General features: G+C 34.0%; 1 protein-coding gene across 1 annotated transcript; it reads right to left on the bottom strand.

Moving 5' to 3' along the window:
* Positions 1 to 30950: 30950 nt before the first annotated feature.
* LOC139870212 (CRIB domain-containing protein RIC10-like) lies at positions 30951 to 53285 on the bottom strand. Its single transcript, XM_071858049.1, has 5 exons — positions 53173 to 53285; positions 52953 to 53084; positions 52755 to 52855; positions 52483 to 52567; positions 30951 to 31390 (listed from the first exon to the last, which is right to left on the bottom strand). Exons 2-5 carry the CDS (start codon positions 53008 to 53010, stop codon positions 31209 to 31211), a joined length of 426 nt encoding a protein of 141 aa, XP_071714150.1. The 5' UTR covers positions 53011 to 53084; positions 53173 to 53285; the 3' UTR covers positions 30951 to 31208.
* Positions 53286 to 72089: the final 18804 nt, after the last annotated feature.

Genomic DNA, 72089 nt, shown 5'->3' with positions numbered 1-72089 from the left:
AAGATAATTTCTAGAACAAAAAAAATCGTTGAAGACCAGACTGTTCCTGAATCTCCATAAAGTCCAAAATAACGTCACCACAGAAGCGATGATTCGACTCTTGCTCGTGGTTGGTAACCGCACACCCTCGATCCATTCGATGAAGGTATCCCATGAAGAAAACACCGGTATAGAACAATTGAGGCAAACCCGTAATCTACACCAAATATGTTTTGCCAACGAACAATCAAAGAAAACAAGGTCTTGCGTTTCAATACCATTATTGCAAATGGGACAAACAATGGTATTAATGTCTATGTCTTTAGTAGAATGATTCCAACGAACCGGTAATGAATTAAGGCGTAACCTCCAAAGAAAAATATTAACCTTGCGAGGTAAAAATTTGAACCAACAAGTAGATAAATTTGATGACGGAAGCAAGACTCGATCAATATGATTTCGGGCAGCCTTTACGTAAAAATTACCATCTGAAGATAAAGAAAAGTCCCACTGATCTTCGTTATTTGGGACAACATGATTAATCACAGATAATAGCTCGTCAAACGCGAGCTAGTTTCTACCAAGAGTGGGATCCCTCGACCAAGATCAAAGCCTCGCTATGTTTCTAACATTAGAGGGGACTTAACCACCCTCGATATGTTACAAATATAAAGTGACCCAAATCAATCACTCGTATCATTGTAAAATTGTGGCCAATCAACTTCATTTCAGACATGAATGGTAATCAAACAACAGTATTTGTTTCTCATTAAATAAAAGCAAAATAAAACAAAGCACAAAGGAATAAAAGATATAACAATAACAACAAAAAATAAAAATGCGGGATACATAGATATACAACCAGATAGCACGTTATCATTCCGATTGAAGCGTGGAGGTGCCTAGGAGGTGATGAGGTTAAATGGTTGACAAACCTTTTCAACATGACGTTTAGAAGCGCAAAGATGCCTATGAAATGGAGACTCAGTGAGGTTATTTCCATTTACAAGAACAAGGGAGATGCACAAATATGTAGTAACTATAGAGGCATAAAGTTACTTAGTCATACTATGAAGCTTTGGGAGAGAGTGATTGAGAAGAGGCTCCGACGCGAGACAAATATTTCAGAGAACCAATTCAGTTTCATGCCAGGACGCTCATCGATGGAAGCGATTCACATCATTAGAAGCCTTATGGAGAAGTATAGGGAAAAACAAAAGAACCTACACATAGCGTTCTTAGACTTGGAAAAGGCTTATGACTGTGTCCCGCGTGAGCTGATTTGGAAGACTTAATGTTAGGGGTGTCCCAAGTAGATATATAAGAACTATTAGTGATATGTACGAGGGGGCGAAGACTCGTGTACGTACGACTGCAGGTTAAACAGAGTTTTTCCCTGTAGAGGTAGGTTTACACCAGGGATCTGCCCTTAGCCCTTATCTTTTCGCTTTGATCCTCGACGAGCTAACTCATAGGATACAAGACAACATCCCATGGTGCCTTATATTTGCCGACGATATTGTATTAGTTTCTGATTCCCAGGATGAGCTTAACAAAAGGCTAGAGCAACGGAGGATCGCCCTAGAATCAAATGGCCTAAGGATTAGTAGACTTAAATCGGAGTACCTTAGGTGCGATTTCAAGACACGCGAAGAGGAACACGACGATATTGTGGATATTAGAATTGGGGATCAGATTTTACCCCCCACAAGAGTCCTTTAGATATTTAGGCTCGATGCTTCAAAAATTGGGAAGGATAGATGAGGATGTGACGCATCGTATACGAGTAGGATGATTGAAGTGGAGAGCGACGAAAAGGGTGTTGTGCGACAAGAAGATACCCCTTAAGTTGAAAGGAAAATTTTTCAAGGTGGCGATCATGTAGTGACCCGAACTTTTCCATGTTTATATATATTAAATGAAATTGATATTTACATAATTAAGTGTTTCCAACATGTTAAGCAATCAAACTTATTAAGACTTGATTAATTGAAATAGGTTTCATATAGACAATTGACCACCCAAGTTGACCGGTGATTCACGAACGTTAAAACTTGTAAAAACTATATGATGACATATATATGATTATATATATATAATTAACATGATATTATGATAAGTAAGTATCTCATTAGGTATTTTAACAATGAGTTATATACATAAAATGTTGTTTATTGAATTAGGAAACTCGAAACGATATATATAACGATTATCGTTATAACAACGTCTTACTAATTACATATGAATCATATTTAGATATTGTTACACTATGTTTAATCATGATAAATGATAAGTAAACATGTCATTATGTATATTAACAATGAACTACATATGTAAAACAAGACTACTAACTTAAGAATTTCGAAACGAGACATATATGTAACGATTATCGTTGTAACAACATTTAACTGTATATATATCATACTAAGATATATTAATATATCATAATATCATGATAATGTAATAATTTAACATCTCTTTAGATATAATAAACAATGGGTTAACAACATTTAACAAGATCGTTAACCTAAAGGTTTCAAAACAACATTTACATGTAACGACTAACGATGACTTAACGACTCAGTTAAAATGTATATACATGTAGTGTTTTAATATGTATTCATACACTTTTGAAACACTTTAAGACACTTATCAAAATACTTCTAATTAACAAAAATGCTTACAATTACATCCTCATTCAGTTTCATCAATAATTCTACTCGTATGCACCCGTATTCGTACTCGTACAATACACAGCTTCTAAATGTATGTACTATTGGTATATACACTCCAATGATCAGCTCTTAGCAGCCCCTGTGAGTCACCTAACACATGTGGGAACCAACATTTGGCAACTTGCATGAAATATCTCATAAAATTACAAAAATATTAGTAATCATTCATGACTTATTTACATGAAAACAAAATTACATATCCTTTATATCTAATCCATATACCAACGACCAAAAACACCTACAAACACTTTCATTGTTCAATGTTCTTCATCTAATTGATCTCTCTCAAGTTCCATCTTCAAGTTCTAAGTGTTCTTCATAAATTCTACAAGTTCTAGTTTCATAAAATCAAGAATACTTCCATGTTTACTAGCTCACTTCCAATCTTGTAAAGTGATCATCCAACCTCAAGAAATCCTTGTTGTTTACAGTAAGATATCATTCTAAATCAAGGTAATACTCATATACAAACTTTGATTCAATTCCTATAACTATAACTATCTTAATTCGAGTGATAATCTTACTTGAACTTGTTTTCGTGTTATGATTCTACTTCAAGAACTTTCAAGCCATCCAAGATCCTTTGAAGCTAGATTATTTCTTGTCACTTCCAGTAGGTTTACCTACTAAACTTGAGGTAGTAATGATGTTCATAACATCATTCGATTCATACATATAAAACTATCTTATTCGAAGATTTGAACATGTAATCACTAGAACATAGTTTAGTTAATTCTAAACATGTTCGCAAGCAAAAGTTAATCCTTCTAACTTGACTTTTAAAATCAACTAAACACATGTTCTATATCTATATGATATGCTAACTTAATGATTTAAAACCGAAAAACACGAAAAACACCGTAAGACCGGATATACGCCGTCGTAGTAACACCGCGGCCTGTTTTGGGTTAGTTAATTAAAAACTATGATAAATTTTATTTAAAAGTTGTTCTTATGGGAAAATGATTTTTCTTATGAACATGAAACTATATCCAAAAATCATGGTTAAATTCAAAGTGGAAGTATGTTTTCCAAAATGGTCATCTAGACGTCGTTCTTTCGACTGAAATGACTACCTTTACAAAAACGACTTGTAACTTATTTTTCAGACTATAAACCTATACTTTTCATGTTTAGTTTCATAAAATAGAGTTCAATATGAAACCATAGCAATTTGATTCACTCAAATCGGATTTAAAACGAAGAAGTTATGGGTAAAACAAGATTGGATATTTTTTGATTGTTGTAGCTACGGGAAATATTGTAACAATTCTATACAAATCATATCCTAGCTAACTTATATTGTATTATATATGTATTCTAATGTAATCTTAGGATACCATAGACACGTATGCAAATGTTTTGACATATCAATCGACCCATGTATATATATTATTTAGAACAACCATAGACACTCTATATGCAGTAATGTTGGAGTTAGCTATACAGGGTTGAGGTTGATTCCAAAAATATATATACTTTGAGTTGTGATCTAGCCTGAGACGTGTATACACTGGGTCGTGGATTGATTCAAGATAATATATATCGATTTATTTCTGTACATCTAACTGTGGACAACTAGTTGTAGGTTACTCAAGAGGACAGCTGACTTAATAAATTTAAAACAGTAAAACGTATTAAAAATGTTGTAAATATATTTTGAACATACTTTGACATATATGTACATATTTGTTATAGGTTCGTGAATCGACCAGTGGCCAAGTCTTACTTCCTGACGAAGTAAAAATATGTGAAAATGAGTTATAGTCCCACTTTTAAAATCTAATATTTTGGGATGAGAATACATGCATTACGAAATAGACACAAGTAATTGAAACTACATTATATGGGTGAATGATCGAAGCCGAATATGCCCCTTTTGCTTGGTAACCTAAGAATTAGTAAACCGATCTACTAATTGACGCGAATCCTAAAGATAGATCTATTGGGCCTAACGAACCCCATTCAAAGTACCGGATGCTTTAATACTTCGAATTCGTTTATATCATGTCTGAAGGATTTCCCGGAATGATAGGGGATATTCTTATATGCATCTTGGTAATGTCGGTTACCAGGTGTTCACCATATGAATGAATTTTATCTCTATGTATGGGATGTATATTGAAATATGAAATTTTGTGGTCTATTATTATGATTTGATAATATATAGGTTAAACCTATAACTCACCAACATTTTTGTTGACGTTTTAAGCATGATTATTCTCAGGTGATTATTAAGAGCTTCCGCTATTGCATACTAAAATAAGGACAAGATTTGGAGTCCATGCTTGTATGATATTATGTAAAAACTGCATTCAAGAAACTTATTTTTGATGTAATGTATTCTTATTGTAAACCATTATGTAATGGTCGTGTGTAAATGGTATATTTTAGATTATCATTATTTGATAATCTACGTAATGCTTTTTAAACCTTTTTCGATAAAATAAAGGTTATGGTTGTTTTAAAAATGAATGCAGTCTTTGAAAAACGTCTCATATAGAGGTCAAAACCTCGCGATGAAATCAATTAATATGGAACGTTTATAATCAATATGAACGGGACATTTCAGTTGGTATCCGAGCGTTGGTCTTAGAGAACCAGAAAATTGCATTAGTGTGTCTTACAGAGTTTGTTAGGATGCATTAGTGAGTATGGACTTCGACCGTGTTTTTCTTCAAAAACGATTGCTTAACATTTTTTTTGTTGGAAACTATATAAAATAAACATGTAAATATTATGTGATATATTAATCTCTTAATGTGTTTGATATTGTGTGATAGATGTCTACCTCTAGTACAAATCCTATTGATTCACCTAATAATAATGAAGAGTCGAATATATTTTGGGAAGATTCACAAATTCCCGTAGAGGAACCGGAAGAGGAGGAACCGGAAGAGGAGGAACCGGAAGAAGAGGAACCAGAAGAGGAGGAATCGGAAGTGGAGGAACCAGAAGAAGAAGAGGTTCCGGAGGAAGAAATATTGATACCTATAGTAAATCGATTAAATAAAAGAAAATCCTCAACCAATGGACAAAAGTTAATAATGGTCAATGGTGTTTCCGCCGAGGAAGCAAAATATTGGGAAGATTACCAATTTATCGGATCCCGATGAGGATTCTGATGATGTTATAAAAATTACCTCGACCCAATTTAATAAAGCGAAAGAAAATAATAAGGGAAAAGGTATAAAAATAGAGAAACCCGATTCCAACCCCGATGAACTTTATATGTATCGGCAACATCCATATTTCCTAAAATGTAACAATGACCTGGGAACCTCTAAACCACCAGGTTTTTCTAAACCATTATGGAAAACAACGGCTCGTATTAGAGGAACACATATATTCCTAGAAAATTAGGAAAACAAACCAAGTCCGAAGAAGAAGAAACCAGTGATTCAGATTAGAGGGTTGTAATCATGTTGTGTATTATATGTATTGTAGTGTGCTTGTACTTTTATGTTCTATGTAAAAATTGCTTGTATTGTTTGTTATTACGAATCTAATCCTTGTCTATTTTACAGTATAAAAACAAAATGGACGTTAAGGGTAGATAACCGAATATTTTAGAAGACCTACCAGAGGATATGATTGAGGAAATCTTGTCTAGAGTTGGTCAGAATTCATCAGCACATTTAGTTATGGCGAAATTAACTTGTCAAACATTTGAAAGACTTTCCAGAAATGCTTTAGTTTATAAAAGGCTTTCCTTTGATAGGTGGGGTATATCACATTGCGGAGACCGTAAGTTACGCCGTGTTTTCTTTAAAGCATTAAATGCGGGGAACCCAAATACAATTTTACGCTACGGGTTAAAAACCTATTTTGACTCAACATATCCCAACATAGGATTTCGTGAATTAGAAAGAGCTTCTAACATGCAACATAAAGAAGCATGTTATGCTTACGTGTTAGTGATGTTCGCTTCTTACCAAAGTGAGAAAAAGAACATCGGATTACAACTTTTAAATAAAACCTTCCCATAAGTGACGGATTCAGTAGTTGGGGTGAAAAACAAGGTTTTTAGATTATTACGGGGCTGTTGGACATTACGAAACCCTCATCCTTTTGACGACATTACAACATGCTGCCTAGCCAATGGTCATAGCGGTTATTTTCCACAAGACCAAGGATGGGAAGTCGTCTTAGTAAAACCAGAATGCATGACTTGTTTCTGGACTTATGAATTACGTGTCTTTATTTCCTTTGCTGAACAACTTGCGTATTAACTAGGTTTATCTTTAAAACTGTCATGTATCATAGTGCACTATATTTCATGTTATATTTAATATAGCAAAGTTGTAAGTTTGAAGAATATTTGAATGTGATATATTATTATAATCAGTTTTTCATATGGAATTGTAGTAGTTGAATTGTATATTAGCTACTAAGTATGAACTTAACGGGTAGGTAGTACCCGAATTTAAACTTATAAAATGCTAATATGAAGAAAAAGCTTTTACAAATGAGTTCATATTATGCTACGAAATACTATTTACTACTCTTAATATTCTGTATGATTAACTAGATTCAGTTGGCTATTTTGAAGGAAACGGCACCGACTACTAGACACACCATGAATATGAGGGAAGAGGAATTTCGTACCTTTCTTGCTGCAAACATAGCCACAGTACAGGCTGCGCTACATACCAACAATAACTCTGAATCTAGCAATGCAGCTAACGGCGCAAGAAATCGTGTAGGATGCTCCTACAAAGAATTCACTGCCTGCAAACCTTTGGAATTTGATGGAACCGAAGGACCAATTGGATTGAAACGGTGGACCGAGAAAGTCGAATCGGTGTTTTCCATAAGTAAGTACACTAAAGAGGACAAAGTTAAGTACGCTACGCATACCTTCACAGGTACTGCGTTAACGTGGTGGAACACCTATCTTGAGCAGGTAGGATAAAATGCTGCTTACACACTACCGTGGTCGGCATTCATGCAATTGATGAACGAGCAGTACCGTCCTAGAAACGAAGTCAATAAACTCAAGGCAGAACTTAGAGAGTTACGAACACAAGGGTTTGACGTTACCACATATGAACGACGATTCACAGAGTTGTGCCTATTGTGTCCGGGAGCATTCGAAGATGAAGAAGAGAAGATCGACGCGTTTGTAAAAGGGTTACCAGTAAGGATTCAAGAAGATGTGAGTTCACACGAGCCCGCTTCTATACAGAAGGCAAGTCGAATGGCTCATAAACTCATAAATCAGATTGAGGGAAGAATTAAAGAGCAGGCGGCCGAAGAAGCCAACACGAAACAACTCAAGAGGAAGTGGGAGGAAAACGGTGACAAGAGTCACCAGTACAACAACAACAACAATTACAACCACAATCGCAACAACTATCCCAACAATCGCAACAATAACCGCAATCCTAACAATAACTACAACTAACATCCCAACAACAACAACAACTACAACAACCATTTCAACAACAACCTCAATAACAACAACGGCAACAAAAACCAAAAACAGCCATGTCATAGGTATGAAGAAAATCATCAGGGGTTTTGCACGACATTTTGCAACAGGTGTAAAAGAAATGGTCATAGCGCGACAAAGTGTGAGGTCTACGGACCAAAGTTTAACAGAACTAAAGGAACAAATAATGTCAGAACAAGTAATGCCGAAATGAATAGTGTTGGAGCAAGTAATACCAACGCTGTTTGTTATAAATGTGGAAAATCGGGCCACATTATTAGAAATTGCCCGAATCAGGGGAATACTAATGGGCAGGGTCGTGGAAGAGTTTTCAATATTAATGCGGCAGAAGCACAGGAAGACCTGGAGCTTGTTACGGGTACGTTTCTTATTGATGATAAATCTGCTTATGTTTTATTTGATTCGGGTGCGGATAGAAGCTATATGAGTAGAGAATTTTGTGCTAAATTAAGTTGCCCATTGACGCCTTTGGATAGTAAATTTTTACTCGAATTAGCAAACGGTAAATTAATTTCAGCAGATAATATATGTCGGGATAGATAAATTAAACTAGGGGATGAAACGTTTAACGTTAAAAATTGATTTAATACCAGTCGAGTTAGGAAGTTTTGATGTAATAATTGGCATGGACTGGTTGAAAAAGGTGAGAGCAGAGGTCGTTTGTTACAAAAATGCGATTCGCATTATGCGTGAAAAAGGAAAACCTTTAATGGTGTACGGAGAAAAGAACAACGCGAAATTAAATCTTATTAGTAGTTTGAAGGCGCAAAAAACTAATAAGAAAAGGTTGTTACGTCATTCTAGCACACATCGAGGAAGTTAAACCTGAAGAAAAGAACATCAGTGATGCTCCCGTCGCAAAAGAATTTCCCGATGTATTTCCGAAAGAATTACCGGGATTATCCCCACATCGATCCGTTGAATTTCAAATAGACCTGTACCAGGAGCTGCACCAATAGCTCGTGCTCCATACAGACTCGCACCCAGCGAAATGAAAGAATTACAAAGTCAGTTACAGGAACTTTTAGAGCGTGGTTTCATTCGACCAAGCACATCACCATGGGGAGCTCCTGTTTTGTTTGTCAAGAAGAAAGATGGTACATTTAGGTTGTGTATCGACTACCGAGAGTTGAACAAACTTACCATCAAGAACCGCTACCCACTACCGAGAATCGACGACTTATTTGATCAACTACAAGGCTCGTCTGTTTATTCGAAGATCGATTTACGTTCTGGATATCATCAAATGCGGGTGAAGGAGGATGATATTCCAAAGACTGCTTTTAGGACGTTCCAAGGACTGCTTTTAGACGTGTTACGGTCATTACGAGTTTATGGTTATGACGTTTGGATTGACTAACGCACCAGCTGTGTTCATGGACCTCATGAACCGAGTGTGTGGGCCATATCTTGACAAGTTTGTCATTGTTTTTATCGATGACATACTTATTTACTCGAAGAATGATCAAGAGCATGAAGAACATTTGAGAAAAGTGCTAGAGTTGCTGAGAAAAGAAAAACTGTACGCTAAGTTTTCAAAGTGTGCATTTTGGTTGGAAGAAGTTCAATTCCTCGATCACATAGTGAACAAAGAAGGTATTCAGGTGGATCCAGCAAAGATTGAAACCGTTGAAAAGTGGGAAACCCCGAAAACTCTGAAACACATACGTCAGTTTTTACGACTAGCTGGTTACTACAGAAGGTTCATCCAAGACTTTTCCAGAATAGCAAAACCCTTGACTGCATTAACGCATAAAGGGAAGAAATTTGAATGGAAAGATGAACAAGAGAAAGCGTTTCAATTATTAAAGAAAAAGTTAACTACGGCACCTATATTGTCATTACCTGAAGGGAATGATGATTTTGTGATATATTGTGACGCCTCAAAGCAAGGTCTCGGTTGTGTATTAATGCAACGAACGAAAGTAATTGCTTATGTGTCTAGACAATTGAAGATTCACGAACAGAATTATACGACGCATGATTTGGAATTAGGCGCGGTTTTTTTTGCATTAAAGACTTGGAGGCACTACTTATATGGGGTCAAAAGTATTATATATACCGACCACAAAAGTCTTTAATACATATTTAATCAGAAACAACTGAATATGAGGCAGCGTAGGTGGATTGAATTGTTGAATGATTACGACTTTGAGATTCGTTACCACCCGGGGAAGGCAAATGTGGTAGCCGACGCCTTGAGCAGAAAGGACAGAGAACCCATTCGAGTAAAAGCTATGAATATAACGATTCACACTAACCTTACTACTCAAATAAAGGAGGCGCAACAAGGAGTTTTAAAAGAGAGAAATTTAAGATGAAATACCCTAAGGATCGGAGAAGCATCTTAATATTCGGGAAGACGGAACCCGGTATAGGGCTGAAAGAATTTGGGTACCAAAATTTGGAGATATGAGAGAAATGGTACTTAGAGAAGCTCATAAAACCAGATACTCAATGATCTCAAGAAACATTTTTGGTGGCCAGGTATGAAAGTCGATGTTGCTAAATACGTAGGGGAATGTTTGACGTGTTCTAAGGTCAAAGCGGAGCATCAGAAACCATCAGGTCTACTTCAACAACCCGAAATCCCGGAATGGAAATGGAAAAACATTACCATGGATTTCATCACTAAATTGCCAAGGACTGCAAGTGGTTTTGATACTATTTGGGTAATAGTTGATCGTCTCACCAAATCAGCACACCATAATAACGTCACCACAGAAGCGATGATTCGACTCTTGCTCGTGGTTGGTAAACACACCCTCGATCCATTCGATGAAGGTATCCCATGAAGAAAACACCGGCATAGAACAATTGAGGCAAACCCGTAATCTGCACCAAATATGCTTTGCCAACGAACAATCAAAGAAAACAAGGTCTTGCGTTTCAATACCATTATTGAAAATGGGACAAACAATGGTATTAATGTCTATGTCTTTAGTAGAATGATTCCAACGAACCGGTAATGAATTAAGGCGTAACCTCCAAAGAAAAATATTAACCTTGCGAGGTAAAAATTTGAACCAACAAGTAGATAAATTTGATGACGGAAGCAAGACTGGATCAATATGATTTCGGGCAGCCTTTACGTAAAAATTTCCATCTGAAGATAAAGAAAACTCCCACCGATCTTCGTTATTTGGGATGACATGATTAATCACCAATAATAGCTCGTCAAACGCGAGCTAGTTTCTACCATGAGTGGGATCCCTCGACCAAGACCAAAGCCTCGCTATGTTTCTAACATTAGAGGCACCCTCGCTATGTTACAAATATAAAGTGACCCAAATCAATCACTCGTATCATTGTAAAATTGTGGCCAATCAACTTCATTTCAGACATGAATGGTAATCAAACAACAGTATTTGTTTCTCATTAAATAAAAGCAAAATAAAACAAAGAACAAAGGAATAAAAGATATAACAATAACAACAACAAAATAAAAATAAAAATGCGGAGTACATAGATATACAACCAGATAGCACATTATCATTCCGATTGAAGCGTGGAGGTGCCTAGGAGGTGATGGGGTTAAATGGTTGACAAACCTTTTCAACATGACGTTTATAAGCGCAAAGATGCCTATGGAATGGAGACTCAGTGAGGTTATTCCCATTTACAAGAACAAGGGAGATGCACAAATATGTAGTAACTATAGAGGCATAAAGTTACTTAGTCATACTATGAAGCTTTGGGAGAGAGTGATTGAGAAGAGGCTCCGACGCGAGACAAATGTTTCAGATAACCAATTCGGTTTCATGCCAGGACGCTCGTCGATGGAGGCGATTCACATCATTAGAAGCCTTATGGAGAAGTATAGGGAAAAACAAAAGAACCTACACATGACGTTCTTAGACTTGAAAAAGGCTTATGACTGTGTCCCGCGTGAGCTGATTTGGAAGACTTAATGTTAGGGGTGTCCCAAGTAGATATATAAGAACTATTAGTGATATGTACGAGGGGGCGAAGACTCGTGTACATACGACTGTAGGTTAAACGGAGTTTTTCCCTATAGAGGTAGCTTTACACCCGGGATCCGCCCTTAGCCCTTATCTTTTCGCTTTGATCCTCGACGAGCTGACTCATAGGATACAAGACAACATCCCATGGTGCCTTATATTTGCCGACGATATTGTATTAGTTTCTGATTCCCTGGATGAGCTTAACAGAAGGCTAGAGCAATGGAGGATCGCCCTAGAATCAAATGGCCTACGGATTATTAGACTTAAATCGGAGTACCTTAGGTGTGATTTCAAGACGCACGAAGAGGAACACGACGATATTGTGGATATTAGAATTGGGGATCAGATTTTACCCCCACAAGTGTCCTTTAGATATTTAGGCTCGATGCTTCAAAAATCGGGAAGGATAGATGAGGATGTGACACATCGTATACGAGTAGGATGGTTGAAGTGGAGAGCGATGAAAGGGGTGTTGTGCGACAAGAAGATACCCCTTAAGTTGAAAGGAAAATTTTTCAAGGTGGCGATCATGTAGTGACCCAAACTTTTCCATGTTTATATATATTAAATGAAATTAATATTTACATGATTAAGTGTTTCCAACATGTTAAGCAATCAAACTTATTAAGACTTGATTAATTGAAATAGGTTTCATATAGACAATTGACCACCCAAGTTGACCGGTGATTCACGAACGTTAAAACTTGTAAAAACTATATGATGACATATATATGATTATATATATATAATTAACATGATATTATGATAAGTAAGTATCTCATTAGGTATTTTAACAATGATTTATATACATAAAATTGTGTTTATTGAATTAAGAAACTCGAAACGATATATATAACGATTATTGTTATAACAATGTCTTACTAATTACATATGAATCATATTAAGATATTGTTACACTATGTTTAATCATGATAAATGATAAGTAAACATGTCATTATGTATATTAACAATGAACTACATATGTAAAACAAGACTACTAACTTAAGAATTTCGAAACGAGACATATATGTAACGATTATCGTTGTAACAACATTTAACTGTATATATATCATACTAAGATATATGAATATATCATAATATCATGATAATGTAATAATTTAACATCTCTTTAGATATAATAAACAATGGGTTAACAACATTTAACAAGATCGTTAACCTAAAGGTTTCAAAACAACATTTACATGTAACGACTAAAGATGACTTAACGACTCAGTTAAAATGTATATACATGTAGTGTTTTAATATGTATTCATACACTTTTGAAACACTTTAAGACACTTATCAAAATACTTCTAATTAACAAAAATGCTTACAATTACATCCTCATTCAGTTTCATCAATAATTCTACTCGTATGCACCCGTATTCGTACTCGTACAATACACAGCTTCTAAATGTATGTACTTTTGGTATATACACTCCAATGATCAGCTCTTAGCAGCCCCTGTGAGTCACCTAACACATGTGGGAACCAACATTTGGCAACTTGCATGAAATATCTCATAAAATTACAAAAATATTAGTAATCATTCATGACTTATTTACATGAAAACAAAATTACATATCCTTTATATCTAATCCATATACCAACGACCAAAAACACCTACAAACACTTTCATTGTTCAATGTTCTTCATCTAATTGATCTCTCTCAAGTTCCATCTTCAAGTTCTAAGTGTTCTTCATAAATTCTACAAGTTCTAGTTTCATAAAATCAAGAATACTTCCATGTTTACTAGCTCACTTCCAATCTTGTAAAGTGATCATCCAACCTCAAGAAATCCTTGTTGTTTACAGTAAGATATCATTCTAAATCAAGGTAATACTCATATACAAACTTTGATTCAATTACTATAACTATAACTATCTTAATTCGAGTGATAATCTTACTTGAACTTGTTTTCGTGTTATGATTCTACTTCAAGAACTTTCAAGCCATCCAAGATCCTTTGAAGCTAGATCATTTCTTGTCACTTCCAGTAGGTTTATCTACTAAACTTGAGGTAGTAATGATGTTCATAACATCATTTGATTCATACATATAAAACTATCTTATTCGAAGATTTGAACATGTAATCACTAGAACATAGTTTAGTTAATTCTAAACTTGTTCGCAAACAAAAGTTAATCCTTGTAACTTGACTTTTAAAATCAACTAAACACATGTTCTATATCTATATGATATGCTAACTTAATGATTTAAAACCGAAAAACACCGTAAAACCGGATATACGCCGTCGTAGTAACACCGCGGACTGTTTTGGGTTAGTTAATTAAAAACTATGATAAACTTTGATTTAAAAGTTGTTCTTCTGGGAAAATGATTTTTCATATGAACATGAAACTATATCCAAAAATCATGGTTAAACTCAAAGTGGAAGTACGTTTTCCAAAATGGTCATCTAGACATCGTTCTTTCGACTGAAATGACTACCTTTACAAAAACGACTTGTAACTTATTTTTTTGACTATAAACCTATACTTTTTATGTTTAGATTCATAAAATAGAGTTCAATATGAAACCATAGCAATTTGATTCACTCAAATCGGATTTAAAACGAAGAAGTTATGGGTAAAACAAGATTGGATATTTTTTGATTGTTGTAGCTACGGGAAATATTGTAACAATTATATACAAATCATATCCTAGCTAACTTATATTGTATTATACATGTATTCTAATGTAATCTTAGGATACCATAGACACGTATGCAAATGTTTTGACATATCATATCGACCCATGTATATATATTATTTGGAACAACCATATACACTCTATATGCAGTAATGTTGGAGTTAGCTATACAGGGTTGAGGTTGATTCCAAAAATATATATACTTTGACTTGTGATCTAGCCTGAGACGTGTATACACTGGGTCGAGGATTGATTCAAGATAATATATATATATCGATTTATTTCTGTACATCTAACTGTGGACAACTAGTTGTAGGTTACTAACGAGGACAGCTGACTTAATAAATTTAAAACTGTAAAACGTATTAAAAATGTTGTAAATATATTTTGAACATACTTTGACATATATGTACATATTTGTTATAGGTTCGTGAATCGACCAGTGGCCAAGTCTTACTTCCTGACGAAGTAAAAATCTGTGAAAGTGAGTTATAGTCCCACTTTTAAAATCTAATATTTTGGGATGAGAATACATGCAGTTTTATAAATGTTTTACGAAATAGACACAAGTAATTGAAACTACATTATATGGGTGAATGATCGAAGCTGAATATGCCCCTTTTGCTTGGTAACCTAAGAATTAGTAAACCGATCTACTAATTGACGCGGATCCTAAAGATAGATCTATTGGGCCTAACGAACCCCATCCAAAGTACCGGATGCTTTAGTACTTCGAATTCGTTTATATCATGTCCGAAGGATTTCCCGGAATCATAGGGGATATTCTTATATGCATCTTGTTAATGTCGGTTACCAGGTGTTCACCATATGAATGAATTTTATCTCTATGTATGGGATGTATATTGAAATATGAAATCTTGTGGTCTATTATTATGATTTGATAATATATAGGTTAAACCTATAACTCACCAACATTTTTGTTGACATTTTAAGCATGATTATTCTCAGGTGATTATTAAGAGCTTCCGCTGTTGCATACTAAAATAAGGACAAGATTTGGAGTCCATGCTTGTATGATATTATGTAAAAACTGCATTCAAGAAACTTATTTTTAATGTAATATATTCTTATTGTAAACCATTATGTAATGGTCGTGTGTAAACGGTATATTTTAGATTATCATTATTTGATAATCTACGTAATGCTTTTTAATCCTTTATCGATAAAATAAAGGTTATGGTTGTTTTAAAAATGAATGCAGTCTTTGAAAAACGTCTCATATAGAGGTTAAAACCTCGCGACGAAATCAATTAATATGGAACGTTTATAATCAATATGAACGGGACATTTCAGATCAGACCAGCCATGTTGTACGGATCTGAGTGTTAGCCAATGACGAAGGCCCAAGATAGGAGGATGGAGGTGGCAGAAATGAGGATGCTTAGATGGACGTGTGGTAAGACCATGCTAGATATGATACCAAACGGAGTTTTTAGGGACAACTTGGAAGTTGGGAACATCATCAACAAGTTGAGGTAAGGACGACTTAGATGGTTTGGGCATGTTATGAGGTGCCCACTTTTAGCCCCGGTTAGGAGAGTCGAGACCATCGCTGTTAGCGGCATTAGGAGAAGGGGTAGACCTAGACGTAGATTGGAGGATAGATTGAAGCTTGACATGAAAGAGCTTCTACTGACGGAGGACATGACTTCTGATAGGAGCCTGTGGCGGAGTAGAATTAGAATAATTGAGTAAGCTATTAGGTGTATGTATGCATGTCTGTATCTGTACCTATATATATATATATATATATATATATATATATATATATATATATATATATATATATATATATATATATATATATATATATATATATATATATATATATATATATATATATATATATAGGATATATCTAAGTGAATATATTTAAGTTATATCTATGAATGTATCTATACGTATATGTGTTTAGGTATAGGTATTTATACATGCTTATGTGTGTGTATGTATCTATGTGCATGTATCTAGGTGTATGTATGTATGTATGTATGTATGTATGTATGTATGTATGTATGTATGTATATATGTATGTATCTGTACTTAGGTATATAGATCTATGAAAATACCTATACGCATATATGTTTATGTATTGGTATATATACCTGCCTATGTGTATGTAGGGGTATATATATATATATATATATATATATATATATATATATGAGTGTGTATATGTATGTGTAGGTGTATATGTGTGGCTGGGTGTGCGGGTGGGAGGGTGGGTGTGTATTTTGCTTGTTGGTAGACCTACTTGAAATTACATGTCTATGCGCACTATATTACCCATGCTATTTGTCCTATTGTTATGCTTTACTTGCTATATGTGAAATGTCCCGTTCTTATTGATTAAAAACGTTCCATATTAATTGATTTCGTTGCGAGGTTTTGACCTCTATATGAGACGTTTTTCAAAGACTGCATTCATTTTTAAAACAAACCATAACCTTTATTTCATAGATAAAGGTTTTAAAAAGCTTTACGTAGATTATCAAATAATGATAATCTAAAATATCCTGTTTACACACGACCATTACATAATGGTTTACAATACAAATATGTTACAACAAAATAAGTTTCTTGAATGCAGTTTTTACACAATATCATACAAGCATGGACTCCAAATCTCGTCCTTATTTAAGTAAGCGATAGCGGAAGCTCTTAATAATCACCTGAGAATAAACATGCTTAAAACGTCAACAAAAATGTTGGTGAGTTATAGGTTTAACCTATATATATCAAATCATAATAATAGACCACAAGATTTCATATTTCAATACACATCCCATACATAGAGATAAAAATCATTCATATGGTGAACACCTGGTAACCGACATTAACAAGATACATATATAAAAATATCCCCATCATTCCGGGACACCCTTCGGATATGATATAAATTTCGAAGTACTAAAGCATCCAGTACTTTGGATGGGGTTTGTTAGGCCCAATAGATCTATCTTTAGGATTCGCGTCAATTAGGGTGTCTGTTCCCTAATTCTTAGATTACCAGACTTAATAAAAAGGGGCATATTCGATTTCGATAATTCAACCATAGAATGTAGTTTCACGTACTTGTGTCTATTTTGTAAATCATTTATAAAACCTGCATGTATTCTCATCCCAAAAATATTAGATTTTAAAAGTGGGACTATAACTCACTTTCACAGATTTTTACTTCGTCGGGAAGTAAGACTTGGCCACTGGTTGATTCATGAACCTATAACAATATATACATATATATCAAAGTATGTTCAAAATATATTTACAACACTTTTAATATATTTTGATGTTTTAAGTTTATTAAGTCAGCTGTCCTCGTTAGTAACCTACAACTAGTTGTCCACAGTTAGATGTACAGAAATAAATCGATAAATATTATCTTGAATCAATCCACGACCCAGTGTATACGTATCTCAGTATTGATCACAACTCAAACTATATATATTTTGGAATCAACCTCAACCCTGTATAGCTAACTCTAACATTCACATATAGAGTGTCTATGGTTGTTCCGAAATATATATAGATGTGTCGACATGATAGGTCGAAACATTGTATACGTGTATATGGTATCTCAAGATTACATAATATACAATACAAGTTGATTAAGTTATGGTTGGAATAGATTTGTTACCAATTTTCACGTAGCTAAAATGAGAAAAATTATCCAATCTTGTTTTACCCATAACTTCTTCATTTTAAATCCGTTTTGAGTGAATCAAATTGCTATGGTTACATATTGAACTCTATTTTATGAATATAAACATAAAAAGTATAGGTTTATTGTCGGAAAAATAAGTTACAAGTCGTTTTTGTAAAGGTAGTCATTTCAGTCGAAAGAACGATGTCTAGATGACCATTTTAGAAAACATACTTCCACTTTGAGTTTAACCATAATTTTTGGATATAGTTTCATGTTCATAATAAAAATCATTTTCCCAGAATAACAACTTTTAAATCAAAGTTTATCATAGTTTTTAATTAACTAACCCAAAACAGCCCGCGGTGTTACTACGACGGCGTAAATCCGGTTTTACGGTGTTTTTCGTGTTTCCAGGTTTTAAATCATTAAGTTAGCATATCATATAGATATAGAACATGTGTTTAGTTGATTTTAAAAGTCAAGTTAGAAGGATTAACTTTTATTTACGAACAAGTTTAGAATTAACTAAACTATGTTCTAGTGATTAGAAGTTTAAACCATCGAATAAGATAGCTTTATATGTATGAATCGAATGATGTTATGAACATAATTACTACCTCAAGTTCCTTAGATAAACCTACTGGAAATGAGAAAAATAGATCTAGCTTCAAAGGATCCTTGGATGGCTTGAAAGTTCTTGAAGCAGAATCATGACACGAAAACAATTTTAAGTAAGATTTCCACTCGAAATAAGATTGTTATAGTTATAGAAATTGAATTAAAGTTTGAATATGATTATTACCTTGTATTAGAAAGATAACCTACTATAAGAAACAAAGATTTCTTGAGGTTGGATGATCACCTTACAAGATTGGAAGTGAGCTAGCAAACTTGAAAGTATTCTTGATTTTATGAAACTAGAACTTTTGGAATTTATGAAGAACACTTAGAACTTGAAGATAGAACTTGAGAGAGATCAATTAGATGAAGAAAATTGAAGAATGAAAGTGTTTCTAGGTGTTTTTGGTCGTTGGTGTATGGATTAGATATAAAGGATATGTAATTTTGTTTTCATGTAAATAAGTCATGAATGATTACTCATATTTTTGTAATTTTATGAGATATTTCATGCTAGTTGCCAAATGATGGTTCCCACATGTGTTAGGTGACTCACATGGGCTGCTAAGAGCTGATCATTGGAGTATATATCCCAATAGTACATACATCTAAAAGTTGTGTATTGTACGAGTACGAATATGGGTGCATACGAGTAGAATTGTTGATGAAACTGAACGAGGATGTAATTGTAAGCATTTTTGTTAAGTAGAAGTATTTTGATAAGTGTATTGAAGTCTTTCAAAAGTGTATAAATACATATTAAAACACTACATGTATATACATTTTAACTGAGTCGTTAAGTCATCGTTAGTCGTTACATGTAAATGTTGTTTTGAAACCTTTAGGTTAACGATCTTGTTGAATATTGTTAACCCATTGTTTATTATAACAAATGAGATGTTAAATTGTTATATTATCATGATATTATGATATATAATATATCTTAGTATGATATATATACAGTTAAATGTCGTTACAACGATAATCGTTACATATATGTCTCGTTTCGAAATCATTAAGTTAGTAGTCTTATTTTTACATATGTATTTCATTGTTAATACACTTAATAATATATTTACTTATCATTTAACATAATTAACCAAGTGTATCAATATCTTAATATGATTCATATGTACCTAGTAAGACGTTGTTATAACGATAATCGTTATATATATCGTTTTCGAGTTTCTTAAATTAATAGTCTCATTTTTATGTATATAACTCATTGTTAAAATACCTAATGAGATACATACTTATAATAAAATCATGTTAACTATATATGTAACCATATATATGTCATCGTATAGTTTTTACAAGTTTTAACGTTCGTGAATCACCGGTCAACTTGGGTGGTCAATTGTCTATATGAAACATATTTCAATTAATCAAGTCTTAACAAGTTTGATTGCTTAACATGTTGGAAACATTTAATCATGTAAATATCAATCTCAATTAATATATATAAACATGGAAAATTTCAGGTCACTACAGTACCTACCCGTTAAATAAATTTCGTCCCGAAATTTTAAGCTGTTGAAGGTGTTGACGAATCTTCTGGAAATAGATGCGGGTATTTCTTCTTCATCTGATCTTCACTCTCCCAGGTGAACTCGGGTCCTCTACGAGCATTCCATCGAACCTTAACAATTGGTATCTTGTTTTGCTTAAGTCTTTTAACCTCACGATCCATTATTTCGACGGGTTCTTCGATGAATTGAAGTTTTTCGTTGATTTGGATTTCATCTAACGGAATAGTGAGATCTTCTTTAGCAAAACATTTCTTCAAATTCAAGACGTGGAAAGTGTTATGTACAGCCGCGAGTTGTTGAGGTAACTCAAGTCGGTAAGCTACTGGTCCGACACGATCAATAATCTTGAATGGTCCAATATACCTTGGATTTAATTTCCCTCGTTTACCAAATCGAACAACGCCTTTCCAAGGTGCAACTTTAAGCATGACCATCTCTCCAATTTCAAATTCTATATCTTTTCTTTTAATGTCAGCATAGCTCTTTTGTCGACTTTGAGCGGTTTTCAACCGTTGTTGAATTTGGATGATCTTCTCGGTAGTTTCTTGTATAATCTCCGGACCCGTAATCTGTCTATCCCCCACTTCACTCCAAAAAATCGGAGACCTGCACTTTCTACCATAAAGTGCTTCAAACGGCGCCATCTCAATGCTTGAATGGTAGTTGTTGTTGTAGGAAAATTCTGCTAACGGTAGATGTCGATCCCAACTGTTTCCGAAATCAATAACACATGCTCGTAGCATGTCTTCAAGCGTTTGTATCGTCCTTTCGCTCAGCCCATCAGTTTGTGGATGATAGGCAGTACTCATGTCTAGACGATTTCCTAATGCTTGCTGTAATGTCTGCCAGAATCTTGAAATAAATCTGCCATCCCTATCAGAGATAATAGAGATTGGTATTCCATGTCCGGAGACGACTTCCTTCAAATACAGTCGTGCTAACTTCTCCATCTTGTCATCTTCTCTTATTGGCAGGAAGTGTGCTGATTTGTTGAGACGATTAACTATTACCCAAATAGTATCAAAACCACTTGCAGTCCTTGGCAATTTAGTGATGAAATCCATGGTAATGTTTTCCCATTTCCATTCCGGGATTTCGGGTTGTTGAAGTAGACCTGATGGTTTCTGATGCTCAGCTTTGACCTTAGAACACGTCAAACATTCTCCTACATATTTAGCAATATCGGCTTTCATACCTGGCCACCAAAAATGTTTCTTAAGATCCTTGTACATCTTCCCCGTTCCAGGATGTATTGAGTATCTGGTTTTATGAACTTCTCTAAGTACCATTTCTCTCATATCTCCAAATTTTGGTACCCAAATTCTTTCAGCCCTATACCGGGTTCCGTCTTCTCGAATATTAAGATGCTTCTCCGATCCTTTGGGTATTTCATCCTTTAAATTTCCCTCTTTTAAAACTCCTTGTTGCGCCTCCTTTATTTGAGTAGTAAGGTTAGTGTGAATCATTATATTCATAGATTTTACTCGAATGGGTTCTCTGTCCTTTCTGCTCAAGGCGTCGGCTACCACATTTGCCTTTCCCGGGTGGTAACGAATCTCAAAGTCGTAATCATTCAACAATTCAATCCACCTACGCTGCCTCATATTCAGTTGTTTTTGATTAAATATGTGTTGAAGACTTTTGTGGTCGGTATATATAATACTTTTGACCCCATATAAGTAGTGCCTCCAAGTCTTTAATGCAAAAACAACCGCGCCTAATTCCAAATCATGCGTCGTATAATTTTGCTCGTGAATCTTCAATTGTCTAGACGCATAAGCAATCACCTTCGTTCGTTGCATTAATACACAACTGAGACCTTGCTTTGATGCGTCACAATAAATCACAAAATCATCATTCCCTTCAGGCAATGACAATATAGGTGCCGTAGTTAGCTTTTTCTTCAATAATTGAAACGCCTTCTCTTGTTCATCCTTCCATTCAAATTTCTTCCCTTTATGCGTTAATGCACTCAAGGGTTTTGCTATTTTGGAGAAATCTTGGATGAATCTTCTGTAGTAACCAGCCAATCCTAAAAATTGACGTATATGCTTCGGAGTTTTTGGGGTTTCCCACTTTTCAACGGTTTCGATCTTTGCCGGGTCCACCTGGATACCTTCTTTGTTCACTATGTGACCGAGGAATTGAACTTCTTCCAACCAAAATGCACACTTTGAAAACTTAGCGTACAGTTTTTCTTTCCTCAATACTTCTAGCACTTTTCTCAAATGTTCTTCGTGCTCTTGATCATTCTTTGAGTAAATAAGTATGTCATCGATGAAAACAATGACAAACTTGTCAAGATATGGCCCACACACTCGGTTTATAAGGTCCATGAACACAGCTGGTGCGTTAGTCAATCCAAACGGCATAACCATAAACTCGTAATGACCATAACGCGTCTTAAAAGCAGTTTTTGGAATATCATCCTCCTTTACTCGCATTTGATGATATCCAGAACGTAAATCGATCTTCGAATAAACCGACGAGCCTTGTAGTTGATCAAATAAGTCGTCAATTATCGGCAATGGATAACGGTTTTTGATGGTAAGTTTGTTCAACTCTCTGTAGTCAATACACAACCTAAATGTACCATCCTTCTTCTTGACAAACAAAACAGGAGCTCCCCATGGTGATGTGCTTGGTCGAATGAAACCACGTTCTAATAGTTCTTGCAGTTGGCTTTGCAGTTCTTTCATCTCGTTGGGTGCGAGTCTATAAGGAGCACGAGCTATTGGTGCAGCTCCTGGTACAAGATCTATTTGAAATTCAACAGATCGATGTGGAGGTAGTCCCGGTAATTCTTTCGGAAATACATCGGGAAATTCTTTTGCGACGGAAACATCATTGATGCTCTTTTCTTCAGTTTGTACTTTCTCGACGTGTGCTAGAACAGCATAGCAACCTTTTCTTATTAGTTTTTGTGCCTTCAAATTACTAATAAGATGTAGCTTCGTGTTGCCCTTTTCTCCGTACACCATTAAGGGTTTTCCTTTTTCTCGTATAATGCCAATTGCATTTTTGTAACAAACGATCTCTGCTTTCACTTCTTTCAACCAGTCCATACCGATTATCACATCAAAACTCCCTAACTCTACTGGTATCAAGCCAATCTTAAATGTTTCGCTAACCAGTTTAATTTCTCGATTCCGACATATATTATCTGCTGAAATTAATTTACCATTTGCTAATTCGAGTAAAAATTTACTATCCAAAGGCGTCAATGGACAACTTAATTTAGCACAAAAATCTCTACTCATATAGCTTCTATCCGCACCCGAATCAAATAAAACGTAAGCAGATTTATTGTCAATAAGAAACGTACCCGTAACAAGCTCCGGGTCTTCCTGTGCCTCTGCCGCATTAATATTGAAAACTCTTCCACGGCCTTGTCCATTCGTGTTCTCCTGGTTCGGGCAATTTCTAATAATGTGGCCCGGTTTTCCACATTTATAACAAACTACATTGGCATAACTTGCTCCGACACTACTTGCTCCGCCATTACTCGTTCCGACACCATTTGTTCCTTTCGTTCTGTTAACCCCTGGTCCGTAGACCTCACACTTCGCCGCGCTATGACCATTTCTTTTACACTTGTTGCAAAATTTGGTGCAGAACCCCGAGTGATACTTTTCACACCTTTGGCATAGCTGCTTCTGATTGTTGTTGTTGTTGCGGTTGTTATTGTTGTTGGGATGATTGTTGTAGTTGCTGTTGTTGTTGTTGTTGTTGTTGTTGCTGTTGTTGGGCCGTTTGTTGTAGTTGCGATTGATGTTGCGATTGTTGGGATAATTGTTGCGATTATTATTGTAATTGCTGTTGTTGTTGTATTGGTGATTCTTATCACTGTTTTCCTCCCACTTTCTTTTGACTTGCTTCACATTGGCCTCTTCAGCAGTCTGTTCTTTAATTCTTTCTTCAATCTGGTTCACTAGTTTGTGAGCCATTCTAAATGCCTGTTGTATGGAGGCGGGCTCGTGTGAACTTATATCTTCTTGGATTCTTTCCGGTAATCCTTTCACAAACGCGTCGATCTTCTCTTCCTCATCTTCGAATGCGCCCGGACAAAATAGGCACAATTCTGTGAATCGTCTTTCGTACGTGGTAATATCAAATCCTTGGGTTCGTAACCCTCTAAGTTCTGTCTTGAGCTTATTGACCTCGATTCTGGGACGGTACTTCTCGTTCATCAAGTGCTTGAATGCTGACCACGGTAGTGCGTACGCATCGTCTTGTCCCACTTGCTCTAGATAGGTATTCCACCATGTTAACGCAGAACCTGTGAAGGTATGCGTAGCGTACTTCACTTTGTCCTCTTCAGTACACTTACTTATGGCAAACACCGATTCGACCTTCTCGGTCCACCGTTTCAATCCGATCGGTCCTTCGGTTCCATCAAATTCCAAAGGTTTGCAGGCAGTGAATTCTTTGTAGGTGCATCCTACACGATTTCCTGTACTGCTAGATCCAAGGTTATTGTTGGTATGTAGCGCAGCCTGTACTGCGGCTATGTTTGAAGCTAGAAAAGTACGGAATTCCTCTTCATTCATATTCACGGAGTGTCGAGTAGTCGGTGCCATTTCCTTCAAAATAGTCAAATGGAACAAGTTAATCATACAGAATATTAAGAGTAGTTAATAGTATTTCGTAGCATAATATGAACTCATTTATAAAAGCTTTTTCTTCATATTAGCGTTTTATAAGTTTAAATTCGGGTAGTACCTACCCGTTAAGTACATACTTAGTAGCTAATATACAATTCAACTACTACAATTCTATATGAAAAACTGATTATAATAATATTTTGCGTTCAAACTTTTACACAAAATTTTACAAACTTACAATACCGCTTATTTTACATATAGCATGAAATATAGCACACAATAAATTTGATACAAGATGGTTGTGAAGATAATTCTAGCTAGTACACAAGTCGTTCTGCAAAGGCAATAAAGACACGTAATTCATACGTCCAGAAACAAGTCATACCTTCTGGTTTTACTAGGATTACTTCCCATCCTTGGTCTTGTGGAACATAACCGTTATGGCCGTTGATAAGACAGCGTATTGTAACGTCGTCAAAGGGACGAGGGTTACGTAATGACCAACAGTCTCGTAATAACCTAAAAACCTCATTTCTTACCCCAATTACCGACTCCGTCACTTGTGGGAACGTTTTGTTTAATAGTTGTAGCCCGATGTTCTTTTTCTCACTTTGGTGAGAAGCGAACATTACTAACCCGTAAGCATAGCATGCTTCTTTATGTTGCATGTTAGCCGCTTTTTCTAAATCATGAAGTCCTATATTCGGATACATTGAGTCAAAATAATTTCTTAACCCGTTGCGTAAAATAGCATTTGGGTTCCCCGCAATATATGCGTCAAAGTAAACACATCGTAACTTATGGGTTTCCCAATGTGACATCCCCCATCTTTCAAATGAAAGTCTCTTATAAACCAAGACATTCTTGGAACGTTCTTCGAATGTCTTACAAACTGATCTCGCCTTAAATAGTTGTGCCGAGGAATTCTGACCGACTCTAGACAAGATTTTATCAATCATGTCTCCGGGTAGGTCTCTTAAAATATTGGGTTGTCTATCCATTTTGTGTTTTTAAACTGTAAAATAGACAAGAGTTAGATTCATAAAAAATACTTATTAATACAAGCAACTTTTACATATATCATAAAGCATAAGCACACTCTATTACATATATTACACCACACGAATACAACTATCTTATTCCGACTCGCTTGTTTCTTCTTCTTCGGTTTTGGTTCGTTTTGCCAAGTTTCTAGGGATATATGATGTTCCCTAATACGAGCCGTCATTTTCCACATTGGTTTAGAAAAACCTGGTGGTTTAGAGATTCCCAGGTCATTGTTACAACTTAAGGACTTCGGGGGTTGACGATACATATAAAGTTCATCGGGGTTGGAATTAGATTTCTCTATTTTTGTGCCCTTTCCCTTATTATTTTCTTTTGCCTTTTTAAATTCAGTTGGGGTAATTTCTATAACATCATCGGAATTCTCGTCGGAATCCGATTCATCGGAGAATTGGTAATCCTCCCAATATTTTGCTTCCTTGGCGGAAACACCATTGACCATAATTAACCTTGGTCGGTTGGTTGAGGATTTTCTTTTACTTAACCGTTTTATTATTTCCCCCACCGGTTCTATTTCTTCATCTTGTTCCGATTCTTCTTCCGGTTCCGATTCTTCTTCCGGTTCCGACTCTTCTTCCGGTTCCTCTTCGGGAACTTGTGAATCAGTCCACGAATCATTCCAATTTACATTTGACTCTTCATTATTATTAGGTGAGTCAATGGGACTTGTTCTAGAGGTAGACATCTATCACATAATATCAAACGCGTTAAGAGATTAATATATCACATAATATTCACATGTTAAAAATATATAGTTTCCAACAAAATTTGTTAAGCAATCATTTTTCAAGTAAACACGGTCGAAGTCCAGACTCACTAATGCATCCTAACAAACTCGATAAGACACACTAATGCAAAATTCTGGTTCTCTAAGACCAACGCTCTGATACCAACTGAAATGTCCCGTTCTTATTGATTAAAAACATTCCATATTAATTGATTGCGAGGTTTTGACCTCTATATGAGACGTTTTTCAAAGACTGCATTCATTTTTAAAACAAACCATAACCTTTATTTCATAGATAAAGGTTTTAAAAAGCTTTACGTAGATTATCAAATAATGATAATCTAAAATATCCTGTTTACACACGACCATTTCATAATGGTTTACAATACAAATATGTTACAACAAAATAAGTTTCTTGAATGCAGTTTGTACACAATATCATACAAGCATGGACTCCAAATCTCGTCCTTATTTAAGTAAGCGATAGCGGAAGCTCTTAATAATCACCTGAGAATAAACATGCTTAAAACGTCAACAAAAATGTTGGTGAGTTATAGGTTTAACCTATATATATCAAATCATAATAATAGACCACAAGATTTCATATTTCAATACACATCCCATACATAGAGATAATAATCATTCATATGGTGAACACCTGGTAACCGACATTAACAAGATGCATATATAAAAATATCCCCATCATTCAGGGACACCCTTCGGATATGATATAAATTTCGAAGTACTAAAGCATCCAGTACTTTGGATGGGGTTTGTTAGGCCCAATAGATCTATCTTTAGGATTCGCGTCAATTAAGGTGTCTGTTCCCTAATTCTTAGATTACCAGACTTAATAAAAAGGGGCATATTCGATTTCGATAATTCAACCATAGAATGTAGTTTCACGTACTTGTGTCTATTTTGTAAATCATTTATAAAACCTGCATGTATTCTCATCCCAAAAATATTAGATTTTAAAAGTGGGACTATAACTCACTTTCACAGATTTTTACTTCGTCGGGAAGTAAGACTTGGCCACTGGTTGATTCACGAACCTATAACAATATATACATATATATCAAAGTATGTTCAAAATATATTTACAACACTTTTAATATATTTTGATGTTTTAAGTTTATTAAGTCAGCTGTCCTCGTTAGTAACCTACAACTAGTTGTCCACAGTTAGATGTACAGAAATAAATCGATAAATATTATCTTGAATCAATCCACGACCCAATGTATACGTATCTCAGTATTGATCACAACTCAAACTATATATATTTTGGAATCAACCTCAACCCTGTATAGCTAACTCCAACATTCACATATAGAGTGTCTATGGTTGTCCCGAAATATATATAGATGTGTCGACATGATAGGTCGAAACATTGTATACGTGTGTATGGTATCTCAAGATTACATAATATACAATACAAGTTGATTAAGTTATGGTTGGAATAGATTTGTTACCAATTTTCACGTAGCTAAAATGAGAAAAATTATCCAATCTTGTTTTACCCATAACTTCTTCATTTTAAATCCGTTTTGAGTGAATCAAATTACTATGGTTTCATATTGAACTCTATTTTATGAATATAAACAGAAAAATTATAGGTTTATTGTCGGAAAAATAAGTTACAAGTCGTTTTTGTAAAGGTAGTCATTTCAGTCGAAAGAACGATGTCTAGATGACCATTTTAGAAAACATACTTCCACTTTGAGTTTAACCATAATTTTTGGATATAGTTTCATGTTCATAATAAAAATCATTTTCCCAGAATAACAACTTTTAAATCAAAGTTTATCATAGTTTTTAATTAACTAACCCAAAACAGCCCGCGGTGTTACTACGACGGCGTAAATCCGGTTTTATGGTGTTTTTCGTGTTTCCAGGTTTTAAATCATTAAGTTAGCATATCATATAGATATAGAACATGTGTTTAGTTGATTTTAAAAGTCAAGTTAGAAGGATTAACTTTTATTTGCGAACAAGTTTAGAATTAACTAAACTATGTTCTAGTGATTACAAGTTTAAACCTTCGAATAAGATAGCTTTATATGTATGAATCGAATGATGTTACGAACATCATTACTACCTCAAGTTCCTTAGATAAACCTACTGGAAATGAGAAAAATAGATCTAGCTTCAAAGGATCCTTGGATGGCTTGAAAGTTCTTGAAGCAGAATCATGACACGAAAACAATTTTAAGTAAGATTTCCACTCGAAATAAGATTGTTATAGTTATAGAAATTGAATTAAAGTTTGAATATGATTATTACCTTGTATTAGAAAGATAACCTACTGTAAGAAACAAAGATTTCTTGAGGTTGGATGATCACCTTACAAGATTGGAAGTGAGCTAGCAAACTTGAAAGTATTCTTGATTTTATGAAACTAGAACTTTTGGAATTTATGAAGAACACTTAGAACTTGAAGATAGAACTTGAGAGAGATCAATTAGATGAAGAAAATTGAAGAATGAAAGTGTTTCTAGGTGTTTTTGGTCGTTGGTGTATGGATTAGATATAAAGGATATGTAATTTTGTTTTCATGTAAATAAGTCATGAATGATTACTCATATTTTTGTAATTTTATGAGATATTTCATGCTAGTTGCCAAATGATGGTTCCCACATGTGTTAGGTGACTCACATGGGCTGCTAAGAGCTGATCATTGGAGTATATATCCCAATAGTACATACATCTAAAAGTTGTGTATTGTACGAGTACGAATACGGGTGCATACGAGTAGAATTGTTGATGAAACTGAACGAGGATGTAATTGTAAGCATTTTTGTTAAGTAGAAGTATTTTGATAAGTGTATTGAAGTCTTTCAAAAGTGTATAAATACATATTAAAACACTACATGTATATACATTTTAACTGAGTCGTTAAGTCATCGTTAGTCGTTACATGTAAATGTTGTTTTGAAACCTTTAGGTTAACGATCTTGTTGAATATTGTTAATCCATTGTTTATTATAACAAATGAGATGTTAAATTGTTATATTATCATGATATTATGATATATAATATATCTTAGTATGATATATATATACAGTTAAATGTCGTTACAACGATAATCGTTACATATATGTCTCGTTTCGAAATCATTAAGTTAGTAGTCTTATTTTTACATATGTATTTCATTGTTAATACACTTAATAATATATTTACTTATCATTTAACATAATTAACCAAGTGTATCAATATCTTAATATGATTCATATGTACCTAGTAAGACGTTGTTATAACGATAATCGTTATATATATCGTTTTCGAGTTTCTTAAATTAGTAGTCTCATTTTTATGTATATAACTCATTGTTAAAATACCTAATGAGATACATACTTATAATAAAATCATGTTAACTATATATGTAACCATATATATGTCATCGTATAGTTTTTACAAGTTTTAACGTTCGTGAATCACCGGTCAACTTGGGTGGTCAATTGTCTATATGAAACATATTTCAATTAATCAAGTCTTAACAAGTTTGATTGCTTAACATGTTGGAAACATTTAATCATGTAAATATCAATCTCAATTAATATATATAAACATGGAAAATTTCAGGTCACTACAATATGTGTCCTCTCTTTATGGCTACTTTGTATGATTGCATCTTTCTAGGCGCACATAACGTTTACAGGTACGTATCATTTGCCCACACTTTTTGTTTTTATGAGCATTTCTGGCCGGAGGTCCTTAGGAAGCAATCTCTTTTGCCTCTAGAGTAGAGGGAGGGAAGACCTGATCTAGTCGTGGGTTCTATACCCGAGGGTGGAGTAGTGACTTCCTTCTAATCTAGGATACGGGGAATGATTGTCTACACTCTACCTCTCTCATACCCTATATTTGTGGGATTGGGTATTGTTGTTGTTGTAGATTAGTTTCCAACATCACAACCAAAAATTCTAACTTTTTACATGTTTGATTCCATTGATGTATATTCCCAAATGGGACAAAAATAAAATTAAAATTAAAAATTAACTTACAAAAGATGACAAATAAATATAAAATAAGAAAATAATTAAAACAAGAAAGTTGCATTCTCCCACCAATTTTAATGGCATACGCTCGTGAAAAAACACCTTTCTGCTGCTACATATTTTCTGATGGCATCTTAGCAAATTTCTTGTTAAATCATAAGCTTGGTATGCTCCAAAAATTTTGTATCACGTTATGTGTTTTTGGGGTCACTTTACATGGACTCTGTGTTAGTCTTTGCCCTTGCAGGTCGGGATTTTGATGACCCCCTCGGGGGGGAACATGTCGACTTGGTTTTTCTACGCCTTTCTTTTTTGGGTATATTTGGAAGATCTAATGGTGGTAGATCACTAAGTGAATCATCTGCAGCTCGTCTTCCCATCGCTTCTCCAAAGTCTGCTCGTATATATAATAAGTAAAACAAGACTTACATTTTCGTGCATAAAAGATGTCAAAAATAAGTGTATAAAACATTACTACTCAAATATAGTTATTATGCATAAAACAAACGCATTCAACTCAAGGAGGTGTCCTTAATTTATGTCATAAAACAAACGGATTCAACTCAAGGAGGTGTCCTTAATTCATGTCATAAAACAAACAATTAAAGATGAAACAAGTGAAACCAATAGATGTGTTATTAACTTATAGCTAAATCAAATGTACTATGGACAACGAATATATACTCCAGTTTTGACTCAAACAAAAGGGAAACAAACATAGAAAAAATTGTTGCTATCAAGAAGATTAGTTTGCATATCTAGTGTGTGTGTGTGTGTCTTTGTTCCAAAAGCAAAAAAGGGTCTTGTATCATATAAAGCCAAATCTCTTTGAAGTCAAGAATCTTAAGTAAACACCAATTATGTAAGAATACAAGTCACCTTCTTGATAGTACAAGTTATGTTTCTAATGGTACAATTAAACATGCCAGTGACAGAAGGTTTAGATTAGTATGGACAAAATCTATATACACTTTTCCAAGACTAAAATCAATCATAAACCACATGGTATCTCTATTATGTATTTGATCTTCATATAATAATAATAGAAGTCGCATAACCTATTTGTCGATGTGGTTAATAGTGACAAAGCTAAGCTGTTTCTAATTTCGAACTATATATTTGTTAGTACGATTTTTCGTATAGCGGCTGTAAGGTACTAGTACAGAAAAGTAGCTGCTCAGCGTGTGGCGTATAATGTTGATTGTTGTTTGCCCTCGAGAAATTATCTCTGCAGACCCGGAACACGGATGGATGATCAGTGGGGTGGCCTCAATCAATCTGGGGATCAATCTGGAATTGATCCGTATAGCGCACTGCTGCTAAGCGGCTAATGTATGTTTAGAGTGAGAAAGAACTGTGTGAGAGAGAAAGTGTACTTCTCTCTGACTGAAGTTCAGATCAGAATGATGTGAAATGTGGTGACCCAGGGGGTCTATTTATAGGCACAGAATGTCCGAAATTCACGGGATACACGTGTCAATCACTGAATGGTTCTGTTACGTGAAGTATCCGGAATATCGGTGGCGTGTGCTGACGTGGCTGCGTGCCGTTCACGCGCTGAGTAAAAGGGCTTATGCATAGAAGCTGCCTGCAGGGCTTACGCTTGACGTTGGGCGGCCTGCTGGACGTTGGGCGGCAAATGCTGAAAACTGCCAAATTTAGTTATCTCTTGTGCTCTTTGATCGAGTTTTCTGTATATAAATGATGTTTTTATGCGTGTATCTCCTAGGATACACCATTAAGTCCCTCCCAGTTTAATGTCTTTATTTTTGTAAAAAATAAAGTCATTAAACTAAAAATAAAAGATGCCTTTTTCCTCGAAGACACAAAACTGCTGTAGCCGTCTGATTTTCTGCTCTGACGTCATTTTATCAATTATGAATTTGTCCCTCGAAATCATTATGATTTATTTTCAAAACTTAAATTGCTTTGCCCGATTGATCTGATCCATACACGTGTATCAATCTCATCCCTTCATTATCAATTTGCTTTACTATAAATAGCCCATTTGTGTTTCCTTTTTCCTTTTCCGAAAACTAATTATTTGCCGTGAAGATATCTGCAATTTACTTACTTTAACGATCTGTTAAGTGCAAGGTCGGTGATTGTTCATCTTTTCTTCTGTTTGAATTTTTATTTTTCGTACTACCATGGCCGAATCCAGCAGCAAGTCTTCTCAGAGAGACAATCGTGATGTCAACACCATCTCTTCCAGTATCACTGAAGCCGATATAGAACAGTTATGTAAGAAGCACAGATATCTTAGATTGTTGAATCCTATTGTGCCTTTGCCTAGCGATAGGGCCAATAAACCTCCAAAGAAGATGATTACCCTCTATAAATTGCAATTAACTGTAGGAAACCTCCGTATTCCTCTTTCTTCCTTTCTTCAACAGATTCTTGCCCTTTATGGGATAGGGCTTAGTCAAATTCATCCATTAGATTTACAAAAAATTATTCTTTTTGAAATGTACTGTAATGCTGTAGAAGAAATCCCCAATGTGAATATTTTCCATGAATTATTTAGAACTAGATTAGTTAGTAAATGCTGGTATACATTCGACTATAAGTGTAACGACCCTGGATTTTTCAACGTTTAATTAATAATTATTATTATTAATACTTGTGATTTATTGAACGTATTGTTTATATACATTTACTTGTTACCGCGATTAACTTTGAATGCCCGAAACGTCTTTGTGACACACGTACATTACACGAATAATATTTACGAGTATTATTTACATTCATAATTAAGTTTTATTAATCATTTTGATTAACTATGAATACTAGTTAATTACTTGGGCTTTTGTTGGATTAACTTATTAAATACTTGAACTTGGACTTTGATTAGTGTTAATGGACTTAAGAGCCCACCCTACATCTTTAATGGACTAGTTAGCCCATACTTTCATGTAAGTAATCCATTAAGACTTAAACTAATTAGTTGGTGAATGGAATCTAGTTACTAGTATGGTTACATGTTACTTCCCATGCAAACACATCTTATAACCATCTTTTGAACCTTTACATGCATGAACCTAGTGGACTAATCCTTCCCCCCTTGGAACCCCCAAATCGTCGGCTCACATAGGAGGATAAGGGAGTTTTTTTTTTGAATTTCCTTATTACTCTTTCATTAGTCTTCATTTCATTTTACTCTCACAAAATACTTCACACTTTTTCTCTCATTTTTCTCTCAAGATTGTAAGTATTATGAACATTTTTCTCTCTTCTTTCCTTGTCTTAAAACCGAACCTATACACTCTCATATCATCAATCTTTGTTTGTTGTTTGATTACTTGTTAGTTGTTGTTGTTACTTACTAATTATTAAGAATCAAACTTGTTAATTTGATTCTTCATATCAACTTGTTCTTACAAGACATACAAGAACATAAACCTTCTAGTTTATGTTCTACACTTAAAGTTTTAAAAGATTAAAGTTCATGTTGTAAAATCATACTTGTAATTCATGATTGTAAACTTAAAGTTTACATTCTTAAAGATCAAGCCTTGGTTTGAATCTTTAAAGTATGAACAACCATGACTTATTTACTTGTTTATTTAAGTTTATTTCTTCACTTGTTCATGTTTTAAATTCGTAAATTATGTTGTTCTTGGTCAAGTGTTACTAGTTAACTTTGATCTCATTTTTCTTGAACAAAAGTTAACTTTATAAGTTCAAGAACATGGAAGTATAACTTTTTAGTTATAACTTCATACACTTGTGTTAGATTTATCTTAATAACTTTAGATCTAGACCTTTGGGTCTTGGATCTTCAAGATCTAACTAAGAACTATGTTCTACATCTTAAGATCTTGATTAGTTAGTTTACTTTCAAGTTTGTAGTTCAATATTACTCTTATATTTCATGTAAGTGTTAAATCTAAGACTTTGATGTAACTTTGGTTCATCAAACTACATACAACACTTAATTGAGTTGTGCTACATATCTTAGACTTACACAAGTGTTATGATGGTGAAACCTTGGTTAAGATGATGCAAACACATCAACGAGTTGTACACTTGAAGCTATATGCATCAAGGATGAGAACCGTGATAAGCATCGAGTACCAAGAAACCCACAGGAACCTACTGTTTACTGTTACTGGGTCTGATCAGTACGACCTGGGCTACTGTAAAGATGATTTTCAGATAGCTCTGTTCGAGTAGATAACTTTTCATTTAGGACTCGTCTTAATCCGAGTTACGGTTTAGGATTTATGGCCCTCCGATCGTCACTATGTCCTTTTAACGTTGTGCTGAAAACTTCTGACCTACTCACACTTAGACCGTCGCCACGGTCAAACGAAGACGAGTTTGCTTCTGGAATTTTTACCACGAATAAAGTCCTCATATACGGAGCCATGGCCACTGGTCTCACCTTATTTCAGTAGGTATTGAGGCCGTGGCGACTGATCAAAGTCAGCCTTTGTTTTAAACTCTTTTCATGAACGAAACTTACTTTACACCTTTTGTTTGATGATGAATGATGATGACCTTTAAGACCTAATTTACATACATTTAAACCTATTGGGACGATTTACTGACTTAGTACTATTTGACTTAGGTTGAGGACTTTCCGGACCTACGTACTTGCTTACTTCCCGACTCGACTTTACCACTACTTTACCACTGTGAGTTATAGCATCCCTTTTTACTTTAACTATTTTGGGAACTGAGAATACATGCGTATTTTACGTTTTACATACTAGGCACGAGTACTTAAACTTCATATATGTGTGGGTTATACAACGGCATAAACATTCCCTTTAGCTCGGTAACGTTTAGTCATTGGTTTTTGAACCAGTGAACGCGAATCTTAGATATGGATCCATAGGGTTTGACATCCCCACTCGGGCTAGTAGCGCTAGCATTTAACGAGTGTTTAATACTTCATAAACATACGCACTCGCCAAGTGTACTTTCAGTGGGTTATAAACGTTAAGTTAGTTACCAAGTGCCCACGGTTAAACATATACTTTATCATACTGTTTTGAAACGCTCTTTGTAGCACTGAAATCTCGTGGCCTACCTTACATTCTGTTATACTTAAACTATAGCTCACCAACCTTTGTGTTGACGTTTTTAAGCATGTTTTTCTCAGGTGCTTAAGGTTGCTTCCGCTGTGTACTAGTCTTGCTGTAGACACCCGCTGCTTTAGAGATGTCACCGCATGAACGTTTATTTGCATTCAAACATTTAGTACTTTTGAACTATGATTTGTAACGACCTGAGGGTCACGTACTATTTCTAATGGCTTCTGTTCATTGAAGCATACTTTTGATGTAAAACATTCGACGTTAGTTATGACGTCACCTTTTATCATGAATGCAAACTTGTTTTGAAAACGCATATAGTGTTTGACCTTGTAATGATCCTGTTGTTGATGGTCCGTACATGTTGATTTAGTACGGGGCGTCACAATAAGCCAAATAAGGCTTTTACTGGGGTGAAGGAAAGTTCTTTAAAGAACTGGAAAGATCCTTATTTCTTTGTCAATGAAAGGGTTGTTCAGGATGCCTGGGCTTGTGTTCGTGGTTGGAGAAAAACTACCATAGGAGTTAGCAAGTCCACCACATTATCTGAGGATGAAAGTTTTATTCTTGGTACCTTGAAGACATTCAAATTTTCACAAAGGTCATATAATGATTATGAAGCCATATTGGTTCTCTGTAAAATGAGTAACAATTGGTGTGCTGAATTTACACCGGTGCTACGCTGGGAAGGCCGTGGTAGGCACCTTTATTGACATATTCTGGTCTTTCTTATGTTGTCATGAGTTATATATGTTTTCTTATATATGTTTCTGCTTGGTTGGTATGTTGCCTGTTTGCAGAAGGAGAGATGCAGGTTTACAGGACCTTTAAGAAGACCAATCTAGATCCCCTAATTGTTTCTGAACGGCCCAAAATTCCTGCTGAAATTGAGGCTGATAAAGCCAAAGATGTTGCCTTTGAGCAACAACTGAAGAGCCCAGAGCGGCCTGTTGAGGGTGGAGATGGTGGTACTGCTCAACCATCTCCTGATGTAAAAATTATTGAAAGTACTCCTGAACCGTCCAGCGCCAAGAGTTCAAAACGTGCTGGGAAGCGCCCAATGAGTGAGGCTACTGAAAAGCCAAAGAAGAGAAGTATGCTTCATATTTATATTGTTTGTTTATTTTACTTTTAAAGTTCACAGTATACTTATTTGTCTTTATTTATTACAGGATTGATTCTTCAGAGGGAGCATGATGATGAAACCACTGCTGGTGGTAATATTACTGAGTTTGCTGAGATTGAAGAAGATGATAATGATGATGACAATGATGAAACGAATGATATTGATTCTTTTGAGACTCCTCCTTTCAACACTCGGCGTACCCCCAGAGGAACTGATACAACACAATCTTCTGCATCTATCCAACCACCATCTGTACCAATAGGCGGTTTGCAGGCTTTTCTTGACAATCCTGCTAATAAATCTGATAGTTTTGCTGAGTTTTTGAAGGTAATCCTTATAAGATTTATAATCTAAGAACACTGATAACGCCAAAATCATACATATTTGTTGTCGTTATTTCGATCCGATTTTGTATCATTTTGTATGTAATTGTTGTACTTGTGTATTGTAATAAGTTAAAATGTGTGTATAATCCGTTGCGAGTGTTGAAGCGAAGATTTATGGAAAATATTGCTGATTTTAGAAGATTATGCGCACCTGCACGGTTTTGGCCATAACTCGGTCATACGAACTCGAAAAAGGGTGAATTCAGAGCCCAGACGTCCGTAACTCAGAGCACTACAACTTTCATTTAGACATTTTCTCATTTTAATAAAGAGATGCGGCGCATCTGAGGGGTGATGCGACGCATCCATTGTCTGCCGACGGTTTTGAGTGCTAAACGAGCTGGAATCCATAGAACTTAAAGAGATGCGGTGCATCCCTTTCAGATGCGGCACATCGGCCCCTGAATCACTATTTTACCTAACTTTTAAGCCTATTTAATGATGGTTAACATTCATAATCAAGGGAGAACTGAGACCAGTAAGATATATACGTAATAAAAGGCTGAAGGAAGGGTTAAGAGCTTGTTTTGAAGGAATCTTCATTATTTCAACACCAAGATTGAATTTAGATCAGCCATCTCAATTGGTACTCTTGTTTTCATTCAAATTATGAATTTCAATTGTATGTATTGTGTTATTGTTCTTGTTTTAGTCATGTCTAGCTAAAAACCTTGTGTGTTTACTTCAATGTAAGATTTATGGCTTGGGATTGTTCTATATTTTGATGTTATAATAGTTACAAGTATGTTTTGATTGATTTATTAATCTAGTTCAACCATCAGAACCATTGTTATGCTTGCTTAGTTCATTACTTCAATTATATAGATTGTTAATCTATTAATGTGAGTTAATTAGAAAAACAATCTATACTTCAATACACCTAGTAATCTAGACAATTAGATGCATATGCTTAAGTGATTTTGTTATGTGTTTAATTCGGTAATTGAATGAGTTCCAAAGCAACAGAGTTATGAAATTATCTCAAGTGATTGTTGTAATTTAGGTTTTACGTGAGTTTAACCGGGTTGAGTCTAGCTAGTTAAATCAATCTAAATCACCATGTTCTTTCAAGAAATCCATTGTTGTAACTATCTTTATATTCTAGTTCAATTATACGAGTTATGACTTGATTTATGTGAATTTATCAAAGGCTATAACTTCAACACCTAGTGATCTAGACACCTATATGTGAATATAGGATGGTAATTGGATGATATTTAGGTTTTACAATAGTGTAGTCTACTTAGAGTGATCTTAGTAAACTAGGTTTTATGTGAATTTAACCAAGAAAGAATCCTGTTGATTAAACATAGCTCTTAAGTTTATAGATATTGTGAAATTGATATAAACTAATTACTTGTAACTATGAAATAACCGTTTTAATTACAAAAGAACAATCCCTGTCATTTATCAAGCATAGAAGTAAACACCGTTTTCTCATTCCTGTTATTTACTATATCTTGATTATTGTAGTATTATACAAAAACACAACTTCAAATACAAACCCCCTTTTAGAATAATTAATCGTGGTAAAATCCTTAAAACAAACTTCTCCCTGTGGATCGAACTGGTCAATTTACTTACTAGTTACTGCATGATCGGGTTTAGTTGCCTGTATTATGTGTTAATTATTGAGCATATTGTCTACATTTTAAAGGTTACGTCTTGACACATCAACTTTTTGGCGCCGCTGCCGGGGAGCGGTTTTGTTAAAAGATTTTAATAAACTTTGAATTATTCGATCCTTTTGTAGGAATTCAATTCCTAGAAAAGTTACTTTTTATTGTAAGCTTGTGTTTTTGCAATTGGTTTGTTTGTGGTATTGTGATTGAAGGATAGGTATTAGTGCATGAATCTACGTTCTTCCAACTCTAATTTAATTCCTTCATATCCTGAGCCTGAAAGAGAACTTCACGAACGCTTAAGAGCTCAAGAAGTAGAATCTCTTGCTCAGGGTTTAGAGTCACTTTCATTGGATTCTAACACTGAACCAGTTATTCAATCAATCATAGAGCCAGTTATCAAAGAAGAGGAAGAGATGGCTGCTACAAATCAAACGATGGATGCATTAATGAAGGCAACAAGAACAGGTCAAGGCCACGCAATTATTCAACCCACGATGACTGACGGTTTTGAAATAAAGGGTCAATTTCTCCACATGGTGACTAATACATGCCAATTCGGTGGAGCTCCGAATGAGGATGCTAACGAGCATCTTCGTAAGTTTGTAAGCATATGCAAGCTATTCAAGATCAAGGATGTCACCGATGATGTCGCATGTTTAAAAATCTTTCCATGGTCGTTAAAGGATGATGCAAGAGATTGGTTAGACTCGTTACCAGAAGGTTATATCGAAGATTGGAATGATATGATGGACAAGTTTTTGTCAGAGTTCTTCCCTGCTTCAAAAGCAGCAAAGTTACAAAGTGATATAAATCACTTTAAGCAAAAGCCTAATGAGACTCTTTATGAAGCTTGGACCCGATTCAATAAAATACTTAGAGTATGTCCTCAAAACGGTTTGAATACATTCCAAAAGGTCCAAATATTCTATAAAGAAGTCAATGTGGCTACTCGAAAAGATATTGATGTTGCAGCAGGAGGTTCAATCAGGAAAAAAACACCCGAAGAAGCTCACACAATCATTGCCGATATAGCAGCACATTCTCATAATTGGCATCAAGAGATGGAGTTATCTAGATCAACCACGGTTGCTAGTGTTGAAAGCAACGATGAAATCGCTGCTTTAAAAGTTCAATTGGCAAATCAAGGAAGGCAAATTGAGAAGATGACTAAAGAAATGCATGCTATAAAAGTAGGTTGTGAATTATGTCAAGGACCGCACCTTACTAAGGATTGCGATCGAAGTTCAATGGAGGAGAAAGCTAATTTCATTGGTTACTTAGGGAATCAAGGTTCTAATGGTTATCAAAGAGAAGGAGCTTCGGGGTCCAACAATTACAATTACCAAGGAAGAAATTCGGGTTATCAAAACAACTTGAAAAATTTTTCATATCAAAATGGACCACCAGGGTTTAACAACAAAAATCAACCATCCTACAATCAAAATCAATTCCCACAACAGCAAAATCAAACTCATGTTAGCCCAGGTTTAGAAGATTTACTTAGGGATTTCATGGTGAAACAAGGAGAAAGTGGAAATCTTGTACAACAACAAATACAAAGTCAACAAACTACGATTCAAACTCTTGAAAGAGAAGTGGGTAGGATATCACAATTACTAGGGGAGAGGCCACCGGACACTCTTCCATCGAATACGCAAGTGAATCCTAGTCATAGCATGAATCATCCTAGACCACCAAGTGCAAGTAACCCTCCGGTTATACTAAAGAAGAAGGATCCTCAAGCTCCAGCATATTCACAAGTGAATACTATTTATAGTTTCTGTGAGGATGAAGCAAGTTTCAAGACACCGGAGCATAGTCCTATTTTTACTCTTGGGTGTGAAGATGATGATGAAGAGTGTGATGAATTTATATTTTCTGATTTATCCAATATGGCGGATTACACTCCTTATCAAGAGATTGATGATGTCCGAGTTGAAAGTGTGAAGAGTATAACATGTGAAGATGAAGGGATCCGAGTTGGTGACATAACTCCCGAGTATGGTGATTATTTGATGAGGTTGATGTCGGAAAATCATGCGGAAGTGCAGAAAATGGAAACCATCGAGCCTTCCGAGTTTAGGGTTGATGATAATTTGAAGATGATCAAGGAAGAAGCAAAAGATACGGTGAAGCAAGCACCTAAAGTGGAAGACTACAAACCACCCATTCCATACCCGCAAGCACTTGCATCCGAAAAACCAAAAGAGAATCATTGTAAGCCTTTAAATACAGATAATATTTGTGTAAATGTACCTTTGGTTGATGTTATTGCAGGTATGCCAAACTATGGGAAATTCTTGAATGATTTGATGGCAAAAGAAGGAGTGTGTGAGCAGGCATCATCCGCATTCCTTGAAGCAGAATGTGCTGCTATTGTGAAGAAGAATGAGTTGCCACCTAAGTTAGGTGATCCCGGACCGTTCATAGTACCTTGTAAACTTAATGAATCTAAAACTCTTAGATCATTAGCTGACTCAGGTGCGAGTATAAATCTCATGCCCTATTCCATTTACTCGTGTTTGAACTTAGGTGAACTTAAACCGACCAATTCAGGCATTAGATTCATTGATCAGTCGGTTAATAAACCTATAGGGATTGCTGAAAACTTAGTAGTAAAAATAGGTGAACTTGAGTTTCTAGCTGACTTTGTAGTTGTAGACATGAAGGAAGATAAGTTTGTACCTATTATTTTAGGTAGACCATTTTTAGCAACTGCAAGTGCTTTAACAGATTGGAAAACAGGAAAACTAGTTTTGAAAGATAGAGGCAAGAGTGCAACCTATCAAACTGAGTTTAGTATGAACCCACCACCCACACCGATAGTTTCAGTGAATATTGTTGACAATGTCAAACCCATTAGTCAACAAGCTAAGTGTGGGGATAGCGGTAAAGAAAAGCTTGATAGTAAACCACCCAATGATTGTGTTGTTGAGAAAATCATGAAGAAGTTATATGGTAGGGTTAGAAATGCTATGTCGAAAAAAGATGAACATTTGAGAGAGAGATTGGTGTCAAACTTATCGAAATTTGAGAAAGATAGGTTGAAAAAATTGGTTGAAGAGCCAAGATTTTCGGACTCTTGGTTATTGTCAAAAATTAGTGGTGAGAATGGTTGCGGTAATAGTTCTATTGGAGTAAAGAAGGGTGATGTTTATCACCCCGACGTTAGTTAAAATCAGGGTGGAGTCGAGTGAACGACTCACTAATAAACTTCACATTTTGTACATAGTCTCATTCGTGCGTCTAGTTTTTTTTAGGATTGATTGTTTTTAAGTGATTTTTCGAGTTTTAATACGAACCAAGTTGTTTAGGGACCTTCCAAACTGATTAGACAGTGAAAAACATCAAAAACTGGTGAACCAGGGTCAGATGCGCCGCATCTGTGATGGATGCGCCGCATTTGTGGACATAAAAAAAACTGACAGTTTCAGATGCGCCGCATAAGGCAAAAGCGCCGCATTTGTCGAGGTAGATGCGCCGCATCGAACCCCAGATGCGCCGCATCTGGGGTATTTTTCTCCTGTCTCGCGTGTTACACCACAAAAACAGTTTTCATCTTCATTTTACTCATTTTCTCACCAACAACTTCGAACCCCATTCCATTTTCTCTCAAAACATTCATCTCTAAACACAAAATCAACCGTTTAATCCCATCTTTAAACAACAAATCCGACTATTAACATGGGAAAGGTAAGATTACTCTTCATTTCTTCATGATTTTAATGTTCTTCATTCTTCAATTCGGATTTTGCTTGTTCTAAGTGTGGGGTTGTTTGAATCTTCATGTTTTGGTCATATTATGATTGTAATGTTGTTACTAATCCTTGTTCATGCTCTAACTTGATGATTACATGCTTAAATCTTCAATTTGCAAATTAGGGTTCTTGATGAAATTTAGGGGTTTCGAATTTTTGACCATTACTTGTTTAAATTAAGATGTTTTGATGTTTAACTACTTGTTTACACTAACAAAATGCCATGAATCCTTGCTGAATCAAATAATTTTGCATAAATTAAAATCTAGGTTCTTAATTTGGGGATTTTGACTTGTGTTGACTTGTTGTTGTTCTAAGGGGAATTGTTGCAATACATTACTAATGCTAAACTCATTTATGCCTTAACTTAGTGTTTATTCGATTTGAAAGATTACATTTGAGAGTTAAGCATTGTATGCATTAGGCTTTTTGGTGAAAGGTTGATTTGGCTTGACTTTAATGTTTAAATGTATGAAAACCATAGATTGCATATTGTTAGACATGATTATTAGCGAATGCTTATGGTTTAATATGTTATGTCATTGAAAGTTTTGGTGAAATTAAACATGTTTTGTATGGTTATGCTTGTAAAAGTGTCTCTAATCATATGACATACTAGTACATGTTTGTTGAAGATGGAATGAGTCCGTACCATGATAGGATTATGTTTGGCATGTAGTTCGAGAGATTGTTAGATATGTATAATATAACATGTTTAAACTTATTCTAAATGGTTTTTGTGTATAAATGGTGGCTAATGTTAGGTTTTGGATTTGTATTTCTAACGCTAATCGATTTGGTTTGTTTTGTTTGGTTTTGTTTTGTCTATTTTGATTGTTTGTAGGATAAAGGGAAGGAACAAGTTTATGGAGGTCCATCAACTAGGAAAAGAAAAGGAAAGGAACCCGCTCCACAAACTTAACAAGAAAATGAAGGTGGAGCTGGACCAAGCAGCTCATTTTGGGGATTTTTCTAACCCTTGATTTGTGTTTGCAGGTTTATATTGATGACTTCCGAGGATGATGGTTTGTTTCTTTGATGATTTGAACAATGTTGGTTATGTTTAAAAACAATTTATTTCATTTGGTTTGCTTAGGATTATAGTAATTTGGATTGTGATGTAATTTAACTTCCTTAGGTTTTTATAAGTGGGGTATTTGCGGTACATAGAGTACCACCCCATTGTTTTTTTTATGAAATGTTTGCTTGGTTTGGTTTGATATAGGTAAGCATTGTGCTATATGCTGCATTTTTACAAAGACTGGCATTAAGTTCAGCACATACTTGATTGGTGATTGATTTGTGGTTACAAGAAGTGGATGATGTTCTTATGCTGGCATTCAGTTCAGCGCCATCATCCCGTACGCTTCGGTTTTAAACCTCGAAAATAATAACTCTCTTATACACTATTTAACCCTCTTGAATTTAATTTTTCTGATTTCATGTAACGAGGGAGATACATGAACTCAAGTGTGGGGAGGAAGTTATAAATTCTTTCGGGTTTTGATTTTTGTTAAATTAGCTTAAAATGGTGAGATTTTTTTGAACTTTTATCTTCATAAATTCAAATTTTGTTTAAAATTTGTAGATTTTAAAACTAGGTGTATACACCGAAATTATTATCACAAAACAAATTAAGAACAACCAAATGATTGAATTTATTTTGGTTAAAAATCATAAAACTAGTAATCATATAAAAGAAATAATCAATATGCCACACCACATTCTTAATGAAAAGAATCATCAAAGTACTTTGTTGTTCTAACAATCGAATCCAATGCTCATCTATGTAATGATTGTGAAGGAAGTCAAGTCTTTCAAAATGACACACTTGCTAACTTATGTTAGAAGATGTTGTCCATAACAGCTGTAGGTTGACGAAAAATCTGGAAAAGTCATCTTTATCATCGGCTGGAAATCCACCTCACCTCAGCATCAAACAGGGTTTTTGGTGGTCAGACTTATCCTAACCATGAGATGGATCTGTCTCGTACAATGGGGGGCACAATGCAAATTAGCTTTTAAGACTAATGAATCTAATCCCCAGATGGATGATCTCCGTAAAGATCAACCGCATCTATGTTTGACCGCGGTCAACATACATATGCCATAACAAATTGAGGTGTGCAAACTCATGGTTCACCGATGATATTTGGACATGATATAGTTTCTTCTAAAACTTATGCTATTTTATGAACTATATTATGTAAAACCATTTTTAGGACATTCGGTTTCAAGTTCCATGATACTTCAATCATGGGGGCGAGTAGCTTGCTAATCGCCGACTGAGGCTTCGATTTTCAGTTACCCTCAACCGGACTTTGAGGTTAAAACCGGAAAACTTGATTAGTGTAAAAACTAACATGAATAATTTTCAAAACATAAAAGGTTTTTCGCAAAGGTCCTAATTTCCATAAGGATCCAAATTTTCAAGAAATGTGGACTTTAAAACCCACCTTTCGACTTTGGTGTGATCTCATTTCGTGTGTGTACTCAAAGTGTATGTATTACATTATGAAATAAATAAAAGCGTGTGTACTCTAAAGGTGTGTGTATAATCAAAACGTGTGAGTTTGAATCGTGTGTGAAATAAAAAGTGTGAGTGTGTATATATTGTGATTCGAGTGTGTTTTCATCAATGTGTGTTCACTATAGTAAATTTCGATTTCTTGTAAGTCTTGCTTGAGGACAAGCAAGGTTTAAGTGTGGGGATTTTGATAACGCCAAAATCATACATATTTGTTGTCGTTATTTCGATCCGATTTTGTATCATTTTGTATGTAATTGTTGTACTTGTGTATTGTAATAAGTTAAAATGTGTGTATAATCCGTTGCAAGTGTTGAAGCGCAGATTTATGGAAAATATTGCTGATTTTAGAAGATTCTGCGCACCTGCACGGTTTTGGCCATAACTCGGTCATACGAACTCGAAAAAGGGTGAATCCGGAGCCCAGATGTCCGTAACTCAGAGCGCTACAACTTTCATTTAGACATTTTCTCATTTTACTAAAGAGATGCGGCGCATCTGAGGGGTGATGTGGCGCATCCATTGTCTGCCGACGGTTTTGAGTGCTAAACGAGCTGGAATCCATAGAACTTAAAGAGATGCGGCGCATCCCTTTCAGATGCGGCGCATCGGCCCCTGAATCACTATTTTACCTAACTTTTAATCCTATTTAATGATGGTTAACATTCATAATCAAGGGAGAACTGAGACCAGTAAGATATATACGTAATAAAAGGCTGAAGGAAGGGTTAAGAGCTTGTTTTGAAGGAATCTTCATTATTTCAACACCAAGATTGAATTTAGATCAGCCATCTCAATTGGTACTCTTGTTTTCATTCAAATTATGAATTTCAATTGTATGTATTATGTTATTGTTCTTGTTTTAATCATGTCTAGCTAAAAACCTTGTGTGTTTACTTCAATGTAAGATTTATGGCTTGGGATTGTTCTATATTTTGATGTTATAATAGTTACAAGTATGTTTTGATTGATTTATTAATCTAGTTCAACCATCAGAACCATTGTTATGCTTGCTTAGTTCATTACTTCAATTATATAGATTGTTAATCTATTAATGTGAGTTAATTAGAAAAACAATCTATACTTCAATACACCTAGTAATCTAGACGATTAGATGCATATGTTTAAGTGATTTTGTTATGTGTTTAATTCGGTAATTGAATGAGTTCCAAAGCAACATAGTTATGAAATTATCTCAAGTGATTGTTGTAATTTAGGTTTTACGTGAGTTTAACCGGGTTGGGTCTAGCTAGTTAAATCAATCTAAATCACCATGTTCTTTCAAGAAATCCATTGTTGTAACTATCTTTATATTCTAGTTCAATTATACGAGTTATGACTTGATTTATGTGAATTTATCAAAGGCTATAACTTGTACTTCAACACCTAGTGATCTAGACACCTATATGTGAAAATAGGATGGTAATTGGATGATATTTAGGTTTTACAATCGTGTAGTCTACTTAGAGTGATCTTAGTAAACTAGGTTTTATGTGAATTTAACCAAGAAAGAATCCTGTTGATTAAACATAGCTCTTAAGTTTATAGATATTGTGAAATTGATATAAACTAATTACTTGTAACTATGAAATAACCGTTTTAATTACAAAAGAACAATCCCTGTCATTTATCAAGCATAGAAGTAAACACCGTTTTCTCATTCCTGTTATTTACTATATCTTGATTATTGTAGTATTATACAAAAACACAACTTCAAATACAAATCCCCTTTTAGAATAATTAATCGTGGTAAAATCCTTAAAACAAACTTCTCCCTGTGGATCGAACTGGTCAATTTACTTACTAGTTACTGCATGATCGGGTTTAGTTGCCTGTATTATGTGTTAATTATTGAGCATATTGTCTACATTTTAAAGGTTACGTCTTGACACATCAAACACCATTTCACTAATAATTGTTTTCTTATTAGAATTACTGTATTCATTGTAGGCAAGCACCATTACTGATTTATCTTCCTCTCTGTCCACCATGACTCATAAACAAAGCTATCAATCTACTACTGCAGCATTAGTGCTTCTGAATCAACACGTGATTCATGGTCTTAAGATGCAAAAAGCTCAAGACACTATTGTTGCCAATGCTGTACATAATGCCAACAAGGTAAAAAGGCTTGAAGTTGACTTGAGAGATGCAAATTCAAAGTTGAAGACTGCAGAGGATGCTGTAAAGAAGAATGAGGAGTTGTTGCAGGTGGTGGAAACAAAATGTGTTACAGAAAGGGTGGAGAAGGAGAAGTTCATGGAAGAGAATGATAAGCTGGTGAAGAGTAATGAGGAGCTAAAGAAGTTGCTTAAGGAGAAGAATCAGTTGTTGGAGGAGAAGATTGCTGCTGCTGCTGATGCTGAAAAGAATTTTACTGACTTAAAGGATGGTGTCTCTGGTCTTGTGCATAGGGTGTTGAGCTCTCCTTTGGTTGGTCAAACATTTCATAGATTTCTGGTGGCATCTACAGAGAGTGATTTGTCAGATGCAATGGAGGAGGTTTTAAATGCTTTTCCTGTGAGGCCTGACCCTTTACCAGCTGAAATAGCAAAACATATGAAACCAGATGCTGGTGCCAAACTGCAAGTGGCCATAGGTGAAGTAACTTCTTTGAAAATTAACTCCTTGGAAGAAATATGTGCTAAGAATGATGTGTCTGTTAAAGACATTCTAGAGGTACCTATTTGAAGAGACCACTAATCTGTAATAACAATTTGTAACATCTTTATACTGATAGTATATATATATATATATATATATATATATATATATATATATATTCAGTTCTTTTGGTTAATGTTGGTATTTTTTGCTGCTTTCCATGATTGACGTATCACTGCCATACGTGTTTAACCATTACAAGCTTGTTAAAAAGCTTAGATTTGCATATATCACATCATATGAAATGATTTTTGTCTTAAACTGATATTTAAATTTGTACATGAATTGAACTGTCATCCGTCATCCGCTGTCCGTAATGCATAATTCCTCTTTATGAATCAGAGATGTACTGCTACATAAATGGTATTATGCATACAGGCTATGTAAAATTGTATACCTGTTTTGTAGCTTCATTTAACAAAACATGTATAACTTTACTGTTATGTAATGAATATATCAAACAACTTATCCATTCTCCGTTCTGCAATGGAGCATTTGCTTTATAAAGAAACATTGAGAATTCTCAAACTGCTTTGTGAAGTAGGATATGAATGAATCATAATATTTTTATGCAATAAAAATTGATAAATCTGTTAGAGAAATTTCTGTTTATGGAATTAACGGTGTTCCGTTTAGCGTGTTGCGCTCAGGTTTTGTGCGGCTTACAAAATACACTTGTATTTCAAGTTTTTCTGTTTTCAAGAATATAAATGGATTTATGCAGTTGTGATAAACCATTCTGTATGTCATGACATTATAAGATCTTTAGTTTTGTCTCGGTGCCCTCTAGCGAAGTAAACACTTTACGCTAGCCGATCCCTTGTGTCTATAATGTTGACACAAGAGCCTCTACCATCGGGGGCATAAAAATGCCTTGCCTTATGTGGGTAGGAATGAATGCTATGCTTTACATTCGTAACGCGTAACACTATGCGTAAGAAAATTTTAAAATTTCATTGATAATACTGTCACATATACAACATTTTTGTGTAATATCTTCGTATGGGGTGATCAAGTCCCAATCAGAAAATTACAAAAAGTGTATTGTGCGATTGTCTGTACTGAGAAAAACTAATAACGTGATAAAGACTTCTCTGCAGGATTCATGTTATTGTACTGTCTTCCGTTCAGCATTCTGCGTCTTGCTGTTAGTGTTCCCACATTTTGGGTGGTTTGAAATACCCATTCACATCATTTCTACTGAACAACTGCCTCGATGATTCTCCCCTAACAAAATTCTTTGGAGCGTGATAAACGACAGATCTTTCCCTTGCCGGTCCCACATATTCAGAGTGTATCACTGCGACACCATTTGGCGTTGGGAACCGCAATTCTGCATGCGGTGTAAAAGTAATTGCTCCAAATTTTCGAAGGGTCCGCCTACCAAACAATGCACTGAATCGTGATCTGCCATCAAGAACTGTAAAGTCCACAATTTCTGTTCGGACTAGAGGGTGTGTTCCTAATGTTACATCCAGTTTCACCTTACCAACTGCCTTCATTGACTCGCCCGTGATGCCAGCGATCTTCAAGTTCGTGTAGCGTAACCTATCCTTCACGCTGAACGGATAATTTTTGAAACAATGCAAATATAAAATATCTGCCTCACTACCTGTATCAGTATAAATTCGAGTGATGTTTCTGTTTGCAATTACAGCTGAGATAACCACACGCTCTTCTGACAGACGCCAATTTGGAATGGTATGAAATATGATTGGAGCATACATCCAGGTCTCCGTCCTGCGTTCTCCGTCTGTTTCATTTTCCTCTATCTCATTCCATATAACCTTGATGTGCATTTCAGGGGTTGGATCCCTTTCATCATTCCTTTCTTCCCTTCTGTTCCAGTCACGTCGTCCACCGTGACGCATTTTTCCCTGCCAAGCAAAACGTTTGTTTGGATCATTTCTCCGATAGTTTTTTTCTGGTAAAAGATGATTTAATTCTCCAGCCTTGATCTTCGCAATGATCTCTCTCATCAATGACTTGCAATTATCAGTGTCATGCCCATATGCTTCATGGAAGTCACACCATTTGTCACTTTGTGGTCCCTGACGCTCTTCCATCGGCGGTGGGGGGTGAAAGGTTTCCTTAACAGGTTCTGTGAACAAAATTTCTTTTGGAGTTTTGGTTAATTCCATGATAAGTGGATGCTTGTCTAATGGCTTTCGATGGTGATAATTGTCATTTGGATGATTATTTCCCCTCCAGCAGTTCTGCTGTTTCTGGTAATTATTGTCGTAACCACGTTGCCTCTGATAATTGTCAATTCTGTTCCGTTCTCCGCCTTGCTGCCTGAAATTTCTCTGATAATTATCCACTCTTGGATATCCCATTTCGCCTGCTCGTAAATGCTTCTGAACGATACCCAATGCCTGATGCAATGTTTTTGGAATGTCATAACGCAAAGCATGAATTAATCGTGCAAAACGTCGCTGATCAAGACAAAATATAAATCCTGAAACAAGGTGAGACTCTGGTATGTCTGGTATCTTCTGACAGTCAATGGTATAACGTTTCATAAAATCACTCAGTGATTCATTCTGGTGCATTGTTATCTCATGTGCATCAAGATGTGACAACGTGCAGCTTCTCAAGCTTTGATATTACATCACAAACTTTGCCCTCAAATCAAGAAAACTGGTAATGCTCCTTGGTGGCAAGCTAGCAAACCACTCCCTTGCCATTTTCTGCAATACCATTGGAAACATATGGCACGCAGTTTCATCTTCCCAATGCTGCAACCTCATAACACCTTCAAACATAGTCAGAAAATCTTCTGGATCTGTTGTACCATCATAAACACCGATAGATGGAATTCCCAAATTTCTTGGTAATGGATAATCTGCAATTCGAGGGATAAAACACTGTGTTGACTCTGCCATTGCTGGCGGTTTGATAGCTTCATCTCCAGTAATTAAAGCAAACAAATTATCCACAGCTGTCGCACGGATGGTTGGTTGTGCTAATTTTTGCTTAAATCGCTATGGCGCTGTTTTAGTCAAAATTCCATCCAGTAACTTGCTTGCCATTTCTTCAGTCATAAAGAATTGTTCACCTTCTTCTTCAAAATTCTAATCGTCATCCAGAAAACCTTCATCACTGTGTTGATTCTCAGTGTCATCAACTAAAGCATTCAACTGATTGAATAGCTTAAACAATTGTGATTTGGAAATTGATTTTCCTTTGCTGTTGTGCTTAACATTGACATCAGATGTCTTCTTGAAAGAAACATTATGTGTTCCTCGCCTAGCTTTCCACATTCCGGCACTAGAACTTCCTATCAGTGGTTTTCTCAATCGTGGTATGGTTTCATGAACTTGATCATCTGCTGTGTCAGTGTGCAAATGATCTTCTTCTTCAACTGAAGTCTCTTCAAGAGTTAGCTGATCAACTGGTATATTTTCAATGAGGTTTTCATCGACTGGTTCAAGTGTTGTTTTTGATGAGGTTGTTTCGGTTGTCTTTGCGTTCTTGGTGTTTTTGGTGGTCTTTGAGACGGGTGGCGCCATCTGTTAGTTCGATTTTCCGTATAGCGGCTGTAAGGTACTATTACAGAAAAGTAGCTGCTCAGCGTATGGTGTATAATGTTGATTGTTGTTTGCCCTAGAGAAATTATCTCTGCAGACCCGGAACACGAATGGATGATTCGTGGGGTGGCCTCAATCAATCTGGGGATAAATCTGGAATTGATCCGTATAGCGCACTGCTGCTAAGCGGCTAATGTATGTTTAGAGTGAGAAAGAACTGTGTGAGAAAGAAAGTGTATTTCTATCTGACTGAAGTTCAGATCAGAATGATGTGAAATGTGGTAACCCAGGGGGTCTATTTATAGGCACAGAATGTTCGAAATTCACGGGATACACGTGTCAATCACTGAATGGTTCTGCTACGTGAAGTATCCGGAATGTCGGTGGCGTGTGCTGACGTGGCTGCGTGCCGTTCACGCGCTGAGTAAAAGGGCTTATGCATAGAAGCTGCCTGCAGGGCTTACGCTTGACGCTGGGCGGCCTGCTGGACGCTGGGCGGCAAATGCTGAAAACTGCCAAATTTAGTTATATCTTGTGCTCTTTGATCGAGTTTTCTGTATATAAATGATGTTTTTATACGTGTATCTCCTAGGATACACCATTAATATTACAAAGAGTGACATATTTATAAGGATGAATGTGTCAGTGAAATATACTTTTGTTCATGAAACGAGTGACAAAAGATTACACACAATTCACATTCATGTATGTGTTTACACTGTTTTGTTCATGTTTTCCTTTAACAACAATGAATGATGGTAAATTTGTATATATTTAAAAATCAGTTATAATATCAATTTTTCAAAGAGAAACCAATAATGAATGTACCTTGAGAAGACCATGTGGAGAGTGCAGAACCAGAATTACCAACAGATGTTGCTGCAAAGTCTGTTGCTGTCTTGAATTCATTCATCTACATATTTCCAAACCAAATTCTTCTTTAATTAATTAACTATAAATTTAGAATCAATGGTTGTTACTTTCATATCATATGGAGAGATGTATTCATCAAAGGATATAAATATAAGTATATAAATATTAAATTAAATACTGTAGAAATATAAATAAAAAAATTAAAATGGAAATAAAAAAAAAATTACCCAAGAAGGTGCACAGCCTGAAGAACCATCCCCACCAATATGAGCAACATGTTTAACATCAGTTGGGTACCCAATCTCCATCTCACGCTGCTCCTTCATTACTATTGTCCACCAAATTCAAAAGTTTTTATCCATAAAACAGCCCTAATTTTACTTAACAAATATATATACGTAAATAGATACAAAAAGAGGGATTACCAAATATGTGAGAGATAAATTTAAAGCCTTTAAAAACCCCTTTAATTTTAGTCCCCATAGATAAAGAGGTAAAGAGAGCACAGGAAATTTCAATACACCTCGAATCAAAACAAATGCAACCCCCCTTTTTACCTGTAGAAAACAAATAAGAGCAGACATTTTATCAAACACTTGGTATGCATTTCACCTATTCAATAACTACAAATAGTTTAAGGTTTACCTTTCTTCTTCTTGTATATTCCACTGGAATTTAATTCAATTCAAACAATGAGCTCCTTCTTTTGTTTGTGTTTCATAGTTGTAAACTTACCTCCAAAACTTCATCATAATTTTAATGGAATGTAAAAGAAATTAGAGAGAGGAGTTTAGGATTAAAATTAGAGACTCGGGTTGTGTTTAATATGTTATTTGTTATTGTTACGAAAAATGAAGAATATATTGGTGAAAGAAAGAAAAGAAAAAAAAAACATGGAGAACCACAAAGATCTCCTTAACAAAGGGTGGGGTGAGGTGTTCTTTTAAAAGATATGGACAATGGACAGTTTTTCTGTTACTGTAAATATTTTGTTTAAAATATACAAATATACATATATATATATATATATATATATAGTGGTAGGATCAAGAGGGAACTAACCATTCGGGGGGAAGCGGGGGAAAGCAAAAACTTTTTTTTTACTTCCTCATTAATCCTGCCCCTATATATATATATATATATATATATATATATATATATATATATATATATATATATATATATATTACATATTATACTCTATCTTTAGAGAAAATCGGGCGATTGGTCCATGTGATTTACATAAAATGGGGTATTTGGTCCTTAAACTTCATTTTCGGGGTTGTTGGTTCCTAAGATATTCAAAACACGTGTGGTTGGTCCCTGTCAGGAACCAACAACCCTGAAAATGAAAGTTCAAAACATGTGTACTTGGTCCCTGTCAGGGACTAACCACATGTGTTTTGAAAATTAGAGGGACCAACAACCTCGAAAATGAAGTTTAGGGACCTAACACCCCATTTCATGTAAACCACAGGGACCAACCGCCCAATTTTCTCATTTATATATTACATGTATATATATACGGCAGGGTTGTAAATCTCAGAATTTCTCGGCAGGATCTCGGATTTAAAAGCCAGCCGAGAAGTTTTAGCCATCTCGTTGGGATTTCCCGGTCAACGATCCGATATCTCGGTCAACGCTCTAATGTCTCGTAAATCTCGCGAGATATCACGAGATCTGGTTCGTCTCGCGAGAACTTAGTCAATTTTTTGGTCTATTTATTTTTAGGGTTTTTTTTGTTAACAAAAATGTGATAGCAGGCCTTTATGCACAAAAAATAGATTCACTATTCTTTACAAGTACAAGGCGATTAGGGTTTCAATAATTCAAATCTGGCAACACCTTCTCTTTGATTATCAGGTATCAATTTCATTTTTCATCTGATATTTCTTCGATTTTAAATTTATTTCTTCGTCAGAGTCGTCCTTGTTGTATTTGTATTGTTGTATGACTTGTATCATCTATTCATCTATCATCCATGTGACTATGTTGTATACTTTGATCTTTAAATTTATGTTTTGTTAATGCCACTTGATGTTTAGTGTTTTTGGTGTGATTGTGTGCATATGCTACTGATTTGCTACTACCTATTTACTAATGATGTCATTTCATATGTAATAATTGTTGTTGCTATTTTACATTGCTTGTGTTGTTATTTTACCTTGTAGTAACTTCTAAATCTCTTGCACCTACCGATTTGTTACCGATGTTATTTATATTTTATATATATGATTTATTATATTATAAAATTTCAAAAGTCAACTAAAGTTAACATCCGAGATCTCTCCGAAATTATTCCGAGATGCCGAGATATCCCCAAAAAAATCTAAACGAGATCTCCCCGAGATCCGAGATCTCCAACCTTGATATACGGTTGTTTGTATTTCGTTTTTGATAATAGCATTCGTTGTTGTTCAAGTAAATCGTTAAATCTAGTTTGTTCAAGTAGGTCGGTATATCATTAGATTTCTGATTTATTTTAAAAAAAAATTTAGAACGACAATTTTGGTATCGAATCATCTCATTTTTCACCCACACACTCGTTAGGAAGAAACTCCTCGCATTCATCGCGCAAAGCGTACCCGGAATACTTTAGGTTAACTGTGTAGCCCGCAGAGAGTGTAGGATACCAGAGGCACAACCTTGGAGAAAACTCCCACAGGATTTGAACCTGCACCTATTTTTTAAGGATACGGGCTCAGAACCAACTGAGGCTTTTTACCACTCAACAAATAGTTCAATGGTTGATTTATTTTTATTCTATTTATTTAATTTATATTTTTCACAAAATAAAATAAAATTGTGTGTATATATATATATATATATATATATATATATATATATATATATATATATATATATATATATATATATATATATATATATTGGTAGGATCAAGAGGGAAGTAACCAATCGGGAGGAAGGGGGGGGAAGCAAAAACTTTTTTTTTTCATTTTTTGAAAAAACTTTGTTCACGAACATTATAGATGGGATGAAAATATGAACATCTAGTAGAGACACTTTGTGATAAATGTTTTTATTTTGGCGGAAAAATGCTCGAAGAAGTAATATATAACAATTATCGTGTTTTTGAACGTATGTTGAGGTTTTAGCTATTGGGGTTTAGATATTAGGGTTTATAGGGTTTAGATATTAGGGTTTAGAAATTTAGGGTTTAGGGTTTAGAATTAGGATTTAGATTGAGTTTTTAACACGAACGGTTTAGAGTTTAGGGTTTTGGGTTTAGGGTTTTGGGTTTAGTGTTTTGGGTTTATGGAATAAACCCAAAACACCAAACCCTAAACTCTAAATCGGGCTAAATTTTACTTCACAAAACATGAAAAAACGTTCATATTCTTCACGAACAATATTATCTTGAATGTTATTTTTGTCGATCGTTTTCCCGCTTAAATAATAACATTCATCACGAAGTGTCTCTTCTAAATGTTCATATTTCGTGTGATCTTGATGCCGGAAAAAAAATTCCAAAAAAACAAAAAAAATTAAAAATTTTGCTTCCCCCCGCTTCCCCCCGAGTGGTTACTTCCCCATTGATCCTGCCCATATATATATATATATATATATATATATATATATATATATATATATATATATATATATATATATATATATATATATATATATACATATATATATATGTATATATATATATACATATATATATATATATGTATATATATATATATACTAGTGATATTGCTCATTTACACTACGTTTCTCACGCAATATCTACCTCGTTCTACTCGGTTTTGAGTTTCATTGTGCTTTAAAAGTGAAGAAATTGGTAAAGTCGCGTTCTAGGCATGGCTGCAGTTCTAATTATGAAATTGGTGCGAAATTGACCAAAGAGTGTGCAAATGATCAAAGAAAACCGCAAAGTCCTGGAAATTGCCCAAGAACGACGTTCCATAACAAGGGAGAAGCGTTCCACTAACCAGAACGACATTCCAAATCAAGGAACGACGTTCCACCTGGAAAAAAGGGCGTTCCAAACTTGAAGAACGACGTCCCATTATAAAGGAAATGAAGAAAATGGAAACAGAACTTTTGAGGCGTTCCTTCTAAACGGGAACTAGGAACGACGTTCCAGACAAAGGAACGACATTCCACTGGGTAATTTGGGGCAGTTTCAATGAGGGAGTATAAATAGAAAATGATGGGGTTTTTCTCATAACATCACATAATTAAGTAGTGCAGTTTTGGAGGCTGAGGTAATTAGGGTTTGGTAGCTAAATAATTAAGGTTTTCAATTAGTTTCCATCAAATTTCAACATCTACATCAAGGATTGGAGGCTAGCTCAAGATCTAGGGCTTGTTCTTCATCATCTCCATCTTCTTCATTTAGCTCAAAGTTGTAATTTCATAGTTTGGTACAATCTTATCTTTAGAATTGCATAATTATGTTTGAATCTTCTTTTATTACTAGTATTGTGTTTGTTCTAGCCATGCTTGGCTAGAATCCTTGATGTACACTTAATTATGAAGCTTGTAAGCCAAGGATTGTTCATAATTTATGTTTATGATTGTGTTTGTATGAATTTATAAGTTGATGATTGAGTTGTGTGTGACGACCCGGAAATTTCCGACCAAATTTAAACTTAATCTTTATATAATTTCGACACGATAAGCAAAGTCTGTAAGGTTGAGTCTCAAAAATTTTGAACTGTTTCATATATTCAATTGACTTTCGACCAGTTTTGTCACACCCCCAAATAGGGCCTGGGGTATTTGTGACTAATTATATCAAATCACAGTCGTATAAATGAGAACAACTCTATATGAGATGTTAATTAAGTTTTGCAGTGGAAGATAAATAGATTACATTGTATTTAGAGCATTAAATGTCTTTAATTGATACGATATGTAATGAAGACTCCAAGCATAACAAGCAATCATCATCAAAGCAGCAGATATACAGCGGAAGCAATATTTAAGTACCTGAGAATAAACATGCTTTAAAAAGTCAACACTAGGTTGAGTGAGCTCATAGGTTTGTCATAAATAATGATTTCAGTAATAGATCACAAGATTTAATAAAAGACGATATATCATGTATATCAAAAGTATGCCATGAGCGTATAATATCAAAACTAAACGATTTTACCCCGTAACAATACATATGTAATTGTCGAGATCATTATTATACCACCAATTGACCTGAGGTCAACAGTGCGGGACGTTACTCCCAATAGCGCTATTTATAATAATTCCGTTTGCCTCTTCATTATCTAGAAATTAATGATATTACAAAGCAGGGTTTTGCATGTTTCATATGAACACAATAACATGTTACATATCAACACAATAAAAGTACTCATGTTGGTCGCATAATAGTTTGCACTTGTGTCTATCAGTTATAAAAATAGTACATGTATTCTCAGCCCAAAAATATAGATAAAAGGGAGCAAATGAAACTCACGATACGATACGATACGATAGTTTGTAGTATATATGCGTATGATGATACTGAACAAGTGTAGAGTTGTCCTTGGATTCACGAACCTATATCAAGTATATATATTAACACATATACTCGTAATCGAATAAGTTTATATATACAAATTTATTAGTTATGTCATTTTTATGTTAATAACATGTAAGTTTCTTATATTTATATATATATCATTTGTTTGTTAAAATAGTAATTATAATAATACTAAAATAATATTTGTAATGATATTAATAATAATACTCAATAATGATAATAATGTTTATGATTTCATTAATGGTAATAATAATGATATTAATAATAATAATACTTACAACAATAATAATAATGATAACAGTTTTTAATAAAAATGAAAAGTTTAATAATAATAATAATAAAAATTATAATTTATGATAACAATACTTAACATAACCATAATCTAAATCATAATAATTATATATATCAATAATAATACATTAATAATGATGTTAATACTAATGATATTAATAATTTTTGTAATATTTCCAATAGTAATAGTAATAATGATATTAGTAGTTTTTAAATAAAATGAAAGGTTTAATAATAATGATAATGAAAATAATAATTTTTGATAATAATAATAATAATAATCATGATATAAATAATAATAATTATAATGATAATACTAATAATACTAATAGTACTTTTAATACTAGTAATAATTATAATAACAATAATTATAATAACATTAGTAATAATAATAATAATAATAATAATAATAATAATAATAATAATAATAATAATAATAATAATAATAATAATAATAATAATAATAATAATAATAATTTAGAAATGGGAAAACTACCTTAAAAAGCTTTTCTTAAAAAAATGCTCAAGATGGGACTCGAACCCGCGACCTCACGCTAGCCCGTTAACACCCCTTAATCATTACACTAATGCTTGTTTCTCTGATTTAATTCCCATATTAATTATATTAAACCCATATTTACGTTTCTTCGTCTTCTTCTAAATTTCAAAGTCGACCAGAGTTTAATCCAAAAATGAATTCTCCATTTGTTTTAAAACTTGCAATTAAATAGAAACGACTTGGGTGATTAACAGAAAACAAAAAAAAATAATGAATAAAGAAGCTGCTGCTGTTCGAAAATAAAATAAAATAAAATAAAGAACTCAAAACTTAATCTCAATTTCTAGATCGTTTTAGATAAACATTATAACATGAAATATGTTAGAAAACATTCATTGAAACTTTAGAAAATATCAATTTTGCCTTAATCATAACATGTAACTCGAATTTCTTCAAAGAAGGTTCGTTTGACTTTTTAAAACAGAAACTTTGACTCCAAAATTACAACTTGATAGAAAGAATTTGCATTTGAAACTTTGCAGGTTGTTTGAGTGAATGATTTCTAACAAAATTGCATTATTACATTTTTGAATTTGATATTGATTTCAGGATATGACTTAGAAGTTGAAAAACAGAGGTATCGATGAAAAAGAAAAGATTTTCTATTTGATCTTCAATGGGCAGCAGCTTACTATCAATTTATAACGAGTTTGATGATGTAAATCAAATGTGTAAAGCAAACTATGGATCATTATTTATTGATATTGGGTGATCACGATTATAAAAAAAAATAAAGCAGGTTATACCTAAATTAGGTATCTGATAATTGAGTGTCTACTGGATTCCAGATAACAAAAAAAATCGAAAACAGCTACATATTTTAGGTATTTGTTTGATTACTTATTAATTTAATTTATATATTAATAATAATAATTATATTTATAATTATATTTATAATAATAATTAATAATAATAATACTTATAATAATAATAATAATTATATTTATAATAATAATAAATAATAATAATATTTAACATTAATATTCACCAGTGGCAATAATATGAGTGTATCAAGTTTAACAAATTATATATATATATATATATATATATATATATATATATATATATATATATATATATATATATATATATATATATATATATATATATATATATATATATTGAAAATAATAATATTACTAATACTAATATTAATATTAATATTAATATTAATAATAGTAATAATATAACAATTATTGTATATTTTACATATTTAATTATAACAATTAAATCGTATCTTAATTTATATTTCAGATTATTATATGTATATATATACATATTTATTTTCAATTATTTGTTCGTGAATTGTTGGGAAACAGTTGAAGTTAAGTTTAAATTAAATCGGAAATTTTGTTATAGTACCTACCCGTTAAAAGAAATTTCGTCCCGAAATTTAGTTGTTGCCATTAGTCAGCGTTGTTTGTAAACAGGTGAGGATATTTTCGTTTTATTTGGTTTTCACATTCCCAGGTATACTCGGGGCCTTGCGTGAATTCCAACGGATAGAATATTATTTTGTTTCTAGCGTTTAAATCTTACGATTCATAAATTCTACGAAGTGCATTTTATTATTAATGCGGAGGTTATCTAAAGGATATAACAAGAGTGTCATTGATTAGGTTTTCTCAGAAAGAGATGATGACGTTATATAAGCATTTCAATACACATGAAATGGGTTATGAATAATAGTGAGCTTATTTAAACCTTTTGCGTTTATGCCACAATATTAGAGTAGACAAAACAGAGAAGAGTTCATGAAAATCATAGTCATGAAATTTGATAGAGATCGTCATTGTTTACAACACGAATGATGAATATGAGTTGAAAAATAGAGTTTTATCAACATTGGGTAATATGGATGAAACGATTCGATTATAGGAAGAGTATAAACGAAGCTATCGTAAAAGATTGAAATGAGGAAACTAAATATTCGCCTTAACTTTTGATATAGTTAAAGTTAATTTCCAGAATTCAAGGGATTTTAAAGGAAATCTTCATAATCTATAACATTTGATTCTCCGGTAATTAAGGAAATTAGGATTTTATTTAATTGAATGCGGTGAATTGCCTCGATTGCTGTGTCTGGAATTTTGCTATAAATTAGCTTCTTCCGTTTCATTATCTTCACTACTTCTATACTTTCTTCCTCAATTCATACTTCCAAAAGATTTGTTAATATACTCAATCCAGTTCTTGTTCTTGACCTTATATTGGTTATCGCCACAATCTTCCTTCTTTTCCAACTGCCACTAGAGGAGTCTGTTTACTTCTATTATGCTCTAGGATTTATTGTATTTTTAGTTCTCCCGTGTCTTTATATTGCTATACGCATTGATATACACGGTTTGTAATTTCTGTTTCATTATCGGGCTTTATATTTTCCCTTATATGTCGAAGCTTCATGCTTTTGTAAAGCAAGTAATGGTCCAGAATTCGTAGGTATGAAGTTTTGAATGATCATAATATATAAAGTAGAAAGGAAAGGTAATAGCATGATTTGATTTGTCAAATTACCAGAATATCCGGAAAAGACCGAATCATCAAGAAATATATTTTCTTGATATGTTTAGAGGTTAAATAGAATGTAAGAGTCGTGTAACATGGTACATGATGATTATAAAGTCTATGAATCATCATCTTCCATTAAAATTTAGCATGACTTACTGTAATATAATCACGTTGGCCTGACGTCATTATATTATACAAACTCATGCTTCAATTCCCAACACTTCTCCAGAATTCATTCATAATTTATACTTAGGTTTTACAGAAGTTTCCAATATAATGTAATACAGATAGCACGAAGAGGTATATAATTTTGGACGAGAATATTTATGAAAATATCTTCAGAAATATCGAAGATATTTATGATGATATTTTGGAATTTCTAAGTTCGAAAGTTGATGAAGAAAAATTTTTCGCAAGCTTTTAACATGACTTCGGAGCAAGATATTCTCTAAAGATTTCATCGGATCCAGAATTACCTGGATTTTTTGAATATAGGGTTTGGTCCTTGTATTTGTCCTTGGTCTCCTTCATGGTTAGCTCAATCCATTTTTCAGTTCCAAATCTGAGCTTTTTCAATACGTCATTCTTTATCATCAAACTTTTGGCCATTAAGACCATCTATAGCTTTTACTGCTTCGTCAGCATTCTCAAGGTTAACGAACCCGAATCATTGATTATCAATTCGAGGTATTTTCAAGAATTTTGAAGAATGTACAATGTAACATATTAATGTGAGATATAAATATTTCTCGGGTATTACCTACCCGTTAAAATATTTTCACAATTAACAGTTTGTACAAAAGAATTTTTAATTACAATCTTTATGAAAATATACGTACATATATATCTTCCTTCAGATGTAATTATGGATTTAATGAGTTAATATAATATTAAACTCATTTGATTTACGGTTGAAACAAGAATGAATAATCTCCAAAACCTTAGAGGTTTCATAATTGTCGCGAAATATTTCGCTAATGAAGTTATGAATCAATACATTCGTCGTTACACTTGATTTATTATGAAACAGAGTTTATTGTGTTGAAGCAGTGATTAACAATTCATTAACGAAGGATGTACATCATAGCATATTAGTGATACGAATTAACCAAGTAGTACATACTAGTTAAGATTCACACGTAATAGCTTAGTATGAAAAGATATATTATTGTTCTATTATATATATATATATATATATATATATATATATATATATATATATATATATATATATATATATATATATATATAATATACATGTATAATTCTTCAGGAAGAATGAGCCAATACATCTTAACTCATTATTACTAATATTCCTTGGTATCTATGGGGCGTATGATGTTGATATACGAGGTACTGAGTGAGATGCGGATATTGTTGTTGATGAAGCTGATGCCGTTGGTGGTGATGTTGGTACTGGTGATGCTGGTTATGCTGCTGGTGCTGCTGAGGCTTGTAGAATTCGCACCATATTCTCCAAAGCCAACACTCGAGCGCGAAGCTCGTTGAATTCTTCTACTATTCCGGGATGATTGGCGGTTGGAATAAGGGGATGAATAAGATCTAGAATCTTCGATATTATATAATCGTGACGGGATACCCTATAAAGAAGAGAGAAAATGGTGTTTCGGAATGGTTCGCCGGTAAGCGCTTCAGGTTCTTCACCAAGAGGTGAATTCGCTTGGTGGAAGGGATCACCTTCTTCTTGTCTCCATTGATTAAGTCGACTACGAACCCATCCCCAATTCATCCAAAATAGATTATGGCTGATTGGTTCGTTTATTCCGGTTACGCTGCCATTGGAGCTCGAGGAGTTCGAGGAATCCATATTATGTGTTTTGGAATAGGGTTTAATATGAAATGGGTGTTGGATATTGAATGATATATTCATTTCCTTGAATACGTATATATAGCAAAAGATTTCCGTAATTTATGGAGAAAATTTAGGGAAAATGTTAGACAAGGTCTATTGGGATAGATATGATAAGATATGATGTGTTTATACTCCATTTATGTAATAATGGCAGTATGACGTGTCGAGATTTAAAAATGATAAGTATGTAATCTGATAAACTTTCGATTAAAGACTTTCAATTCGTAATGGCCTATTCAGGTCTAGGGGCTTGAGCTATAGGATCCTTTAAATCGGTAATCCAAACCCTTCCATTCTAGAGTTTCGTAGATGCCATCCGTCAAGAAAGTTCAATGATCAAAATAACGAGAAAGAAAAGATGTTAAAACATAGAAAGTTGCAATGAGTTAAGACGAGTTATTTTAAATAAATATACTTAACTTTATTATTAAACGAGTAGAGGTAAACCTCTTTATTACACTGAAAAAGAAAGTACTTAGGGCAAAAGCCCTTACAAGAAAGGAAATCTTAAAGCCAGAACTAATAACGAAAACAGAAAACATGGATTTCTTAGTAGGAAATAGGAAATAGTTTAAGGCATAGCCTTTACATAGATAGAAAATAGGAAAAATAAACTAGGAAATATTAAGATTGAAGTAGTCTTCATATTTCTTCTTCTCGTCCTCAACCTCCTTCATAAACTTCTCAAACTTGTCATTTTTAGCCTTTTTCTTGTCGTGAAGGTACTCGAGATAAACCATGGATTGTTTACCCCACCTGGTACCACCTTCTTCATTAGCCTCCACTTTCATCACTTTCTCCATCACTTTTTCTATGTTATACTTTACAAGTTCTTCTAGCCTTTCAGTTTGAGTTTCGAAGGATTCTATGATGATTTCTTTCAAGATTTTGTTTTCATTTTCTAGGTTATTTAGACGTGTCTCTATCTGAGCGATGTTTTCACGAAATGGTGAGCTAGCCCTTTTTGATGGACCGGCTTCATCAGCAGTAGCGGTTTCGGTTTGCTTTCTCTTTAGAGATAAGTTTTTAGATGATTCCTCAATAGGCTCTTCTTTGGGCTCGTAGCCTGAGAAGTCACCATTGTAGTTAGGAAGGCTTTGAATAGCATCCCATTCAGAAGAACTCGTTGGTTTATATACCGGTGAGTGATTAGAGCCAGAGTCAGCGGAATCAACAGGTGTCGCATTTGAATGCGGTGGCGTAATTGGAGAGTACTTAGGAGAGTGGACAGAGTTCTCAGATTGGCTTGTCATTCTAAGGAAGATTTAAAGAATTTAATAAGTAAAGTTTCTAAGGTATAGTGTAGCATTTAACAATTAAAGGCAACAATTAACGACACTATAGTCAAGGAAAGTTGTAGTCCTACATTGCTAAGGTACCTAATTGTGTAAGGCACACATAAAATGCAATCCTGGTTCTCTACAACAATACTGCTCTGATACCAATCTGTCACACCTCAAATAGGGCCTGGGGTATTTGTGACTAATTATATCAAATCACAGTCGTATAAATGAGAACGACTCTATATGAGACGTTTATTGAGTTTTGCAGTGGAAGATAAATAGATTACATTGTATTTAGAGCATTAAATGTCTTTAATTGATACGATATGTAATGAAGACTCCAAGCATAACAAGCAATCATCATCAAAGAAGCAGATATACAGCGGAAGCAATATTTAAGTACCTGAGAATAAACATGCTTTAAAAAGTCAACAATAGGTTGAATGAGTTCATAGGTTTGTCATAAATAATGATTTCAGTAATAGATCACAAGATTTAATAAAAGACGATATATCATGTATATCAAAAGTATGCCATGAGCGTATAATATCAAAACTAAATGATTTAATATTTTTGACACAATGAGCAAAGTCTCGATACGATTTAATATTTTTGACACAATGATCAAAGTCTGTTATATTGAGTCTCAAAAAAATTTTGAACTATTCAATTGACCTTGGACTGTTCTCGACGATTCACGAGCAACTAAATTGTAAATAGATATGTGCGTATGTATATATAAATAATAATTTGAAATAATATTTGAAGTATTATATATTGTTATTATAAAAAAATTAATAAAATAAAAATAGGATATTATAATAATTATTATTTAAAATATTTTTCTATATATAAATAAAGTATATTAAAAATAAATATTAAATGATCGTAATACTTGTTGGACGTTTAGATTATTATTTAGAGAAGTTTAATTCAAACTTATGTGATTTTAAAATAAACGGTGATCCGAAAATGGGATTCTATAAATTTTAGGCTCACTAAAAATGTATTTAGGAGCTATTTATTAAATTTTAGAATTTTTTATATTTCACCCATAAATGAGAGGGACAGTTGATGTAATTTTTATTTAATAAATTAATGATCGAATTTTATTTCATAATGACCAAAATAAATAAAACTTTTTAATTTAAAAATTCGGGATTTTTCGGAATACTTTTATCCGCCACTAATTTACAACGGAGTACGATATTCCAGTCCGTGATGAACTGTCGGCATAAGAATACGGCTGCTATGTTTAGTTGGCACGTTTGAATTTTATTATTATTATTATATTATTATTATTAATTATTATATTATATGTGTAGTACGGAGAGAGAGAAAGAGAGAGAGATATTCACATGATACATGATACACCACATCACCTTGGAAAGATCCACCTAAACTTGTCAATTGTTAACTGTGTATATTTTGAAAGAATTCACAATGTTACTGTTGTTGTTTGTGACAATCACCCACATATTTTTATATATACATATAGATAGATAGATTTACATATACAACACATACATCACCACCTCTAATATTACTTCTTGCTGCTAAATCCCCACCCTCAAACGTACACCATTTAAACTGCCATCTTAACCCCACCATGAGCCACCATCGGCTTCCACAACTACCATCACCTCACCACCTTTTACAATCGAACACCATCGACCCATTTGCTTTATCAAAGTTGTAAATATAAAAAAAAAATCATCAAGCCCATTTCACAACTTCGGTAAAACATCACGAGCAACCACCTCTGGCACCCACCTCATGGCACCCAACACCACCGGTTACCCCTACAGCCATCACTAACTATCACCTCACTCTCTCTCTCTCTCTCTCTCTCTCTCTCTCTCTCTCTCATTCTCACTCATTTCTGTTACCGGGTTATATTTCGAACAAACCATCAACCAAGTATCATCTCCATCAATTTTTTTTATCATTACGGCTGCAACCTGCTACTCCCTTCCTATTCCTATTCGAACACAACAAGAACCAAACATAAATTATTGAATGTTTATTGCTACGGTTGATGCCTGTTTTGTTCGAACCAATAAAGCATTAAGAACACCTACTACATAAGAATGAATAACCACAATCACCCTCATTAAAACCCACCAAGAACAACCCATAACCCACAAGTCCGCTATCTTCTACTACTGTCTTGTCGACGACTCAAACATGTTCAAGCTAAGCCTACTCGAAATTTTTTTTTTTAAACACCATCACTGCATTACTATTATGATGCCGCTGCAAATTTTGATTTGTATATGGATGTGCTCGATGATTCGGTTATAACATAGATAACCATGAGATTGTGTTTGTTAGTGGTAGGACAAGTGCAATTAGTGGATTGATAAAGTGGTGGACAACATTTAGCAATCTCACCCACTTGTTAAAGTGGTAGGATTGTTAATTATATTCTTTCTTCCATCGAGCTGTGCAAATGATTGGCCAATTATACTTAAATATTTTGGGGCTTTGATTTAAGAATTTGCATGAATGGGACGTATAGCACAGCAAGAGGTATGGAAATCTTAAGGCTGTTTAGGTTCGTATAAGTATATTTATATAAATCAAACCGAACCCCATGATCCATCGTTTAAGTTTAAAGACTTGATTAGTGGACTGATTACTTAGGCTTTTAATTTACTAGGAATGGACTGTGACTCTTGAGCCCATTAAACAAATTGTTTGGGCCTTTAGAACATGTGTTTTTCAAATAAAATGAGGTGGGCTGAGATATTGTTTTTCCCTTTGAGCCGAAGAGATGATGAGTATGATGATTACCGTATGATGATGATAATGTTTAGATGATTTAGTTGTTATGATAATATAGTATTATGATCAATGGTTTAGATGATGTTGACACGTTAATACAAAAATTTAGTGGTGATCACGATGATTTATATTTGATAATAAGAAAATGGCGAGTTAAAATGATGATGAGATGATACATGGTAGGTATGATGTCGATGATAGAGATGACAATTTTATGAGAACGATTATTAAGATGACATGATTATGATTATGATTATAGATGTGGTAATACGGTTATGATATTATGTGGCGAAATTTATTATATTAGGATAGCGATGATCAGGAAGAGAAAACAGACATATAAAGGTTAAATAGATTTAATGTACGAATTACTACAGAAAGTAACTCGCAGATAATTGGTTTAGGGGTGTGATGGGGTGAGCAAAAGGCCAAGGGTTCAAACCCAACTTGGTGCAATTCTTTTTAAGATGGCTTCTAAGGTAGTTTATATTTTAAAAATTATTATTATTATTATTATTATTATTATTATTATTATTATTATTATTATTATTATTATTATTATTGTTGTTGTTGTTGTTGTTGTTGTTGTTGTTGTTGTTGTTGTGGTTGTTGTTGCTATTATTATTTTAGAACACTTATTATTATTACTAATACTAATGCCATGTAATTTATTATTAACATTAACATAATATATATTATTATTATTATCATTATCATTATTACTATTAATATTAATATTATCAATTAAAAATTATTAGTATTATCATGACTAACATTATTATTATTAGTAGTATACTATCATTATAATCAAAAACAACTTTTATTACTGTTTTTGATATTATGTTACCAAATAAACTTTTTGTATATAAAAAAAATATACTTTTAGTAATATTACATATAAGTATTTATTAATCATATCAACATTTTATATATAAATATTCATATATAACAAATTAAGTATTTTAATATAATACTAACCAAATAGATATTAATATAACTATATAGATATTAAGCATTTTGAATATATACACAAATTAAATATATAATATATAAATTAAGATATAATAAATAAATTTGTTCGATTACGATTATGTGTATTAATAAATATATAAATGATATAGGTTCGTGAATCCGAGGTCAACTCTGCATTGTTCAATGTCGTCATATGTATTTTTACTACAAAATACAGTATTGTGAGTTCAATTGCTCCCTTTTACTCTTTTTATTTTTGGGACTGAGAATACATGCGCTGTTTTTTTTACAACTGCTTTATTAAATGCTTTTGAAATATATTTTGGACTGCGATTACATGAAATGCTTTTATAAATGTTTGACGAGATAGGCACAAGCAAAACATTCCTCGAATGAATTATTATGCAGACAGAAGTTCTGCGGATTATTAGTGAATTATGTGGACATGATAATTGCCACCATTGAATTATGTGGACATGATAATTGCCACCATTGAATTATGTGGACATGATAATTGCCACCAGTTGATGTGAATGTTATATATCGAGAGAATGATTTTATACACAGGTTATGTGTATGTTATTTTTGTGCACAAGATATGTGTACGGTTACTATGATTTATGAAAATGGTTTCGTACACGAGAAATGTGTACTGTATTTAAAAGATATCGCATGTACATTACAGGTGGGTATAGGATTCGGGCCCATTTGTACCATGCTTGATTTAAATCTTGTGGTCTATCAAAATGATGAATTTTATTGTTTTATGATAAACCTATGAACTCACCAACCTTTTGGTTGACACTTGAAAGCATGATTATTCTCAGGTATGAAAGAAATCTTCCGCTGTGCATTTGCTCATTTTAAGGACATTACTTGGAGTCGAGCATCGCTCTGGGATCAAATGTTGATGACTTCGTCCAGATGGATTAGGACGGGTCGTTTCAGTTGGTATCAGAGTGGTGGTCTTAGCGAACCAGGTCTTGCATTAGTGTGTCTAACTGATAGTTGTTTAGATGCATTAGTGGGTCTGGACTTCGACTGTGTCTGCATGTCAAAAGTTTTGCTTATCACTTAGTGTCGAAAATTATTTGCTTATCATCCTTAAAGTCTAGACACATCTTACTGCCTCTATTGCATAGACAGTGTATAGATAAATTCATATCTTAGCGAATCTGTTACAGTAGACTTTGCCTGAAAGCTTCTGTAGATTCCTCCGTAACTTATGGGATTTTAGTATTATATATGCATATGTAAATTATGTATTGCAGGGTACTAATCTACATCCTATAATCTATTTCTTATCGAAAATCCTTCATCTGATCGTACGAGATGAATCCCTCAACCAGTTCGAATTTCTCGGATTCCGACAGCTATTCCGATATGGAATTTCACCTAAGCTCCGAAAGCAGTGTCACCAGAATGAATCAACAATTCGTCTGATGGGTTCGTAGTCGACTTAATCAATGGAGACGCGAAGAAGGCGATCCCTTCCACCAACCGAATTCACCTCTTGACGATGAACCTGAAGCGCTTACCGGCGAACCTGTCCGAAATACCATTTTCTTTCATTTCCAGGATAACTCGTCACGATTATATTTTATCCAAAAATTCTAAACCTTATTCATCCACTCGTCCGAACCAACAATCATTCAGTAATAACAGAAGAAGTCAACGAACTTCGCGCTCGAGTAATCTATCTGGAGAATATGGTGCAAAATTTACCAGCTTCAGCAACATCACCGGCATCAACAGTACCATCAATAACAGCACCAGTACCATCAACAATCCATGCCTCAACATCTCATTCTGTACCACGAGTATAATCACCGTTCTACGTATCGTTTTACATCAATTATCTTCGTTCTTCATGGTGATTATGTAATCTCTAATGTTTTAGAGATTATATATTCTTGTTCTAACGGTAAATCAAATGAGTTTAATATCATATTGACTCATTAAATCCATGATTACATCTGAAGAAAATATATATGTATATATGTTTTCATACAGATTGTAATTAAAAATTATTTTGTACAAACTGTTAATGATGAAACTATTTTAACGGGTAGGTAATACCCGAGAAATATTTAAGATTTCACATTAATAAGTTACACTGTACATTCTTCGAATCTGATTCAACGGTCATTTATTATCCTACTTACATTCACAGATATACGTATCTGTTTACCGCAGAATAACCATTTTCATTCAATTTCATATTTGAATTTTGACCTATCAGAATCCGACAAGTGGCATAATGAAGAAAACATTGGACAAAATAAAACTTGTTAGAAACAAACAAATTAACTATGAGAAAAAATTTGTTAAGAATCCACGCTAACTGTTCCTAGCTAACTGATTACATTTATTTATCGCAATTTACTTATCGCATTTTATTTATCGCAATTTTAATTCTCGCAATTTTATTTATCGTCATTTAATTTCTGTTATTTATTTTACGCACTTTAAATATCGGGACACGTATACAAAGTTTTGACATATAATATCGACGCATCTATATATATTATTTGGAATAACCATAGACACTCTATATGCAGTAATGCTGGAGTTAGCTATACAGGGTTGAGGTTGATTCTACAATAATATATATAGTTTGAGTTGTGATCGAGTCTGAGACATGTACACGGGTCACGATACGTATTAATTAATTCGAATATTATATATTAAACTATATATGAATTATTTGACTGTCAACTGTGGACTCTCGACTGTGGACTAATAACATTGGACAATTAAAATGAATTAAAATATTGATTATAACATATGAAACTAAATATTTCTTCAAGTTGCCACTTGATTTCATCTTAAACCTCATTTGTATCTTGACGATTACAATCTTCGTTTAAACCTTTCATGATTCTTGAAAACACCTCAATCGAGAGGATGAACCAACCGCACTTCATCTACAGAAGAAAAGATTGATGCATATAGACATGCATCTGAAAACTTCCGGAACCTAAGTAGCAGATTAACACAAATCCGTGATTCATTGGCATTGTTATTACCGAAAATAAGTTTGCAATTCCTTTTCAAATTAGCCAACTTTGTCACAACTCCAGCAAGATAACTTCGACTCTTCATTCGAGACAACCACATTATAACCTCGATATATATATGCGTACTCTTTTATTGTTACCGGAGAACCTTTTATATTCCACCGTATTACTATAAGCGTTTAATCATCTAAAAAAAAAAAAAAAAAAATTTCTCCTAAAACCACCTCGGATTGATAACCGATGATTCATATATGGTAGCATTAAATTCAGAGGAAACAACAAAATTGTAGATGGTCTAAATGACCAAAAGTTTGATAATAAGGAATAGTATGTTAGCAAAGCTCAGAAAGTTTGGAACTGGAAAACGGATTGAGCATACCATGAAGGAGGCTGTGGACAAATCACAAGGGCTAAACTTGTACATAAAGAATCCAGATGATTCTGTATCCGATGAAATCTTTAGAGAATATCCTACTCCGAAGTTGTGTTAAAATCTTGCGGAAAATATTTCTTCATCAACCTTCGAACTTAGAAATTCCAAAATATCATCATAAATATCTTCGATATTTCTGAGGATATTTTCATAAATATTCTTGTCCGAAATTATTTATCTCTTCCTGCTATCTATATTACATCATAAAGGAAACCATTTTAGTTTCTAAATTTCTGAAAAATTCGAATTTAAAACATGAATGTTTTTGAAGTAGTGTTGGGAACTGAAGCATGAGTTAGTATAATATAATGACACTTGATTAACGTG

The sequence above is a fragment of the Rutidosis leptorrhynchoides genome, chromosome 1 (assembly GCF_046630445.1).
Source record: "Rutidosis leptorrhynchoides isolate AG116_Rl617_1_P2 chromosome 1, CSIRO_AGI_Rlap_v1, whole genome shotgun sequence".
NCBI lineage: Eukaryota > Viridiplantae > Streptophyta > Magnoliopsida > Asterales > Asteraceae > Rutidosis > Rutidosis leptorrhynchoides.
This window is presented reverse-complemented; position numbering and strand designations above follow the sequence as displayed.

Bases quoted from the DNA above. Each gene is read 5' to 3' on its own strand.
- LOC139870212 (XM_071858049.1), bottom strand. From the start codon at position 53,010: ATGGGGACTAAAATTAAAGGGGTTTTTAAAGGCTTTAAATTTATCTCT. The intron at 52,856-52,952 runs GTAATCCCTCTT...GGTGGACAATAG, and splicing joins ATTTATCTCTCACATATTTG to TAATGAAGGAGCAGCGTGAG. The intron at 52,568-52,754 runs GTAATTTTTTTT...GGAAATATGTAG, and splicing joins CAGGCTGTGCACCTTCTTGG to ATGAATGAATTCAAGACAGC.